This window comes from Monodon monoceros, unplaced genomic scaffold (genome assembly GCF_005190385.1).
Source record: "Monodon monoceros isolate NGI ecotype Baffin Bay Population unplaced genomic scaffold, NGI_Narwhal_1 Super_Scaffold_3, whole genome shotgun sequence".
Classification (NCBI taxonomy): Eukaryota; Metazoa; Chordata; class Mammalia; order Artiodactyla; family Monodontidae; genus Monodon; species Monodon monoceros.
Window position 1 is genome coordinate 81436399 of NW_021703780.1, and position 59529 is coordinate 81495927.

Consider the following 59529-nt stretch of genomic DNA (forward strand, 5'->3'; position numbering starts at 1 on the left):
TTACTATTTTAAAATCTTTATTCAAATCAGATCCATGCTTATTATTTACATTATCTTTCATTTAGGATTAAAATATTATATCCATCTGTAGTTTAAATCATACCTTTAGCCCTTTACAAAATATGAAGTTAAAGTTGTAATAGTTTAAAACTGAATAGAACTGGGGACATTAGATTTTTAAATGAAAATGAAAAATTATGATATATTAGAACATACATGTATACATACTAGACAAAGAGTGGTAGAACAAGATAAGATATTTATAGTAATTTTCTATTTTTTCTTGTGGCTATTTTCTATATATTATAAATCACATCCTTTAATAAGCATTTAAATAAAACTTTCAATTAATAAATCAAATGCCAAATGAAGGATTACAAGAAAAAAATTTTCCTGAACTTTTCTTTTCACTTACTTAAAACCACATGTTTTCCTAGGTTAGAAATTATCCATATTTAGAATATCTTAAATCAAAGTATAGATACATTTGATACATTCCCATATGTTAAACACTGTACAAGTGGAAGTTCTCAAAAAAGAGGTAAAGAAAAAGAAAGAAATGGTACTCTCAATTCAGCTTCCCAAGAGTTAGAAGGATGCCCACAGTCTGTGCTTAGTTGTCTATATATGAAACAACAATGTTCACACCCCTCTATTCTTTGTTTATATTCTTGACATTGTTATCATTTATATTACCTATTTTCTTTCAAGAATGGAAACATCTGACTGCGATCTATTTTCTTTATTAAAATATAAATATTTTCTAGAATATGGACAGATAAGTTTTAATGACAAACAGCAAAATACAGCAACCAATATTCAATAGGTATTCTGCCACTTAGTGGAGTTTTTCAAGAAAGCAATTCAGTACACCTTCTCAACTTACAAATGTATTGAGAAATCTAAGTGTATAATAAAATAAGGTCTGTATGAACATCAGCTATTAATTTGTGGATAAAGAACAATATACGGTAATATACAGCCGAAGACTTAAATATTAAATAGCTGTTTATCTTAAATAAACTGAGAACACTTTAAAATTTTAAGTTGATTTTATTAATGTTAATATGGATTAAGAAAAGAGAATGTATAATATTATGAAATTGAAAGGTAAAGGAATTTTATTTCAATCTTTTCTCCACAACTGAAGGGTTTTTGGGGTTTTTTCCTCACTAATGGATATATTAAAAGAACAATTTCATAATTCCTAAACTTCTAGTTTCAAACACTTGACAGAATTTGCAACTTAAGTTTCCTATATTTTCTAATTCTGTACATTTATTTTATTTATTTATTTATTTTTTGCGGTACCCGGGCCTCTCAGTGCTGTGGCCTCTCCCGCTGCGGAGCACAGGCTCCGGACGCGCAGGCTCAGCGGCCATGGCTCACGGGCGCAGCCGCTCCGCGGCATGTGGGATCTTCCCGGACCGGGGCACGAACCCGCGTCCCCTGCATCGGCAGGCGGACTCTCAACTCCTGTGCCACCAGGGAAGCCCTCTGTACATTTCTTATTGCTATCAGTCTTGTCATTTTCTGTCAGCCCCTGGAGAAAAAAAAAAAAAAGCTGACAGAAAGCTACTATACTGCTTTTTACCACTAAAATATAGAAAATTAATTTTATGAATTTGGCTCACATGGAAAGAATATTTATTAATGCTACAAATCAGAGATTCACTGACAGAAATACTGTCTTGAATGCAAAAAGAACAAAAATGAGGTCACTTGAATTGCCCTGAAAGGCATTCCAAAAGCTTCAACATGGCTTACCTGTAGCTAAAGTTCTAGTGTTTAAAATGTAACTAGAAGTTAAGTGAGTGTTCCTACTTTCAAGTAAAGGCAGCTAAATGACTTTCAGTAATAAAATGTATCAAAATATTTCACAAGTCTAAAACACAGCTGAGAGGAAGGCATAGTTATTTTTTCAGCTATTTCACACTATTTTTCAGTTTAAAGGTTCAAGAAAAAAATTAAATGATAAACCACAGGAAATTGCAAAATGCCAAATTTAACTCCTATAATTTCTCTATTTTGTTATGAATATCAAACATATACTTTTAATGTGCCAAAAATATGGCTTTACAAAATGTGAACAATTAATTTTTAAAATGAAAATTATATTAGTAATTTAATTACTTTTGATTCATTTTATAGGGTATTAAACAATACGTCTTCAAAACTACTAAAATGTTAATGATACCATCACAAAATGACTGTAAGTAGATTCTTCCACTATTCAATTATGCCTAGATAACTTTGAATAGCTATAGCTTTCTCCAAATGGGTACCAAAATTTGTACAGACTTAATCGTGAAATCTGAGTGAAATAAAATTTGAGACCACAAAACTTTTAAAGTTTAAATTATTTACCCTTTAAACTTCAGAAGGTGTTTTTTTTCCAAAAGAAAAATATTAGTTCAAGATTTAATAACTGCAGGTTTAATAATTTTTTTACTTGAACACAATGTCCATTTTCATAAATAGTAATTAGACATACTGAAGATTTAAGTGTGAAAGATTTCAAAGTGTCAATATGTCACTATCACTCTTTAAATGTTCTCAATATATACAAAAACATATAAATTATAGATACAATTAGTTATATATCTACAATATATAACACCATTCTCCTTCCCTAACCATAATGACATGAGGATAAAGTAATAAATCTCTGTGCTATTCAAGGCAAAAAAAAAAAAAAAGACTGTAAAAAATAAATCTTTAAAGAATAGTTTTAAAAATAAAGTTCAAATACTGCACAAAATAATTTAACTGGAAATATTACTATATACTATAAAACAATTTTTTTCAATTTTTGAATGCTACAGTAAATTCCACTTTCTAATTCTATAAAAGAATTTATTGGATATCTGTACTTAGATATTAAATGTTTACATTCAGTTCGATGGGAATGTAATTTTCAGAAGTTAACTGAGCCTTTGTCTTAAAAGCTCATCTATTTGAGTCTTATACATATTTTTTACATCTTCAAGATCTAATCGAAGTTCTTCTGCCTCTTCTGCTTTTTCTCCATACATCTGCAGAATAGTGTTGTATCTCTGATCCAAATCCTATAAAATATATTTGTTTACAATTTTTAAATAACTACAGAAAATCTTTAATATATTTATATTATCATAAATGAGCCACCAGTAAAGACATTACAATCTAAATAAAAGTATATAGTCATCTCTCATAAAAATTAAACTCATACCTCGGTCTGTTGGAATAAAAGAATAAAAAAAACAAAATAAGCCAGATGGCTATTAATCTTAACATATCTTTTCACTAAATCTACAATTCTTCCCATATATAGCTTAATCTGTCTTTTCTCCCAGTAATTTCAGCACGTTTGATGAAATTTCAGTCTCTATGGTTCACTGTGGTTTAAGTATTACCTGGCATTTTACCCCACAAGAAAAGTCAAAAGAAAATCTATTCTCATATATGGCTTAAGAGCAACTTCCAATACCAAATATGCTAATTGTGAGGATACATATAACATCATTCAATAAAATACTACTCAGATCATGCAAAAGTTCAGGATTATTAATGAGCCTTGGCCAAATGAAATCTAGTTACTTTCCTGTGCTGAGACTCAACATGATTGTGAACATTACTCTGAATGTGTGATGTGACAAGCAAGATAAGATTCATTTTTAAAGTTCTTCACTCAAATATTAATACTCTTCAATTATCAAAGAAAACACTAACATATACATATGCATTTTATGTAAACTAAAAATAAGAGTGAAGAATACTTACTCTTAGCTGAGTTCGAAGTTTGGGTATCTCCTTCACTTTCTCTTCAAGTTCATCATTTTGATTTGTTAATTTAACTAGCTCTTCAGCCATTATGGAGCGTGTTTTTTCTAGATTGCCAATTTCTAGCTGAGAAACATTACCAGGAAGTGATTTAAATCAAAATATATCTTGTTTAATAATTCCATTAATATAAACATTTAATGTGCTACTTTTTAAGAAATAGATATGTGAACATATAACCAGAAGCTAGCTCCTGGTAAAAGGAAATAGAGGCACAAAAACGGTTTCAACTTTCCTCAAAGGTATACCATTTATAGGGTTTACTATGAGAGATAAAGAACTGAAGAAAATTTAATCATCTGTTTGAAACATGCAACTCTACATTTTTCTCTAAGGAAACAGCATATATTTCAGTTATGCTAAATTACTACAAAAACCCAGAGAAATAAAAACAAACCGCCAACCATGCAGGTCACATTGGTAGAATCTATCATCAACTACCAAAGAAGTTCATTTGTGCCCTTAAGCATAACAGTGGGCTACACAAACATAACAGGTAATAAGATTATTCTGATCTATTTTCTTCCAATTCAAGGGCATCTTCTTTAATACAGTAATATTTTCAACTAAAATCATATAATAAAAATAGAAGAGGAAAGTTCCACTTTCGAGTGTATCAAGTTTAACAATGAAAACAGGTAAAACGTTTTAACATTTGTCACAGCATTAAGTTTCTGAAAAGCAAGATAAGATGGGAGGATGCTCCACTCACCATGTTTCCTTTCATGTCTAGGATGTTATAGTTCTAATCTCTCTCATCACCTTTACTCTTTCCTCATAGGGGGAGCTGGAGCAACTTACCTAAGCAGAAAATCTGGGAAGAATAAAATGGCTATGCTCAGCTCAGCAACTTCCCTTTTTTCGTGTTTGGAAAAAGCTGCCTGCAAGGAGCTCTCTGCTCCTAGATGCCTCTCTGTCTTATCATGGCAGGCTGTCACACATGGGGTGGCCTACTCCAGCCAAGCATTTCCTGTGACAGTCTCCCAAATTCTGGCACTCAGAAGGCCCACTGAACTTTCATCCTTGGCTAATTTCTCCAACCAGCCTTTATCGTTAATACATATGATTTACTTGGGGCTTCACGTGTCACTATTTCATTTTATTTCTCAATTTGTTCAGAATGCAGGTGGAAATGAAGGGTGCTACTCATTGGGCCTCAAAATTTCATTTACTTCTACAGCACATTTAATTTTTCTAATACCTGTAAATGAGTAATTTCTCCTTCCCTTAGCTTTAGCTGAGACTGTAGATTTTCAATAATGCTTGATCCTGCTCCCATCCTTACAGCATCATAAAGATTGCTTCCATTTGCTGACACAGACATTGGTCCAAATGAGTGATCATGAAGCTCATCCTGTGTTAATTAAAGAAAGCATATATAGTTATTCAGTTACTACAGACTGTGCATAGGTGTCAAACAAAATGGTTTGGTCAATTCTTACTTTAAAATGTCTACAACTTTTTCAAAGGCAGAAAACCATCTCTATTTCCTCAGTGCGATTAGCACTCCCTTATAAATATGCAGATAAATTGCCTATAGAATAGCAAGATCACGGTGAGAGTCGAACTGCTATCTGCACATTCTCTTTATCATTATTCAGTCTAAGAACTAAACACGTGTAAGAAATAAAACATCACCTGAGACATAAAAGATGTTTGTAGTCCTGCCATATCAACTCCACTTATCGAACTTGAGCGTGACATTGTGGGAGTGCTAGAAACAGAAAATGACTTCCGTTCCTTAAGGTGTAAAGAAAAAAAAATTCAGTTCAGATTAAAGAGTAAAATGATAAATAAAAAAGCAAGAAAGTTTTCTAGGATCAATGACAACAAAGATTCATTCTAATTTCCTCATAAAATGTTACAGATATCTTAAGTCTTATCAAAGGCACAATATTTAGTAATTTAAAGCGTAGACAAACTTGGTTAAATCATCTCATTTATAACAACATAATTTGTTTTATTTTTAATGGAATGAGAATGTTTTTATTGGAACAATTATATGAACTAACTGCTTCATATTATATAACATACCACCAATTAAACCTATTCTTTAGAATAAGATTACTAATGAGATTTACAAACCATAAAGTTTCTGGCTTATCCACTTTATTTTTACTGTATTTTTTTAAACCAAATAATTTCAAAAGGTAATTTCAATCAATGCACATATAGGTAGTTTTAATGTATTACGCTTACTACCGAGTATACTCCAATCCTTTAAATACAGGAAACTCACTTTAGAAAAATTACCTTCATTAACCAGAAAGAAAGTGAACAAACCAGTTTCACTCCCAAGGTGCCTATGGGCCAAATGAGGGGCATCAGAGTCAGTGAGAGACCACAAAAATTCATTTTAAAAGGGGCAAGAGGTTCTGTCATTCAAATCCTAGAAATCAGATATCTTTGCCTAAACTCAAATTACTCTGGACCCACTCTGAGCAGAACACTGATTATACTACTAGAATTTATCACTCTATTGATTTTAGACATAAGAAATGGTATTTATAAAGTGTAGCTAAAATTACAAAACAAATAATGATTAATCACAACAGCTACTAACTGGTTACATCAAAAAGAAAACAAAATTTAATACCTTTTCTTTTATTGCTTCTTGAGTGAAAATTGCTTTCTTCCTTTCCTGTTCAACTTTCATTTTCTCCATTTCTAACTGACTATTCAACAGTGTCTAATGGAGAGAGAGATACAGTTAGATAATTTCTGTGATACTAAGTCATCATCATAAGTCAATCTCAAAGTTTAGGAACGTAAGGTATACACTCCTATTGGTTTTACTACTACAGATCAAGTTCCAAAAGCAGAAACATCACCCATTTTATCTTGTCATCTCATTAGTTCGCTACCATCCCCAACCATTCTCTAATGGAAGCCCTAAGAGGTGAGCGAACACTAATCGAAATACCTTTTCTTTCCTTGTCTCTTCAAGTGTTCTTACATATTCACCTTTTAGGTTTTCTAATTCAACCTGGTACCTATTAAGCCAAAGGGAATTAAAACAAAAAAGATGATAGTACAGACTATTAAAAACTCACTAATTTATTAACTCCAGTTATATACTTAGTAGTCATTTTTATTATCAGCTTTATTTTCCAACTGTATTTTCCAGATGACTTGGGTTTTATTCAAAAAGTGAACTACTACTTCATGTTATTTATTGGTTCTCTGGATTAAGATTTCATTTAAAAAGAGACTTTTTTTCTAAAGAGAATTTTGAATACCACCATTCTACAATTTGTTCAGATTCTACAAAGGCTTATTAGGGAGGTCTATGAAAATGTCTGCAAAAGTTCATATATTTTACTTCATGAATCATTTTTACTTGACCACTTTTTTTTAAAGTAAAATTCCAAGGAAGAACTCAGGATAAAACCCCTAATCACAGCCTTAATATAACTTCACATAGATGGATTTTATAGCTTATGGTTTCCAAAGAGCCCAGACATTTATTTAGAAAGATAGGAACAATGCTTAAACCCCTGTAATATAAAAACAACTCCAGTGAGTGGTCTTCAAACTATTTTGTGGTAACAGACTCCTTTAAAAAATCTAATTAAAGCAATGAATCTTTTCTCTGGAAAATGCAAATATATTCAGAACATGCCACCCAATTTCGAAAGCCTATGCAAGGTTCAATGAATCCCGGTCCTATCTTGGTATAATATCCTATTACTAATGACTCTGACTTTAAACACTAAAAATATGTATTTTCAGTTCTCAGTGCAATGAAGCTAAAAACCAACACCACATTTTTTTAAAGTGCTTTAAAATGTCATGAAACTACCAAGAATAACACTCAAGAAACATGCTCACCTATTATTTTCATCCTCTAGTTTTCTTCGCCTATTTTTCTCTGATTCTAGCTGGGCCTGAAATCTACTATTTTCTTGTCTTAAGAGAGAATTCTGCGACTCCATGGAAGACATTTGAATTTTGTTGGCAAGAAGTTCTTCTATGGCCGCACGTTCTCTCTCAACTGCTGCTGCCAACAAGGTCTGGGATTCACCTGATTGTAGGGTAAAAAAGAAAAATCACATATACATACATTCAAGAGGCCAAGATAACAAGTAGATTCTGACTTAAAACTTTTAATGATGCAAATAGCCACACTTAAAACTGTAAGTACTCATTGACTAAGGCAGGCCTGCCTACAGAGACAAAAAAAACTTAATTTATATGTGTTTTATCACTTTTTTCACCAAAATATTTTAATTTGAAAGTGGAGTCATGTATCAACAGAGTAGTGAATCAACAAACAGTGCTGGGTCAATTGGATAGTCAAAGGAAAAAAAAAAAAAGAAGAACCTCAAACTAACCTTCACACAGCATATGAAAATTAACTCAAATGGATCATACACTTAATTATAAAACAAAATATAATGAGGGGAGGGGTAAAACGGGTGAAGGGGATTAACAGGTACAAACTACCAGGTATAAAATAGAAAAGTTACAAGGATGTAATGTACAGCACAGGGAATATAGTCAATATTTTATCATAACTATATATGAAGTATAATCTATAAAAATGTCAACTTACTGTTGTACAGCTGGAAACTAATGTAATATTTTAAGTCAACTATACTTCAACTGAAAAAAAAAAAACAAACTATAAAACTTTTCGAAAAAAACAGAAGAAATCTTCAGGATCTAGGGATAGGCAAAGAGTACTTAGGTTTGACACAAAGAGCATGAGCCATAACGAGAAAAACTGATAAGCCGGACTTCTTCAAAATTTTAAACTTTTGTTCTATGTGAAAAAGATGAAAATACAAGCTACAGACTTGGAGGAAATAAATGCAAACCATGTTATCTAAGACTAGCATCTAGAATACATAAAGAAGTCTCAAAACTCACCAGTGAAAATACAGACATTCCAATTAGAAAATGGGCAAAAGACAAAAACATTTCACCGAAGAGGACGTACAAATGGAAAATAAGCATATAAACTGACATTCACCATCCTCCGTGAGGAAAATGCGAATTAAAATCATAATAAGGCATCACTACACACCTGTCTGAATGACTAAAAGAAAAAATAGGGACAACACTGAAAGAAAATGCTGGCAAGGATGTAGAGAAACTGGATTATTCTCATAGATACGGCCACTTTGGAAAACAATTTGGCATTTTCTTAAAAAACTAAACATGCAACTACCCATACAACCTGGCAAATGCACACTTGGGCATTTATCCAGAGAAATGAAAACTTAAGTTCACACTAAAACCTGTATATGAATGTTCACAGCAGCTTTATCCATACAAAGTCTAGATCCAGCCCAGACATCCTTCGTCAGGTACATGTTTAAACAAGATGTGCTACATACATGGAAAAATACTCAGCAGGGACTTCTCTGGTAGTCCAGTGGGTAAGACTCCATGCTCCCAATGCAGGGGGCACAGATTCGATTCCTAGTCGGGGAACTAGATCCCACATGCATGCCGCAACTAAGCGTCTGCATGCCACAACTAAGTCCACATGCTGCAACTAAGAAGCCCTCATGCCGCGACTAAGACCCGGTGCAGCCAAAGTAAATAAATAAGTATTTTTTTAAAAAAAGAAAAACACTCAGCAATAAAGACTAAATCATTGATACACATTAGAACTTGTATGAATCTCCAAGAAATTACACTGAGCAAAAAAAGCCAATCCCCAAAATGTCACATGTTATACAATTCTATTTACATAAATTTTTTTTTTTTTTTTTGGCAGTGCCATGCGGCATGTGGGATCTTAGTTCCCCAACCAGGGATCGAACCCATGCCCCCTGCAATGGAAACACGGAGTCTTAACCACTGGACTGCAAGGGAAGTTCCACATTTACATAACATTTTGAAATTCCAAAATTTTAGAAGTGGAGGATTAGTGGCTGCCAGGGATTGGAGACAGGGAGGGAGGGCCATGAGGGTGCTAAGTATGATTTTAAAGGGCAAAATGAGGGATCTTTGTGGTGTTAGAACTATTCAATATCTTAACTGTAGTGATGGATACATGAACCTACACAAGTGGTAAACTTGTATAAAACTTAATACACACATAGACACATATACATACATATACACAAATAAGTACCAGTAAAACTGGGGAAATCAGAATGAAATCAGAAGGTTGTTTCAAAGTTAATACCTTGATTGTGATATTCTACTATAATTTTGCGAAGTGTTAACATATGGATATTGGGGAAAGCATGCAAGGGACCATTCTATATCATTTCTTATAACTGCATATGAATCTACAGTTAGCTCAATTGACAATTACAATTTAAAAAAAAGGACTAGTGGATAAAATTCTGAGATTTAACAAAGGCAAGAATTTTCATATTTTTTCCCCACCAAAGTAGACCTAATAATATCTCTATTTTACATTATAAATTCTGTTCTATACTGTATCTATGCTCTTATTTATAGCATTATACGGTACATTTGTCCTGTGGCTTTGCCTACATTCCAGCACAATACCACATATCCCTGAGGCTGTGTAGGCTCCAGTTTAAAAGCCACAAAAATAATGGCTTCTTGCTTTCATTTTATTGCTAAATAAATATTTGTTTCAGAAGGTGTCATTTTCAGATGTCATATTTCATAACAAATGGGTCTCAAAAAGTGGTCCAAGATAAATAATAGACCTAAAATTAATACCTAGAAATTAAACAATATATGAAGGTTCATCTGTTCAGTGATTTTTCTTTTTGAGCAGATAAATCTATTTCCAGACAAAATCTTACATGGAGCTACAAGGGCCAAAAAAAAAGATAAAGGAGGCACTACTTTCATTAAAGCAGCCTGGAGGGAGCCCGGCAGCTTACTTATCAAGCTTCCCCCTCACCATGACAGCCAGCCCTAAGACATACAAGGGATCTACTGAATAATGTTTGAAAGCGACTAATCTAGTTCACCCCTCATGATTTTCAGGGTGTAGTCCAGAGAAGGTAAGTGTCTTGCTCCAGACTGTCTGACTGGGTGATTCAAAACAAAACATAAAAACCCTGAGTCCAAGTCTCCTGACACTCATTCACGTCTGCTTTTATCACTACACCATGATGTCTCTCAAGTTACAGTTAATTTTAGGTGTAGAATGGACACAGGAATTTTTCACCATTTGCTAGCTTCTGGGATATCTAATATGTACATATTCTGTGCTTGAATAAGTATCTTAGAAGAATAATTTTCTTTTTATTAACAGCACAGAAGGGCAACCTAGAGCATTTCTGTAAAGAAGCAAAATATGGAACCCTAAGACTCCACAGCATCTGTCTACTAGAATTTGACCTTAATCTAACTTAGACCTATCTCTGCTCTTGGAATTCTACCACTGACTAGAATCATATCTGATCTCTACTTCCTACACTACTGCAGACAAGCTAGAATGAGGTCAGACTTAGCAATGGACAAGAAAACAGTTGAGCACAACAGTTTGTAAAAATGAATGTAAGAATGACATGGAAGTATTTTAGACAGTACCAGACACGTCGTGTAAGGAATGTTTTGAAAGAGTCAATTAAGGTATTAGAAAATAAATGTAAAAGAGGAGAAGAGGTAAAAATCTACAAGTTAGACACAAAATGAAACCATGAGATCAAGTGAATTTCAATTTCATACCATTACCCTAATTCTAAAACAAGATGGAAGGGCTTCTACATTGAGCTTAAGAACTAAAGCAGTTACCAAGTCTATCAGAAAGATTCTTCTCTAACTTCTCCCATGATGACGTCTGGGACCCTAGAGTTGCTTGCAAATTTTCTATCTGTCGAAGCAACGGTCTTGTTGTTGATGAAACACTTTGACTCAGTTCTTGGTTTCGATTCTCTGCTTCCTGGAGTCTCTGAATCATGACATTCTTAAGTCATTACTACTGACAGCAATAAAAACACTAAAAATGCTAGCAAAGAAACTTTATGAGAGATTTCTGGGAAAAACTACTTCTCCAAGATAAAATGATTTTTTATTAAATTATTTTCTAACTATTCAATCCTTAAGTTACAGTTAAGTTGCGCAACAGAGTAACTAAATAAGTGCTTCTTTACAGAGCATTTCTAAGATAAAGACAGCCTTTGAATACCTTAAGATAATAAAGAGTATCATCCAAACCTCCCAGTAGTTGCCTCCTCATCCAAATATTTCTAAGTATTTATAAAAACAGAAAGATCAATCTGAGGGGCATTTTCTCCCCTTTTCCTGTACATGTTCATTGACTGAAATTAACAGAGCAGTAGCATAAAAACTAGGCATTGCTCATCTGCCCCACAGTAATCAGAGACTGATAATAATTAATAAATCGGCCATTACAAATGAAAAAACAACACCGAATATACTACATATCTATCATGATAAAATTATTTTCTAGAAAACAAAATTAGGGCTTTTCTTATACATTTTTAAGGTGCCCACTCTGGTTTTATTCACATAAGCCACAAAAATACAGCAAATGATAAGTATGGGAGAAATCTTCTCAACTCTAAGAACATTACCCCACTGAGTCATTTTGTATTTCTTGAAAAACGCATCTCAGATTTGTGTTTAGGGAAACTCTGACAGTACCTGCTGGAGTTCGCTGATCTCATGACGTAAATAATCCTCTTTTCTGGCAGCTGCTTGTTCTGCACGTTGCAGTGCCAGCCTAAGGTCCCCCACCTGTATTAGGAGAACCAACAACACTATCACAACCAATATCACAATATTATCTACAACTTCCTGCTAACTACATATTTTGTATTGTGTTGACTTACTGTTCGTGTATAATACTCTTCACTATCCAATGAGCTTTTACGTATGATTACCACATCCCATTCTTCAGGCAATCCCCGAGCCATATGTATTCAATATGTACTTAGGAAAGCTCGATAAGGCGCACACACACACACACACACACACACACACAAAGCATGTAAGTATGTACAAGGCCCAGCCACTGCCATACAATATAGGAGGAAAGACAATGCATCCATAAACGTTCACAGTGTAATGCAGAATGTGATAGGAGCTATATGAGCTATAAAAACTAGCTGCTATATTCATACACAGCTGCACAGGTTGTAAACTGCTACAGCCTTTTTGGAAAGCGTTATGGCAACATAATCATCAAACTTCTTACATTCTTTCATCTGATCGTCCTAGTCCTGAGAATTTATTCTATGGAAGCAGATCTGTAAACATACAAAGATGTTCTCTACACTGTGAGCTAGACTAACAAAAACAAACGAAACAAGAAATATTGTTAATATCTATTAGCAGTCATTTATTTTTGTAAATGTGGATACATTAATATACCCAATAAAAATTAAAATGAACATAAAAAAACATGTAGAAATGTACAACTTAATCTTAAATGAAAAAACTATAAAATTATATATATATATCAATTATAAAAAATATGTACATGAAGATAAGGACAAGAAGTTAATACACAAAACTGGCAGGATCTTGTAAAAGGTGATGATTTTTTGAATGGTAACCCCATATACTCTCTATCTCCCATTCCCCCAATTTTTTGTTATTACATTCGAGTACTTTTAATTTAAAATATTAATATTTTTATCTATCCCAGTGAGGGAGTGGCAGAAGCACAAGGACCATGGTGTAATTTACAACAGCAAAACATCGGAAACAACCCAAACATCCATTAATAGGAACTGACTGAATGGTATATTCACACAATGATATACTATGGAACTATAAAAAGGAATTTTTTAAAAAGCTCTATGCTCTACCATGGAATGATCACCAGGATGTTTTATTAGGTAAGTAAAGCAAGCTGTAAAACAGTATCAATAGTAAACTATATTTTATGTAGGAAGGATGAGAGAGATACAAACAAATGTGTGTATACGTGTAGGTGTGCATATATATGTGGGGGGTATATAAGTAAATGTAAGTATGTATGTTTTCTTGCATTTACAAATAGAAACACTAATAAAATGGTTATTTACAGTCAAAGAAAGGGAATAGGGAGGGGCTAAGTTGGAAGTAAATGTTATCTTAATATATTTTGTTATACAGCTTTCACACTTTGGAATCATGTAAATGTTTTACATATCCCTGTGAAATTAAATCAAAAGTGCATTGAGGTCAATGAGGGAAGAACAGTCTTTTCAACAAGTAGTGCTGGAACAATTTGATATTCACATGTAAAAGATCTAAATGTGAGAACTAAGACTATGAAAACTGTAGAAAGAAACACGTGAAAACCTGCATGATGTTGAATTAGGCAACAGTTTCTTAAATGTGATGCCCAAAGCACAAGCAACAAAAGAAAAAATAGGTAAGCTGAACTTCATCAAAATTTATTGAACTTTTGTGTATCAAAGGACACTATGAAGAAAGTGAAAGACAACCTACAGAATGGGAGAAAATATTTGCAAATCCTACATTTGATAAGGGTCTAATATGCAGAATATATAAAGAACTCTTACAAATGAACAATAAAAAGGTAATATAAAAAATGGGCAAAGGATTTAAACATTTAAATAAATATCTCCAAAGGAGATACATAAATAGTCAATAAGCACATAAAAAGGTGCTCAACATCATTAATCATTAAGGGAATGTAAATCAATACCACACTCAGATACCATTTTACACCCCTAAAAGGGCTATAATGGAAAAAAAAAAAAAAGACAATGACAAATACTGGCAAGAATGTAGAGAAAGTGAAACCCTCATACATGGTTGGTGGGAACATAAAATGGTTCAGCAGCTGTGGAAAAGTTTGATAGTTCCCGAAAAAGTTAAACAAAGGATTACCATACGACCCAAGGGTATATATCTAAGAGAATTTAAAACATGTGTTCACACAAAAATTTGTAAATTAATGTTTACAGCAGCATTATCCATAATAACCAAAAAGTGTAAAGACTTCTAGGTATATATCCAAAGGAAATGAAAACACTAATTTGAAAAGATACAGGCACCCCAATGTGCATAGCAGCATTATTTACAATAGCCAAGATATGGAAGCAACCTAAGTGTCCATCAACAGGTGAATGGAGATATATACATACATGGTGTGCGTGTGTATACATACATAGTATGTGGTATATATATAGTGGAATATTACTCAGCCATAAAAAAGACTCAAATTTTGCCATGTGCAACCACATGGATGATTAGTAACATAAGTCAGAGAACAACAAATACTGTATAATATCATTTACATGTGGAATCTAAAAAATAAAACAAACTAGTAAATATAACAAAAAAGAAACAGACTCAGATTTAAAGAACTAGTGGTTATCAGAGGGAAGAGAGAAGTGGGGAGGAGAAAATTAGAAATAGGGGACTAAGAGGTACAAACTACTATGTATAAAATAAATAAGCTACAAGGATATAATGTACAACACAGGGAATATAGCCAATATTTGATAATAACTAAAAATGGAGTATAACCTTTAAAAATTGTGAATTACTATGTTGTACACCTGAAATTTACATAATATTGTACATCAATCAACTACACCTCAATAAAAATAAATAAGTAAAATTTAAAAGTGTAAATAACCCAAATATCTATGAAATGATGATTTTATAAGACAAAGCCTGACAAATGTTGGTTTTCTTCCTTCATTTGAGGTCCATGGACTCCCACAGATGCTATGAATGAGCTCAGGAGTTAAACAGATTACCCTGAAATTATATGCAATGTTTAGTATTTATCTGCATTCGTGCATTTCCCTGGTAAGAACATCCCTAGATTTCATAATGTTCTCAAATAAGTCTGAAATTCCCCCCAAAACGTAAGCAATACTGGTATAATGTAGGCATCACTTTAACAACAGTTTAAAAAAACACACAATTGATTAAGCTTGGCACAATCCAGTACTCTTAGAAAATGAGCCCAACAGGATTTATAAGCCCAACAGGATTATAAAGAAAATGTAACACATGTGCCACTACATAAGGTTTGATTCAAATTAACAGATTCTTTATTTTGCAGAAGCACAAACAAAGATTTTAAAGACTAATTTTTCATCTAATGCTTACTTGAATCACTAATGTTTCTTGCTGCTGACGGGCTTCTTCTTGGGCCTTCTCCAGTGCTGCAGAAAGTTCTTCTTTAGCTCTCATTTCACGACTTAGAGCAGCTTCCTGGGCCTCACTATCCTTTGCAGCATTGGCTTTGTGGAGATCAGTAAGTTCTCTTAAAAAATTAAACAGATGATTTTTAAGTTAAAATAATATAGTTAATTACATGGCCATATTAATGAAGTTTCCAGGTAGATTTCCATGAGATCTACAAAATGAGGAAGAGTTCACCACACAATAAGCAGTGACTACAGGGAGGACTCTCTGTCGAATTTGCTTTAACCAGTCACAAGTTCATATATAGGTAAGTTTATAAACGTTACTAGTGATCAGATAATGGAAAAAGTGTTTCTTCAACATCCTGCTTTGATAACTGATTTTAAACGAGTTGCACATTTGTTCATTTTCTTACTTGTATGCACTATCAAGAGCAGCTTGAATACTTCGGTTCTTTTCTTCAAGTTCATTCATGTCTACTTGAAGTCGGCCAAGATCCTTCTCTTGGCGTTCTACCACAGAATTTAGTTTCTTAATATTTTCTCTATGTTGTTTCTCAACCTCTTCTTTGCCATCAAGGACCTATATTATAAAAACAAAGGTATTTTTCAATAAAAAACACCACAGGAAATAACTGTATTCCACGAATCTCAAGTATTATAATAACGAAGAAGAATCTTAACATTCACTTCTTTTTTTTTTTGGCCACAGGGCAGGGTATGTGATATCTTAGTTCCCTGATCGCGGACCAAACCGGCGCCCCCTGCAGTGGAAGCGTGGCAGCTTAACCACTGGATTGCCAGGGAAGTCCCAACATTCACTATTAAATTGCTTGGAAAATTCTTCCCAAACGATATACCTCAATAAATCATCCCAAATGTTTTATAAACCCTGGCCATATGTTCATATTGGAAGTAATAACAATATATATATGCAGAGAATGGTTAATATTCACCTGTTTTAAATGTTGTAACTCTTCTTCTAGGTCTTTAACTTTTTTGTTCAGCTTTGCAATAATATTTTCATTTTCTCTGTCTTTAGCTCTTAATTTCTTAATGATGTTAGAATTATGCAGCTGCTGTTTTGAAAGTTTTTCTCCTGGCAATGGCAAAAAAGTATAAATTCAAATAATGATGATTCTCTAAGAATATGAATAGAATGTTTTAACTAACCAGTGACATAAAATGACAGAATATTTGAAACATCACAATGCTGTAACAGTCAATGTTAAACTGATTTGGACAGCATAAGCCATGAATGCTAAAATTACTAGGTAGAAGGATGGTGTGGGAACAGGATATTTACAGTCTTAAAGAATCACTCCCACATATTATAAATTACAAAGGGAAAAAAATGTGCTCTTACAATAGAGAAACCTGGTCACCATCTTAGCCAAACATTCAGTTTTGATATCACTAATTGTGCTACAGCCTGACATTATGAGTCCACTGATGTGATGGAGTGGTAGGTGCACAATATCACCTATTATATTTCTTACTAGAAATCTGATCTGAATCTAATCATGAAGAAAGTGACAAATTCCTGAACATGGGGCATTCAATGGGACAACTGGACTCTACAAAATCTTTGATATCATGAAAAAGATATCCTAGATTGCTGGAAGACTAAAAGAACATAATGGCCAAATGCAATGAACAAACTTTGATTGGATTTTGGGGCAGAACAAATAACCAGGTATGAGAGTTATTTTTAGAGACAATTGAGGTAAATGATGCAATACATGCTGGAATACACTTCTGAATTAATGCTGATTTTCTTAGGTGTGATTATGATGTTGTGCTCGTCAAGAAAAAAGTGTACTTGTCCTTGAGAGATGCAGACTGAAGAATTGAGGAGTAGACTACAGATTCAATGCAATTCCTATCAAAATTCCAACAGCATTTTTCACAAAAATAGAAACAACAACCCTAAAAGTCAAATGGAACTGCAAAAGACCTCAAATAGCTGAAGTAAACCTGAGCAAGAACAAAGCTGGAGGTATCACATTTCCTTATTTCAAAACATATCACTAAGCTATAGTAATCAACAGTATGGTACTGGCATAAAAACAAACATATAGGCCAATGGAACAAAATGGAGAGCCCAGAAATAATCCACGTATTTACAGACAAGTGATCTTCAACAAGGATGCCAAGAACACACAATGAGGAAAGGACAGTCTCATCAATAAACGGTACTGGGATATGCATATTCAGAAAAATGAAATGGTACCCCATCACACATCATATACAAAAATCAACTCAAAATAGATTAAAGACTTAAATATAAGATCTGAAACGGTAAAACTATTAGAAGAAAACATAAGGGAAAAGCTTTCTGACATAAGGCTTGGGAATTATTTTTTGGATATGATTCCAAAAGCATAGGCTACAAAAGCAAAAACAGACATATGAGATTGCATCAAACTAAAAAACTACTGCACAGCAAAGGAAACAACAAAGTGAAGAGACAGTATGAAGAATGGAAGAAAATATGTGCAAACTACACACTAATAAGGGATTCATAACCAAAATATGTAAGAAATCACAGAACTTGATAGCAAAAAAACAATTAAGCCAATTTTGAAAATGGGCTAAAGACATGAATAGGCATTTCTCAAAAAAGGCATACAAATGGGCAACAGGTATACAAAAAGGTGCTCAACACCACTAACCATCAGGGAAATGCAAATCAACACTAAAATGAGATGTCACCTCACACCTGTTGGGACAGCCATTATCAAAAAGACAAAAGATAAATACTGGAGAGGATGTGAAGAGAACCCTTGTGTACTAGTGGTGGCAATGTAAATTGGTACAGCCACTATGGATAACAGTATGAAGACGCCTCAAAAAATTAAAAATAGAACTATCATATGATCCACTGATCCCACTTACGAATATATATATCCAAAAGTAATGAAATCAGTATCTCAAAGAGATATCTGCACCCCTGTTCACTGCAGCCTTATTTACAATAGCCCAGGTATGGAAACAATCTAAGTTTCCGTCGATGGATAAATGGATAAAGAAAATGCGATACAGATAGATAGATCTATATAGATAGATAGATAGATAGACAGGTAAGATATAAATATATAGATATAAATAAAATATTATTTAGCTTAAAAAAAAATCTTGCCATTTGTGAAAACATGGATGAACCTAGAGGATGAAATAAACCAGACACAAACATGGCCTGATCTCATTTATATGTGGAATATAAAAAAGTTGAATTTGTAGAAGCAGAGAACAGAATGGTGGTTACCAAGGGCTAGTGGGTGGCGGAAATGGGGAGATGTTGGTCAAGGAGTACAAAGTTTCAATTATGTAAGATGAATATGTTCTACAGATCTAATTTACAGCATAATGGCTAAAGTTAATAACACTGTATGGTACACCTATAACTTGCTAAGAAGAGTAGATCTTAAAAGTGTTCTCATCACAGACACAAAGTGTGTGAAGTGACTGATACATTAATTAGCTTGACTGTGGTAATCATTTCATAATATATACATATATAAAAAATCACATTGTACTCCTTAAATACATACAACTTTTATTTCTCAATTATACCTCAATAAAGCTGGATAAAAAAAGAATTTAGGAGTGGAATGATATCTGTCACCTACTTTCAAGTGGTTTGGCAAAAGGGTAGTATATGCGTTGCAGAGAGATACGGAGGAGGTGTGGCTAGATGTTAACAGTTGATGACTCTAGGTAATGAAGTAATCAGTTACTCACTGTAACGCACTCTCAGCTTTGAGACTTTCAGCTCTGAGTTAAAAAATACTTTTAGGGTATACAGAAGCACTATGTGAATATACCCATAGATGAAATTATTCTATTTTCTCTATAAAGAAGTTCATTAAGCAAAAGAAAACATCAGCTCACTCCCTGATTAAATTAGTAAATTCCAACGAAGTGAAATTTGATATTAATATTCTTAATAATTTTTTTTAAATTATGAAACCATGTACTTAGCTGTCCCCTCAGTCTCTAATGTTGTAACACAAGACAGTATCTGACTGCAAGATGTCTTGAGATACAATTATGTGTTTCATGTATTTTAGTGCTAAGATTGCTTTATAATTATCTGTGTACCTATATTTCCCTCTCATTAAACTATAAGTTCCTAAAGGACAGGGAATGTGTCATATTTATTACTATATCAAACACAATATCTGACATATTAACTGTTAAATATTAGCTGAATAAATGAAAAAGAAAAATTGGGTAAAACTAACTTTTTCAAATGAAGTGATTATTTCCAATTGTCCTCAAACACTTACTCTGGAAATTCACTTAAGTGCAGTGATTTAAGTACAGAAATGTTCATCCCACTACTATTTGTAATATTAACATTTTAGAAATAAATGTATAACCTTAGGAAGAGTAAAACAAATTATAGTATATCCATATAATGGACTTTAACACAGCCATTAATAATGGTATCAAAACATTTAACAGCATAGGGAAATGTAAAAGAAAGGACACTGCAAATTAGATGTATGATCTTAATTATGTTTAAAAATGTAATAAAATGCATTAAAAAGGAACTAGAAGAAATTAATATTTCCTTATAAAATTGAATTATGATCTATTTTTTCTCTTTCTTCATGTACTTCCTATAACTTCAAAATTTTCTGCAAGTAGCAAGCATTACTCTTATAACTAAAAAACTTTAAGAAAAAGAAAAATTTATTTAACCATCCTTTCCAAAACTACCTTCTTTCCTATGACATTACAGAAAGAAATTAATTCAATGTCCAACTGTAATGTTTTATCTCATGAAGAATCTTTAATTTTCATAACCCTGTTAATTATGAATCTTTTCATAGAGAAAGTACTTAATAACTAAAAAATTAAAACATGAATGTGAGAAAAAATTCACTATCAAATGCCAGAACAATAAAATGATAGCACATAGTACCCAAGCTAGAGATTCAGATACTATATAAACTCCAGAATTATAACTTTCAAATATCTTGGTTTAAAAGAGGGCTCTAAAACCTGTTAGAAGCTTTCTTAGGGAAGCACAAAATTCTATTTCTCAAGGAGTTACTTTTTTACCTCCCTAGAAACAAAAAGCTACATACATTATACCTCTACCTCTCTACATCTTGCTCCCCATTCTTCCATGAATTGTTGCCTACCATTTCTGAGGTTTAAGTCCAAACCGTTCTTGATTCCAATATTTTTTCATTAGGAAGCAGCAGCTAGTCACGTGGTATCTTCCTGTTCTCACAATATTTTTCATAACCAACTAAATATCTTACGTACCTTCTTCCATTAACCCTCGGATCTGCTCATCTTTCTCTTTCAAAAGGTCTGCCGTTTCACTACTATTTAATCTAGTAGCAAGTTCTTCTTTTATACTTTTGATTTCCTAATTATAAAAGAAGGAATATGAGTAACATAAAGCATTACTCTCATTCTGGGCATATTTTTCAATTTTTTTCCATATCCAAATACTCACATTCTCAATAAGAATCCATAAGTTTTGTACTGTTAACCTGAGTTTATATTACCTTGGTTAATTAAGAGTAAGTGAACAACTTCGAAAATGACATAGACCTGAATTCAGACATAAACAGGTTTTAATATGGAAATGGAAATGAGAAGAAGTTAACTTACAATATACTCTTTTTGAGTATCTCTACACATATTTTCTACAGGTTAAGCATTATTTTTGAAACATTCAATTAGTATATCTCCATTTTTCACTGTATTCCTTTTCCTCATCTGAAACTCACTGCACTTACAAACATGTTGTGAACTGAGAGAAAAAACATAATTTCATAAGGTTCGATCTACTTTAATAAAGCAGAGATTCAGCAGAAACATGTTAAGATATTTTATCTTTTAAAACTACAATGGAGAAGTATGGTGATATGAAAAGTGTCCTATGATTTTAAACTTGGTTTTTATGATGCTCTGAAACTAAAAATAGCTAAAATAAACTAACATTTATTAGATATTTAAACCATGCTTTGTATCCGTTATCATTTAATCCTTACAACAATCCTGGGAGGGAGGCACTTGTACTATTCAACTACACAAATAAGAAAATTAAGACTAAGAAACCTTGAGTAAACTCTGAAGGTCAGAGAGCTATAAAGTCGTAGAGTTATAACTTAAACCCAGGCCTGTGAATCTTTAAAGCCCATGCTCTGAACTATCCACAACATTGATGTCCATTTCCAACTGTCAAAATTTCATCCATCAAGGTCCAGTTAAGAATGTCATGTCTTCCATGAAACCTTCCTCAGTTCCTCTGATCAGAATTCATCCTCCATGATACCATTTCAAAGTGCTTATTCAACTGCCTACTACTATACATTTGTTGACATTATTTGTCTCCCAACAGTAGAAAAGCAAACTCTTCACTTAAGGTAATTAATTAAATTTACCTTTGAATTTCCTATGGATCCTAAGCAGGGGGTTCATACATGGCAGTACACATAAAATGTGTTAAAACGTAGGACCCAAGTTTTTTCCAGCTATAATTAATGGTTTAGATCTATTTTAGATCTATAATTCAAAGTGTACTACAGAAGACAAACATTACTTAAAATCTACTTTTTGTACTGTATTCAGATGGAATAGAGCAAGAACACGAAGAGTTAAGTTGGTTAGATAGTCTCAGGTTATTATTAGTGTCTAAAATGATACTAATTAAAGTTGCTAATTAAAGCAACCAAGCAGATAGAAGTATATCATATTTCTTTTCCGTAAGAATATATAGAGAAAAATTATAAATATTAACATTGACATTCATCAAGAAGGGAGAAAACAACCTCAGAAGGGCAAATACTGAGAAATGCTATAATACGTGGGATACAAGCAATAATTACTAACCTTAATTGGTTACCAATATCTGAAACAGCCAACTGTTCCAAATTATAAGAATTAGAACAAATAGTTCCCAATCAGGAGCAATTTTGCCCCCAAGGGGACATTTGGCAATGTGTGGCAACATTTTCAATTATCACAACTGAGGGGGGATTAGGTTGGGGTTGAGGAGGGAAGGGTGATACTGGCATCTTGTAGGTAGGGGCCTGGGATGCTGGTAAATACCCTACAATGCACAGGACAGTCCCATACAATATAAAATTATCCAGCCCAAAATGTCAGTAGTGCTGAGGTTGAGAAATCCTACATTAGAATAAATCAACATTTTATGCTAATATTCAATGTCACTAATCATTAGGAATTTTTATTTTAAAATTACTTTGACTTGAAGGAGTATATGTGTGTGTGTGTGTGTGTGTGTGTGTGTGTGTGTGTGTGTGTATATATTTGAAGCAGAAGGGAAAAATAACAAATGAGAGTAATGGTAATTTTTAAAATTTATAGAGTGCCATTTAGATTTAAGTGTTATTTATTTTTATTTTGATGGACTTATCATTTATAAAAATTCTCAAGATCCTTGCTATATATCTTGCAAGGACTTACACATAAATTATACAAATACTGGCTTAGATTTTTTTCAAAGTATCAAAAGTCTGTAATCCTAGAGGTGCGAATAATCTAAAATTTAAGTGTTAATATACTACATGGTATCCTTTTTAATCTTACTTCTTTTTTCCCATACCAAAATAATAATGCATTCCTCAAAAAAATATGTCTCTGTAGAGTTTATTTAATATTATTTTAAACGTCCATTACCTTTTTAGCAGCATCTCTCTCTTTGCAGGCTAGCTGAACTTTCTTTTCTGCTTCTGCAATTCTTTGAGTAAACTCATCTTTCAAGGAAGAAATGCTGCTGCTCTCTTCTTTCACTCTGATCATTTCACTAAATTTAAAATAATACTGAGACTGAAAATACTTGTTTATATATTCTAAAGTTAACAGATGAGTTCAGTTTGCAAAAAAAAAAAAAACTAACATTCTCTTCAACATACACTTTACTAAAATAGATTAATTTTAGGCCTGTTAACTTTTAAGAGAAAAATTACCTGCTTAATTTATTTTAAAACACTTCAAAGAAAACCCATTAGAAATTGAAAATGTCACCAATACATGATGTGTAAAAATTACAAAAAGGTAACTAAAACTTTTCACTGTTAAATGTTAATTGTGTCACATTTTACTAATCAGCTCCTTAAAGCAAACTAGTACTCAGTATTTTTTTAAACTATAATCTCAGTTTTCTCTAAATATACCTTTTAAATCTCTAGTACTAATAGATTATTAATAACAAAAGGGAAGAGGTTTTTTTTGTTTTTGTTTTGCAAAGCACCTCTCTTCAGTGCCAGTGGTAAAAGAGTAAGATAATTTGAGCAGAAAAGTAATCTCTAAGGGTGGAATGGAAATACCATTCAATTCTCAATAATTATAAACAAGTTAAAATATAAAACATTTTAACTTAAAAAACATCCTTAAGTAATAACCAAGTGTATGGACCACTACAAAATGTGTAAAATTACTCACATTTGTAAAGTACTTACTCTTTCAGATTATCATAAGCTTCTTCTAGAAGTGCTTTTTCTTTACTAAGAGATAATAACTGAGTTTCCCTTTTATCCAGTTTCTCATTCAGAAATTCAACTGTCTGGATAAGAAGAATACACAAAAGTCCAACATTCAACTTTAAAAGACCATTTTTACATGCAGGTGAAAAAGTAAAGGCCGCCAAATCACTGCAATTAATAAAACAGCATTATCTCATAAAAAGAATTAAAAACAAAACTGGGAACACAGCAGACATAGAACAGCAAGAACTCACACAGAGTGGGTAGGAGGGTATAAATTAGTACTACAACCACCTAGTTGGTAGTTTGGTAAAACGCTTTGGAAAACAGTTAAGCAATATCTAGTTAAAGATCTACATACCCCTTCATGTAGAAAATTCTACTTTTAGGTGTACCTCAGAGGAGAAAACATTTACAGCAATTCGTTTGCAATAGCAAAAATGTGGGAAGAGTGTACATGACCACTAAAAAAGGAAGGGAGATGAGATGCAATCAAAAAGATCAAAGAGGGGCTTCAAAGCTTCTACTAATGTTCTCTATCTTATCTGGGTACTGGATATACAAGTGTTTGTTTCTCCATATTATTCTTCAACCTAAACATGTTGTAACATGCAACATTTTTAGCATGATACATTGCATTTAAAAAATGAAATTAACTTTAGAAAATCGATAGGCATATAATTTTTAAATCTCCAGAATATATTAGTATAAAGCTAAGCAAAAAGGAATGGTTAGACTATCTTATTCCTTAGGTCCTGCTGAAGCAGTGATACACTTGTGCATGAGGGGAAGAATGGTGCCTTTTGTACTAAAAAATAAATAAATTAAGTCTTACCTGATTTAGCTCTAGATTAACTTAGAAATCACTTACCTTCTAACAATGGCTCAAAAATATATTATTAATAATAAATAGTGTTGGTTTCTAGGAATTCAAACTGCTATTATAGCTAGAGCATGGCATTTTGTTTGTGAATAATATTAAACCTAGATAACAGAATCTGGCACTTTTTTTACTTTAAATAATTCAATACATGACACTTAGAGGACATTTCTTCAAGATATCCTGTATCTCAGAAAAGTCTATTAAAGATGCCAGATCCAACTCAATTTCTACACCTAAAATTCATAGGAAAAACAAAAACTGTGACTTAAAGAATTTACACCACTTTCCCTTTTTACATATTAGGTGAAAGCAATTTGTCATTCCTAAACAACACTTTTGATCCTTGGACATTTCCCTTTCTTATTCATTTAAGATAGCTATCAGTAGGAAATATCAAAAACAACATAAAAAACGAACAAGCAATTAATAACAACAGAAAAACATCAATGATCTGAGACCAAATTTTTCATTCAAGATTTGCTACAAATAATGTGAACATGCAAAATATTTTCGATATAAGAAAAATCATATAATATTTAGATTTGTTTGAGCACCTTATCTGCAAAGGAGGTGAAGGTATCTGTTTACATAAGAAGACAGTCCATTGCAAACTAATAAATTAATGAGTCCAGCAAAAGAGAATATTAAGGTGATAAGGACTCAACAGTAAAGGCCTAAGATGGAAACTTTTTTATGCTTAGTTATACTGAACTATCAACTTATGCTACCATACTTGTCTTTGAGAAATTTCAAATAATTTAGCATCAATAATTCTTCAAGCTTAAGATCCTTAACACCACACTTAAATGCAAAATGCCTGTCTTTTTTAATCAGTACAAACCATTAGGCATCACGGAATATTAAAAATAAACCAATGATTTAATCTCTGAAAAGCATATCAAAAAATCCCCTTCCACTTCCTATAGTTACCTTGAATACATCTTCCTTCTCAGAAAGTGCTTCTGGCTCACGTTCAGGAACTTCGGGCTGCTCAGCCACCTTGTCTAGGACAGTATGCCCTTCATTTACTGGTGTAGAAGAAACCAAGATATCAGGCTGTTCACAGTTAACAGGAGTTGCACTTCGTCCACTTTCTTCCATTTCTGTTTCTTCAGTGCGCATAATTAATGTTTCATTTGCTTCTTCAGGTTTTCCTTCAACAGATTCAACTGTTTTAGCCTTTGGAGTTGAAGAATTAACTATAATAGGTACTAAAGCATACCCCTTGCCTGACAATTCATCATCTGAATTGATTTCGCTTACACTACGGCTATCTAATGACTGTACACTAAACGAGTCTATTCTTTCAAAAGCATCAGATGAGCAGCAACTCTCAGTGAGTTTTTGGAAATCATCTAGACGATTATATTCAGGACAAGCAGATGCTGAGAGAAGCTGAAAGGATGTCTGCATCAAGTGCAGACTTGATTTTGAATCTGTAGTCTCTTGTCTCGAGCTTGCTGAGCTCTCACTTATTACACTTTCATGATCTAAAACTTCAATATCACTAGTGGTAGAAGTACCTGATGAGAAGGTACTAACGGGAGGAGAAGGTGTATTGCTCTGTCTGTCTTCATGCTTTTGCTCCTTAGGTTCCAAAGCCATGTCCTTTGTTTCCGCTGTGAGAGGCTGTGTAGGCATATTAGATACATTTTCCCTAGTTGTTTTCACATGAATTATACTTTCAGATACTTTCAAATGTACTGCTGACACCTTTGTATCAGATTCTTTATTAAGAGTTTCTTCATGCTTGCCCTCAGTTTTAGGAGACAGAGTACTGGCTGCCAGTGTTTCCCCCGATACAAATGGAGGAGAGTCTTCTACTTTCAACTCAGCGGCTTCAGTTGTTCTTGACTGTCCAGCGTGCAAGGACTCCTGTAAGGTGCTTTTCACTTCTTCTTCTGGTCGCTGTGATTTAGCTGGTGGTTTTGATACCACTGGACTCTTCTGAATGGTCTGGACATCGGTGGGAGACAGAAAGGCACTGAAGAAATTTTCAGATTCATCTACCACAGTTCTCCGAACTGGCTTTGTAATTGCTTTAGGAGAGGCTACCGGTTGATTCTGAGGTTCAGTGTTGGATTTTAACCCCCAGGTTGAAGTATCCCATCCTCCACTGACAGGGGGACTTATTCCTTTGACAAAAAATATATATATATTAAAAAAGAAAAAAATATACCTATATATAAAGCATTTAAATTACAATCATTACTATAAGTCAATATAAACATGTTTTTTTAAAACCCTACAGAATACAACCCATAATTTGGACATGTTGAAGTCCTTGCTTACTACGTAATTAATTAGTTCATCGTTTAACTTTGGGCCTTAAAAAGGAAAACTGGTGTGCATCTGCCAAGAGGACCTAGGAGCAAAGCTGAAAGACTAGATTGAAGCTGGCCTACCAGAAGCAAGTATGTTATTCCCTCCTACAACAAATTAATGAAGTAAATGGTATGTGTTAATAACCAATGCTAAGTCCAAGATACATATGATGCATCTCATAATAACGGGCAGTATCTTCACTTACAGTTCATGTGTAGTCATGGCAAATAGAATCTACCTTCTATACAATTAGTTCCATATTAATTTTATTCTTGTAATATCAATGATAAAACATAGTTATCAGCTAGACAGATGGCAACACTCAAAAACTGAACCCAAAATACTGGTGACAAATGTCCTTTTTCAAAGATCAAAGTAAACTGATGGGAACAGTAACTTCTAAAGGGCAAATTCATTTTCATCCACTTAATGACAAGCCCATTCTCCAAGTCCCACTCTCCAAACCTACTCTGAGAAAGTTTTGTTCTCTCGCTAAATTCCAAATTATGTTAGCAATTATAGAAGGTCATATGAATTTCAAAAATGCACATTTTTAAAAAATTATTGCTTTTTGACAAAGATAGCAGTTTACACTAGGATTTTTTTTTTAAAACACTAGGGAGAAAATAACCATCTTCTGAGCAAAAAAGGTAATTCTATCAGTCATACAAATAATATGTTACTGAAAAACCCGATGATAAACAAAAAATGGCATATTTGCTAAAATACTTAAAGCATTTCTTTAAAAAAATTTCTTCCATTTCTAAATTCAAAAGTGGCTGAGCAGAATCATCACAAACCCCAAACACTTAAAAGCTGGTGGGCAGAGCACAAGTACCTAAAAGCTCCTAAAAGCTAACATGCCCAACACTAAATTCTATCCTTTAATATGACTTCGGAGATAACTAGGCAATTTTAGCTTGGGGATACAGTTTTACATCCATTTGTTCAGTATATCAGAACGGTGGAAAAAAACAAAATAAGACACAAAGGAACAAGCAAAATAAAATCTGCTGATTAATTATTGTCATGGCAACGAATGACAGAAGTCAAATTTGCCTGTTGGAGAAAGTTTTATATAAATCGCAGGGTTATGTGATATCCACTCAAATCACTCCATTATGAAGACTGGTCATCTCTGAGTGACGGCGACGTAAAACATAGGTGATCAGTCAACATTTATGGCATTTCACTAAAACCTAAGTCTATTCTGGATAACTTATTTTAAAAAAAAAAGAATTATAGAGCAGGATTCGAGCCCCAGATTTCATAAAAGGAGTATCCTTACATTTACAACTTATATTCTGTCTCTTTTACAGTTAAGACATTCAAAACGTGGGGTAGCCTGAAAAAAGGAAGTGGAGCTCCTTCCACCAAGATCCTATAACATCTTGGAAAAAGTTAACAGGATGGTGACATAAACACATGAGCCAAAATATCTTGAAACGATGCACCTCAAATTTAGGTCCTGACTTCTCAAAGACGTAAAATGAGGAAAAGAAACCAGAAAGGAGTAGTCAGGAATAACTTATTCTTTCTCCGGGAGGTTCACAACCCCAAAGTCGGGCCAATCTGCACCCCACACACCAAAAAGGAGAAACTGTTGCTTAGACTTAGAGCTAAAAGCAGCTGAAGATCCCTGAAAAGTGAAGCCCAGGGACTCTTGAGAAAGAGAGACGAGACTATTGGAGGCTAGACCGCGACGCGACCCGAAGTCGCGGGCCGCGCCCCCCCAGACCCTCCCGCGGGCGGAGTGGCCCAGAGGAACGGGCCGCGCCGTCTCTGCACCACGGAGGGCAGCGCCAGAACTCGAGGAGCTGTTTCAGGAGAGACGGCCATACAGAGCCCAGGAGACGCGCAGCACCCGCTAAGTGTTCGCGACTGTTCTTCCCGTCCCCGCGGACTGATTCCGATACTGGGCTCGGACAGCGTCCCGAGCGCGCAGCTGGCCCGGGTTCGAGGGCCTGTGATGCGGTCGACGTGGAGGGAGGGCGCGGGGCCACGACCACCGAATCAGGTCCCCGTCAGTCCCCACCCAGGGCCACGGGCAAGGAAGGACCCAGGGCTGGGTTCTCCCTCGGGACTAGAGCAAAGACCAACTGAGAGGCCAGAGCAGGGTTTGCGGCCGGGCTGGGGACCAGGACTTGATCATTAAGTCCGTCGCTCAGCGAGGCGGGAGCCCCCACTCCCCCACCCCCGCCGCTTCACCTGTCGGTCTCGGAAAAGAAGCCCGCGGGAGCGCAGTGACGCCGCCGCTCGCGCCCTTACCCGGCTCTCCGTACGGAATGGTCTCGGCCCAGGCGCTCGGCTCCTCTTCCTGGATGTCCAGGACCCTGTCGATGGACTTCTGGGCCTGAGACAGGGCCTGCTTGGCGAAGCTGGAGAGCTGGGAGGCGTTGAACCAGCTCATATCCCCTCCTCAGCCGCCGCCAGCGGCGGCGGCGGCGGCGGCGGCAGCAGCACCGACCTGTAAGGCCGAGGGACAAGTCGACTGCCGCAGACCCGGCGGAGGGTCCACGGAGAGCCTCGCCCCCTTCTCCACTCGGCGGGCCCTGTCAGCGGGGAGCCATGACCCCGCAGGTCTTCCCCGAGCCGGAGACGTTACCCTCAGCGCTTTCCTCACAGATGAGACGAACGGCTCAGACTGCGCAGGCGCTGGCTGCTTCCACGTACACAACCGGCAAGTCCCGGAGCCCAAAGTTCCGCCGGTAGACGGAAGAACCGAAGAACGTTGACGTCACTTCCTGGGGTCCAGGATTGCCCGTAGTTATGGAGGAACGCGGAACGGTTCCTATCGAAACTGATTCCAGACCTAGTGCGGCGATTGTCAGCCCTGGGCGGAATTCTGTGGCTATATCAGCAGGGGCTGATTCCTCCGGGAGGAATATGCGAGTTCTGAAATGAGTTCCTTCCTGGAAAATAGCTCTTGTATTAAGAGCTAGAGCCTTGCCAGCAATAATTGAACAGGGAAGTTTGGGTCTTGCGTTTCTCTTACTTAGCGTCTCCTCTGTTAATCAGTTATGTGTCAAAATGGCCTTAGGAAGGAACTCTGGGTTTGGGTCTAAAACTACCGGGCATCGTATGAAAGGACCTGATCCAGCCCATCTGATGCAAGCAAGTAAAAAGCCGTCTTCCACAATAAGTAACGAGAAATCAGGACAAGGGCACAATCTCCCCTTTAAGATACAGGTCCACTGTCGGCCTCAGTCAAAACAAACCTGGGAAGCATTAAAACTATTACTCTTAATATGTACTGTGCATATTATTTAAAATACAACTTTTTTGCATGTGCTCTTCAAACAAATCAAATTGGTGGCCTTCCTAATCTAGTCAGCAGCTGTTTGGTTTGGCCCCCATAATATTAAAATTCTACCAACATTTAAAAGCCAGATTTCACAGAAAAATCCAGACATCCAGCTGATTTTGAAAAATATGTACACCAACATGCAACAGTCAGCTGCAGCAGTTGCCACTTTTGACTAATAATTTTCACTTCAATATGTCACAGACCCCACTATTCTAAATACACTCTTCCTAATGTGGTTATTTACCTCACCTGTTTCCCCTACACTTAAGTATTTTACCACACTGCAAGGAACCATGCCATAAAGGAATTATTTTTAGCCAGATTTAAACTCTGCCCTTGAGAAGTTATGATCTTCTGATGATTTTATCTAACTTCTGCAAAAATTTGCATATTGAAACTTTTACAATTTAGTAATGTACACAATAGTACTAAGTAACTCAGGTAATTTCAAACAGCTTAGCTAAGTAGCCTGAAGAGGAGGTCAGGTTAGGCTTGGAATCCCTCCCTGTTCCAAGACTTCTAATTGGACAGCTTGAGGTAAATGACCTAAACTTTCTAAAACTATTCAGCTCTCAGATGAAGATATTATCACCTTCTCACAAGGCTACTTTGAGAATTATTGTAGCACCTGTATATAGCACCTGTAAACTGAACCTGTAACTTTTAAGGAAAGCATATACATTTATGCCATATGATTTTATAACGAAACAAATTATTTGTCAATATAGAGCTAGAAATAAAAATAAATGAAAATTTAACCCACTGACATGTAATCATAAAGCTTTTAAATAGAAAACTGCCATCCAAGTCAAAAACAGAGAACATGTACGACATGTTCCCACACTAAGATACTAAAACTCATTTTCAGTATTTATGCTTAATTTTGTTTTAAGCCTTAGTCCTTTAGGAGGGGGAAAAAAGCATTTTAAGAGGCGTTAATATAAAAATAGAGTCATTCCATTTCATTACCTTATTATGTTAGAGAAAATTAAATCAGTAGACACTTATTGTGGCTAAAATATTAATTCAAGTACCATAAAATTTTCCTATTAGTAAATCTGCTACATATTTAAAAATTATTTCTACCTTACTACAGAACTACTTACTATCCTTAATATACTTTTAAAAATTTCAGTGAGAAAAATAGACAATATATGATTTTATTAATAAATAGTGTGAAAGCATCAGTGATAACTGTTTAAACATTAAACTCTTTTAACATCCATGTCTTGGCTTTAATGTTGGGCATACTGGCCTCTATGGCACTGCAAGTAAACACACGAAAATACTTCCCATTTCCATGCACAGGTATTCAGCTATAACACCATTTACAAATTATTACGGACAAGATAACTTTTGCAATAGTATTCATTTGGACAGCCACAATTAAGTGAATATTAGATCAAGCAAGAAGTAGGCTATGTTCAATATGCTCTAGACGTCAGGCTGTAGTATTTAATGTTATTTAAAACTTAATTTTCTTATTTTTTAAAAGGGACATATTTTGTATATGTGGGTGCTCAAATGAAAACTGAAGAATGCATTCTTTGACCATAACAAAATTCATATACAAGAGGGCGTTTGCCTCCTCCTCTAAAAGAAGCAATACATTTGCTCATAATCTCTCTCTCCAGGCACCATTTTCCATATTACTAAGGAAAATGCTGACAAGCACCAACCCCGAAATTCTGTCTTCAAGGGAAAGTTACAAAGTTAAAAAACAGTGGCTCATTATAAAAAAAAAATCAAATTCCAGCAACACTAATGCTAAAAATGACATCTATTAAATTTCTTAGCATCCAAGAAGTATAATATTTTCATGAGTTTTCTATTATGTGCAGATTTCCTTTCCTTAAGAAGTAAAATGAAGTTTGAACAGTACAGTCTGTGGTGTAGTGACATCAGCAACTGCCAGTTCTTGCCCATCAACGAGTCCCAATTCTAAAAGAAAAAATATACAATTAACCGAAGCAAAAAAACTCAACAAAACAGATAATACACACATATACAAACTATAAAGAATCCTGGGCTAGATAAAGATCAAAATCCAGTTCTCTTTATTTAATCAAGGTAGTATTATATTTGATTTCCTAGAGATTTTTTAATATTCTACTAAAAGAGCAATAAACTCTATTAATGTTGCTAAAGATATAAGTAGGATGGTAGCACCATTTAAAAGCATTAAAAGCAAATCTAGAAGAGGCATTTATTACTTTTACTGGAAAAAAAAAAGAAGAAATTGATTAGTATTAGTAAATATACTCATTTAAAATACCTTTCAATGTCTTGGTGAGATTTGGCCTTGTTCGTTCTTCAATAGAGGTTACTGACTAGAAAACAATAATGTAAAGCACATTAAGTGAAATTAAACTTTTAATATAATTTTGTGGAAAAAAATAAAAACTGAACACTGATCACCTGTAAGTAAAGTGTTCTATTTTTTCCCTCTAATGTGGCTGTGATAGCTGGAGATTTCATCTGCCTAAATTATAAGAAAAACAAAGTCAAAGATCACTTTTTAAAGTTTTAAAGTCACAAAAATTCTTCTACAACATAACAAAAGTCTTGAACACTTACAGAGAAGCACTATTGGTTAGATAATCCAAAACCTCCTGCAGTTTAGCTGATGGAGAAAACTGAATGTTTTGAGGAAGCTGGCTACAAGCTGGGCAGTTTTCCTAGATATAAAATACAACACAAATCACAGTGGCACATGTACCAATAACAGTCTCTTTATAATGAGGAAATGAAAATCAAGTTGTTTTAATAATCATGCATATTCCCTATGAACAATTTTTTATGTTTTAAAACCTGCTTTTCCTAAAGGGCCATTTTTCCTAAATTATTTTGCTATACAGTATTTATTTCAGGATACAGTATTACAAAAGATATATCAGTAAGTAGGGTTCTGGAAGTTAGAAAATACTTAGAAAGGCTGTGGGCAATTTCATTCACATTTCCAGCCAGTAATTAATATTTAAAAATCAGGGACTTCCCTGGTGGCACAGTGGTTAAGAACCCGCCTGCCAATGCAGGGGACATGGTTTTGAGCCCTCGTCCAGGAAGTCTCACATGCCGTGGAGCGGAGCAACTAAGCCCGTGCGCCACAACTACTGAGTGTGCGCTCTAGAGCCCGTGAGCCACAACTACTGAGCCCACGTGCCACAACTACTGAAGCCCACGTGCCTAGAACCTGTGCTCTGCAACAAGAGAAGCCAGCGCAATGAGAGGCCCACACACCGCAACGAAGAGTACCCCCTGCTTGTGGCAACTAGAGAAGGCCCGCACACAGCAGTGAAGACCCAACACAGCCAAAGATAATTTTTTTTAAATAATAAATAAATAAATAAAAACAAAAATATGCATGATCAAAAAAGTTTTCACGGGCTTCCCTGGTGGCGCAGTGGTTGGGAGTCTGCCTGCCGATGCAGGGGACACAGGTTTGTGCCCCGGTCCGGGAAGATCCCACAGGCCGCGGAGCGGCTATGCCCGTGAGCCATGGCCACTGAGCCTGCACGTCTGGAGCCTGTGCTCCGCAACAGGAGAGGCCACAACAGTGAGAGGCCCGTGTACCGCAAAAAAAAAAAAAAAAAGTTTTCATTAGTATACTATTACTAACCTTTCTCTCTGCTTCAAATGTGTACGTGTACAGTCCATCTACATCATTGAATACCAAGTAATTATTAAGGGGAATATATGCACTGTAATGAAAAAATGTTCATTCTTATGTAATTGAGCCAGATCAAAACACAGATTTACAAATATATTAAAAATGAAACCCATTACCTTGTGGCTATTTTAAAAACCTCAGTGGCACACACAGCTAAAGCGGAGAGAAAATAAAGGTGCTTTAACTCAATGAAAATTAGACATTTAAAATTAGAAGTTTTTAAAAAGTCAGTTATAAATCAGTACAGATAAATTTATAAGGTTATTGATTATAAAATAAGTAGATAGAAAAATACATAAACACTCTTATTTGTAAAAACTGAGAAAGTAACATTTTATATTTGTTTTGTATACTCCAAATGATAGAGTACCACCTCATGTTTTTCTCCCTCTTCTTCAGATAACCGTGCAGCCTGTTACACTGATTACAAAGAAATGGCACTAAAATGTCCCCTTATTACAGAGCACTTTATCTATGATATAATGTAAGAAAAAATATATAAAAGGTCCAATAGCTTGTTTTGTGGTTTTGGGGGCAGCTTGATTATACCACCATCCACCCAAGAAGATAATCAAATTCCCAGAACACCAGTTTTCTGAGATCAAGTAGCTGCAGAAATATCAATTTAGGTATTGAATCAAAACCTGAAGGAAAGAAAACAAAATTAAGTAGTGGCCATTTTTCCTCACCTGCAATGACTGCATTTGTGGAAGCTACTGCAGGAATGATTCGTTTTACTACCCCTGAAAAAATATACTGATTAAAATGTGGTCATTTCTTTTAAAAAGTAGGTATCTTAAATTAGACAATATGATGATTTAATATCATTTTCCATAACTTGATTTTGCGGGCTTTCAAGTCAGAAAATAGACTTAAGCTTAACAATGAAACAACCTTCTTTCACATTCACATTATTTTCTGTCATGTTCAGAATCTTAAGCAAGTTACAGTAGGAAAGAATAGTAAATTCTTCACACTGTTTCATATAAAGATGAGACAATAATATATTAATAACTGCTAAAAATTAGAGTGTTTATTTTGTTCCAGGAACAGTATGAAGATTAAATAAAATATTACGGAATTTTCATAACATCATGTTAGTCTTATCACTCTGATTTTAAAGATAAGGAAAATGAGGTTGAGAGAAATTAACAACATCCACAGCTATACACCTCACAAGTGATGGGGGGGGTATATGAACCCAGCTCTGCCCTCAAGTGCATAACTTTAGCCGATACAGTATACTATACTTTTATAAGTAAGCTTTGAGTAAAATAAAGTAGGAGAATAACAGTTACCTAATTTTTCCTCATCTAATAGTTTTAGCTGTTCTATTCACAAAAATTTAAAACAAATAAAAACTGTGCCTAATCATTTTGTTTCACTCTACAATATGGACTACACAAAATATTAAACGCAGTTCTCTATTTCTACCCCACTTTTTTCATATCAGTATCCACAAATTAGGAATGAACAAAGCCCCACCTTAAACCATTTTAAGTACAAAATAAACATTCTGTAACTATATTTGTACTGTTCATTTTAGAAAAGCAAAAATTCAGAGAAAAGTAGCCATATTGTCTTAGAGTGTGAGACAGCCCTGAAAGATGTGTTCCCAAGACTTCAGGTGTAGGCAGGTTTTAAAAACTTCAAAAAAAGGGAAATATCTAAGAAGGCGCGAAAGGAAGGCAGTTAAGTTTGGAAAGCTGTTTTAAAAAGTTAATTCTGAAAGAAGAAATAGGGAGGAGCTAACCTCATGATTACTGGAAGCTCTCCAGTGAACCACATAGAGCAGGACGTACTGGAAGAAGGAACAGGTAGTCACAAACAGGGAGGAGTTGAAGAGATGCTGTCCAATAAAAGCAATGTGAAAATGATAAAGATACGCCCCTGTCCCCCACCCCTTTTCAAAAAATCTGGACTTCACTTCCAATTTGGCTTCTGTACTCCTTGTCAAGGCCCTCCATCCTCAGGCTGAGAAGTACACACCAAGCCTTGCTAAAAGGTATGGAAGGATAATTGAGACTACATATTGAAATGAGTTTATATAGTTCCTGATCAGGACAAAGAGAATTCATTTTTTAATTCAAACAATTAGCAAATAAATGTGCACTATATGCCAGACACTGTTCTAGGTGTTGAACAGAGGAGCAGTAAAAAAAAAATTATCTGCTCTTACAGTGATGGGGGAGTCCATTAGACTGGATGGTCAGGGAAGACCTCCTTGGGGAGGTGATAATGTGAGCTGAAATCTAAACCATGAGAAAGACCCAGCCATGCAATGACCTGGGGAAAGAGCAATTCTGTAGAGTAAACACCAAGGGCAAAGGTCCCCAGAACAGGGATGAATTAGACTGTAAGTATGAAACATTCTTCGCATAGAAAAACAAGGCTACCATTAGTTCTGAGCAATTATGAAAGGTAAAATAGTGAATGGCTTAGAAGTCATTTTCAGTTGAATGATCAGGAAATGGTGCAGTTCATACCTGAGGGATAAGCAGCCAACCCTGAGGGGAATCCAAGGAAGAGCATTCCAGGTGTTAGGATCAGGAGTATTAAAGCTCTAAGGTGGGATCAGGCTTAGGATCAAAGCAGGTCAGAAGAGGGGAACAAGGAGTGTATAAGAGCAACAAGGAGTGTATAAGAATGGAATTTTCAAATGACAAACCAGAACATTAGTAAACATAAGGAAATAATCACAGGAGAGAAATGGCAGATTTTCACAAAGACAAAGCTCTTTCTGGTGAACTTGATGATCTTGGACAAAATTCTAGGAAGGGTGAACTGAGAGTATCTACATTAGGAAACAGTGATCACTAAAACTGAGCATTATAACTGTTCACTGAGACAAGTCACAAGACTTAGTTACTGTGACTAGCTTTGCAACCCAAGGAAATGTGGAGGATAGGCTTCTGGAGAGCATCTGGAAAGGCCTTTCATGACATCCTTGTGAACAAGACAAAGAAACATGAGGTACTCAAGAAGCTATGATCAACAGAAGGAGATAAATCTAAAAGGGCCTGACCAGAAGTATGATTCAGATGTCTGTTCTCAGCTAGTTTAGTCTTGTTAAAATTTTTAATTAATTATTTGGAAAAGAGATAAAGGATATGATTATCAAAACAACGAGTGATATGAAGCTAAAAATACACAAGTTGGCAGGCATAAAAGAATATACATATATAAAGAGAGAAAAGCCAGTTGAATTTAAGAATAAACTTATAAGGACCTATACTTGAGTATAAAAGAAAAAACTACCACCCCCCATAACTGCCAAATCTGTAACAGGGAGATGTGGCTTAGCAATTGTATATGTGGAGAAAACTTCCAGCTTTTAGCAGGCAGTATCCTGAAGAATCAAAAGTAGAGCATCAATGTAAACAACAACAAAAACTAAAAAAGTCTGCTCTCCTCTAAGACTGCATCAATGATCAGAAGTTTATCATACGACCCATCCTAGAGCACTGCATTCTCACCTGGATAGTTAAGAGAAGTATGGATAACTAAAATATGGTTAGAAAAAAACATGATGGGAACTTGAGTCATGAAACTTGTCAAAGGGTTAAAGGAACTAGGAAGGTTGATGGGAGTGATAATGATTTGGAGGGTTCAAGACGTTAAGGGCTATTACTTAAAAGAGAATTAAATGTATATGTGGCATACTCTGGGACAATACTCAGACCACACTAAAGATGGAGATTTCTGCTCAATGTACAGAAGAATTGTCTTAACAATACTTTCCAAATGTGAAATAGACTGCCCCAGGAAGGGATAAATTGCTCTTCAGCAAAAGATGAAGTGAATAAATGGCTCGACCTGGATGATTTAGGGCCTCTTCCAACCCTAAGTAAATAAGATTCAATGATTTTATTAAATTCCTTCTAGTTAAGAAGTAGTATGGATTCTAGTAAACTCAGTTCCCTCCTACCAAATTTGGGGCACCTTTACTGAATCCCAAATGGATAGTACTATCTGAAATCACATCAATTATTTCCCCCAAGGCATCCCACCTCCTGAAAAAGGGATCATCCTAAGATCATAATTTACGACAATTCACTAACTTACCTTGAGTGAGCCTATATGTAATACCCCTAATGTTATATTGTGATGCTCTCTCCAGGGATTTTTGGAAAATCCACTGAATGTGATCAGGATCATCGCCGTCTAATGGAACCCCTTCTGTCAGAGGAGAAAAAAAGGAAGGGAAGACAGAAACATGTAAACATAAATCAACTTATTTTTAATGTAATTATCCAAATAAATAATATAGACAAACATTTTATGTAATTATGGATTATGAAATTAGGTTTATTACCTCCAAAAGGCTGTTCCTTAGGCCACTGCAATATCCTTACATATTCAATACAGTGTTCTGGTAGCCTGGGCATCGATGCAATGGTGCACATAGGAAAATTAACCTAAAACCACAGTTTGCCTTTTTTAGTGGATTTTAAACAAGAAATTACTTTAAAATGTAACTTCTAGTTATGATCTAGTTTGTAACACTTTCTTATAATTCATCCTAGCCTTCTACTTACAGAAAGAAAACATTTTATATCATTAAGAATGCTTCTGAAACTAACACAGAGGATCTGAGTCACTTCACTTAAGTTGATCTGCCTAAAAAAATAGGTTTGCCCTATATTTACGAAGTATATAAATTTAAGCTTTGTTAGAACATGGGAAGGAAGGGCTGAATAAATTCTCAAATATGAGTACTCTATTATGTTTACCTAATATTCATATCTGAAGATATAAAATTAGCCAAAATAAAAATAAATTCACAGTTAAATCAATTCCAAGTAGATACTAATAAAGTTATTTATATTTATAAATCAAAATTCTAAATGTCCTTTAAAGTGGGTATGTAATTTAAAGAGCCCCATTTTTAGAAATATCATTCTTATCCCTGGTATCTTTATCTCCCTGAAATAATACAGGCAAAGACCAAAGAAAATAGATTACAGCTCTATCCCAACATATAACTTTGTAATTGATCTCTTGATCTCTACTCTCCAAATAAAAAATAATACAAATTAATTATGAGAACAGTATCAAAATGATGATATTCAGTCTATATTATATCTTTCCTCAAACACAGCAAAATTTCATATTTTATCATCTTTCTTCTTAGCATGATTTCTAAAATATGGTTACCCCTAATTAAAAATCCTAGGGCTTCCCTGGTGGCACCGTGGACCCCTAATTAAAAATCTTAGGGCTTCCCTGGTGGCACAGTGGTTAAGAATCCACCTTCCAATGCAGAGGACACGGGTTCGAGCCCTGGTCCGGGAAGATTCCACGTGCCGCAGAGCAACTAAGCCCGTGCGCCACAACTACTGAGCCTGCGCTCTAGAGCCCACGAGCCACAATTACTGAGCCCACGTGCCACAACTACTGAAGCCTGCGCACCTAGAGCCCGTGCTCCTCAACAAGAGAAGCCACCACACTGAGGAGCCCACGCACCACAACAAAGAGTAGCCCCCACTCAGAACTAGAGAAAGCCCACACGCAGCAACAAAGACCCAATGCAGCTAAAAATAAATAAATTTTTTAAAAAATCCTAAATATTGACTAGTCTTAATAATTCAATCCTTATTCTACCCCAAGATACTATAAAACAGATGTGGGTGCTTTTGTGATTACCTGTGGTGGGTACAGTTCCAGTGTGCATTCAACACAAGCAGTCATTCCAGGCAGAATCACCCGGGCATTTCCTTTAAAACCTTCTGTCCCCCCATCTATCAAAGGGACAATGGAGCTTGGATCTAATACACCATCTTCATAATTTAGAAGAGATATCTAGGAAAATTATTTGAAGGGCTTATAAGGAGAGGGGGATAAGAATTCAAAAAAAGGGAAATGCTATCTAGTAATTCTGTAAATCAACCACATTATTGAGTAATAATATAACAAACCAAGGGATTACATTAGTAGCAATTTACATCCTCACCTGAAAATTAATGACTGGCAATAAACAGTGAACTACACCTATTACTGAAAATTGAATAAACTCTGATTTTTCAAAAATATGACACAAAAGTCTCGTTTTTAGTACGTTAAGAGCAGCAGGAAGAACTTCAGAGAACTGTAAAAACACTAAGTCTTTACCAGCATGCCATTTATCCATCTTCTGGCTATGACAGAATCCAGTCCACATACAATTATATGAAATTCTACAAGAAAAAAAATGCAAGTTAAGTTTTTTAAAATGCTGCTGCACGAAATAAGTCACAATTTCTAAGAAACAAACAAAAAACCATTTTTCATTATAAAACAAACAACACACAGCTTCTACTCCTTGAGTAATCCTTACTCAAGAGAGCATATAAAAATGCACCTAATGGTGCCAACTAAGAATTAAAACGGTGCCATTCTCTTTTCAGTCAACAACATTCCTGAAAAGCCAACACCAAGAAATGAAAGCAAATAAAGAAACAGCCTTCAAATAGCTAGCAATCTTCAAACAGACAGCAACTAAAAAATAGTAAGAATTTAGTGAGAATTTAATTTCAAGTGGAAAACTTACGTCGATAGAAAGTGTCGTTAAAATCCTGAATCTTGTTGAAATGTCTGAACGTAAGTAAAGGAACTTAAGCTGCTAAATTTTTAACTTGCAAAATGAATTCAACAATTCCATAAGGATCAAATTATAAATGTATATTTAAAACAAGACATAAGTCATCAATGTTCAAAGCAGGGGAATTCAAGGAATCTGACAAAATGAACACAATCCCACCCCATGAAAAACCTTTTTTCTAAACACTACTCTCCCGTAACCACATAGAGTAGTTTCTCTCATCTCCAAACCTCCATATCATTATAACTGTGTCTCTGTTATACTTTCTACTCTGCTTCAGTTCTTATATAAAACCATAAGCCCTGGGAAAACAGAATGTGTACCTTCAACCACCAGCACCAAGCAGAGAGGCAATAAACATTTGTTTAGTGAAGGGAACAGGCACATTATAGTTCCCGTTTAGAAAGGGGATTTTAGAAGTTAATTTACTGCACAAATTAACACATTGTACACCTTAAGTTTATACACTGTTGTATGTCAGATATAGTCAATTAAAAAAAAAGTTACTGCAAAGCTAATTTTTAGAAAACATGTTTCCAATAGCTTTTTCAGGTGCTAATGATTTGTTATTGGTTTTTTTCCCTTGGAGAGGGGGAGAGATGAATTTTCTTCCTCATTTAACTCAGTTTTCCAAGACTCTCTTTTTACCCAACCCACACCATATCTGCAGGCTTCCCCAGCCTGGAGGGTGCCAAGGGAACCCCATTCAAAATTGGCTGTGGGTGTGAATCACAGTAGTTAACATTTGAACAGCATATATATGCTAAAAAAATTTTTTTTAATTTTTCAAATGAAGCAAATTTGTTTAGTAACATATAAATTACACTCCCCTAAAACAAATCATGCATTACATATTTTAGAAAGCAAAATGGAGAAAAGAGGGACAATACATATGTTTGCCCTAGATTTTTTTATTCTGGCCTACAAATAAAGTTATAAAAAATACATTCAATTCTAGCCCTCACCCACTCAGACCTCTGTTCCTTTTGAATGCCAGGCAAACAAGAGGCATAAGCTGCAGCTAGAACAGCTAGAAAAGGTCAAAAGAGAACCAGAGCAAACACTGGAAGAACAAAAATTGGAGACGCAGGAGCCAGACCAAGAAATCCCACCTCCTGGATTTCTACAAAATACCCAAAGTTTCCCAGATCTTAATAATGGGGGTAGACAAAGAGTGTGCACACTTTTTTCCCCCCTTTCTCCCTATATGGACCTGAATTTGCAGTTTTAAACTTTTTATTTTTGCAAAGATAGTACACAGGTGTCCCATATTTCTTTCACCTGGTTTCCCCCAACAGTTACATCGTATATAACTATAGTACAATATCAAAACCACAAACGTAACACAGGTACAACGTGTGTGTAAAGTTCTGTCATTTAAACACATGTAGATATGTGTAGCCACCACAATTAAGATAAACAACTATACCATCACCAAAAATATCTCCCTCCTGCTACCCCTTTATAGTCACACCTATCCCTTCCACCACGCCTAATCCCTGGCAATCACTAATTTGTTCTCCATCTCCATAATTTTGTCATTTGAAGGCTATAAAAATGCAAACATACAATATATGACGTTTTAAGACTGACATTTTTCATTCAGCATAATGCTCTTGATATCCAACCAAGTTGTATTTCATTAGTTAGTTCTTTTTTTACTGCTATTATTGTACTGAGTACAATAGTTGTGTATTGTATATACGGTATTAACTGTACCACAGTTTAACAATTCACCTACTGACAGATGTTTGGGTTGTTACCAGTTTTTGGCTACTGCAAATATAGCTGCTATGAACATCTGAGAACAAGTTTTTATGTAGACATAGTACTCATTTCTCTAGGGTAAATGCCCAGGAATGAAAGTGTTGAGTCGTATGTAAAGTACATATTCAAATTTTTAAGAAATAGCCAAACTATTTTCCAGACGGCTATACCATTTTATATTTCCCACCAGCAATGTACAAGTAATCCAGTTTTTCTGTATCTTTGCCAGAATTTATTATTATTTTTCATTTCAGCTACCCTAATAGGTGTGTAGTAATCTCATTGTGATAATTTGGATTTCTTACAGCTAGTGATACTGAACATCTTTCATGTGCCTTTTGTTATCTTTTTTAGCAAAATATCTCTTCATATTTTTTGTCCATTTTCTATTTGCACTGTTTATTTTTTACTTTTGAGTTATGAAAGTTCTTTACATATTCTTGATGAGTCCTTTGTCAGATAACTACTTCCTAAGTATTTCCCAGTGTGTAGCTTATCTGTTCATCCTCTTAACAAGATCCTTCACAGAGTAAAAGTTCTTAATTTTGATGACGTTCAATTTACCACTTTTTTTCTCTTATGGATCATGTTTTAATGTGGTCTAAGGACTCTTCATCAAGCCCTACGTCCCAAAGATTTTTCTCCTACATTATCTTCCAAAGTTCTGCAGTTTTACATTTTATACTTAAACCTATGATCCATTTTGAGTTTATTTTTGTAATTTTGATGTTTGAGATTCATTTTTTTGCCAACAGAATTTAGCGAAGAGATTATCCTTCCTCCAGTGAATTGTTTTTGCACCTTTGTCGAGTATAAATCGGCCATATTAGCACATGGCTATTTCTGGTTTCTCTATTCTGTTCCGCTGATCTGTGCCAATCTCTCTGGCAATACTACACACTCTTGATTATTGTAGCTATATAATAACTCTTGAAATTGGCTAGTGATTCCTCCGACTTTCTTCTTTCTCAGTATTATCTTAGGTGTTCCTTAGCCCTTCTCTATGAATTTTAGAATAATCCCATCTGGAGAAACAAAAAAAATTGCAGGAATTTTGATAGAAATTATGTTAAACTTGCATACAAATTTGGGGAGAAGTGACATCTTTAGTATGCTGAAGCATCCAATTCCTGAACACAGAGTATCTTTCCATTATTTAGATCTCCTTTGATTTCTTTCATTAGCATTTTGCAATATTCAGCATACAAGACCCATACTTATTTTGTTAAGTTTACACCTAAGTATTTCTCCTTTTTTTGGGTGGCTGTAGATGGCACTGTATTTTAAATTTCACTTTCCATGTGTTCACTGCTAGTACAGAGAAATACAATTGATTTTTGTATGTGATTTTTGTACCTGTGGTATTTCCAACATAACAAATCCCATTTCCTAAATTTCTATAAAATACTAAAAGTTCCGGGCTTCCCTGGTGGCGCAGTGGTTGAGAGTCCGCAGGCCGATGCAGGGGACACGGGTTCATGCCCCGGTCTGGGAAGATCCCACATGCCGCGGAGCGGCTAGGCCCGTGAGACATGGCTGCTGAGCCTGCATGTCCGGAGCCTGTGTTCTGCAACGGGGGAGGCCACAACTGTGAGAGGCCCGCGTACCGCAAAAAAAAAAAATAATTAAAATAATAATTAAAAAAGTACTAAAAGTTCCCTGGATCTAAAGGTATGGAAATCAACAAAGTGTGAACAGTCCTTTTTTAAAACATATTTCTTATAAAAATATATTTACTCTGACACACCTTCCATTTAACTAATAATATACTGACTCTTTACTTTGCCTGCTATGGTAAGGCGACACGAAGATTAATGGGGGGCTTCCCTGGTGGTGCAGTGGTTAAGAATCCGCCTGCCGATGCAGGGGACACAGGTTCGAGCCCTGGTCCGGGAAGATCCCACGTGCTGCAGAGCAGCTGGGCCCATGTGCCACAAATGCCGAGCCTGTGCTCTAGAGCGCGTGAGCCACAACTACTGAAGCCCACGAGCCTAGAGCCCGTGCTCTGCAATGGGAGAGGCCACCGCAATGAGAAGCCAGTGCACCACGGCGAGGAGTGGCCCCCGCTCACAACTAGAGAAAGCCCGCGTGCAGCAATGAAGACCCAATGTGGCCAAAAATAAATAATAAAATCAAATAAATAAAGTTATTTAAAAAAAAGATTAATGGGATCCAACCTACGAACTCAGAGTCTAGTAGAGGAGATATGCAACTGAAACTGAAATTAAGGGCAATAAGGCAAAATAAATGATGGCACTGGCTACATTTATAAAATTTATATAACCTTAAAAAGAAAAGATTGGTAGGACATTAAACTGTTACCAGCAGGTATCACAGTAATAAGCTCACTGCTGCTGCTTATTTTCCTTTTGCTTATCTGTATTCTCTATGTTAAACATCTCCTGTATAATGATAATAATAATAATAAAAAGCTTCAAAAAGTTACGTATTAAGTAATTTATTTGTCAAAAGGATACGGAACTACATTGCAATTAGGAACTCTGTCATTTAGAAATTCTGCAGCAACTTCAGCCTTAGGTCTTCCAACATCTTTAGGCCTACAGGAAAAATTATATTTAAATTATCATTCACAATATAAATCTAGATTATCTATATAATCTACTTTCACACATAAAAATATCCACGGTGAGTTTATTTGGAGGCTATTTAGAGGAATATTTTTACCTATGTATTTCTGATGAAAAATTAGTCATTCAACACTAAATGTCAACCTTTGTTGATATTCCAAATTAAGTATTTACAAGTATTGACAAGTCTAATTAAGTATTTAAGTAAAAATATAAACAGTGCTTTTTTTTTAAGGTAAAGCATAATAACAGCATGTTTCCTAGCCACTTCTCACTGCTGTGTTTCCCAATGCAAAAAATTATCCCAGATCCAGAGATTTCCAAGTATTTGCCCTAAACCCCAGAACTTCAAGGTGTTACTATGCAGGTCTTGGCTGAAATAAATTCGAGAGGTCCTAGGGATGCAAGAACGTTCACTTATCCCCTTCTTCCCATGTGTGCTGATTAAGTAGTAACTTTTGTGCCCCATAAGAAGCCATAACCATGTTTTTGAAGGAATAATTCCAAAGGCATTATCTAAAATTGCAAATGTTACCAATATTTTCAAGAAGGTAAAACTTAAAAGACCTCAAAAGGTCACTCCTAGATAATAACCATAGCTACAGACAGGAAAGGACAGGAATTCTCTCTTCTAACCTCAGTACAAATGGTATTTTCTTTCCTAATATTTCCTCATTCTCCTCACAGAAACAAATCACTCCCTCATGTATACATAACAAGTTCTTCATTACTACTTTTTCACAACATATTTTTGGTTATATACATAGGTCTATCATACTAGACTATGAACAACTGGAAGAAAGTTACCATATTCTTACCTCTTTGTACTCCTTCCTACTAAGCACAGAATAAACACTTTAAAAATAAACGAATATTAAAAAATCAATGTGCCTAATAGAAATCATATTTTATTTAAAATTGGAATTAAAAAAAAATGCTTTACCAGGTCAATTTTCTCCTAATACAGCAGTATGCTTTTTTGACTCAAAACTTCTGATAAGAGGTTTTTGTTTTTTTTTTTCTGATGAGAGTTTTATTCTGACTTTGTCCTAACTTGCAATAAGAAGAGGCTGTAGCATAAGTCAAGCAACTTGATTTCAGTACTGCATTCAACTACTCTGGACAGAGCTGTTTAGGTATGTAAAGATGATAAAATAGAGTTTCAAGAATCTTTTAGGTTGTGCGTTGTATGTGCTTTCATAATAGATCCCAAATAAAAGAACTCCTAGATGGTTTCCGTGGGAGCTGCAACTTTATCATTCCAGAATTAGGGGATTAGATTGCTCCACCTAAAAACTGCACTTTGAGCAAAATGGCCTTTTATATACATCATCCTTGCAGGACACTGTGGCCTAATTACCTAACCTGGAAAACAAGTACCTACCCTGGGGTTTGCTCTGAGATTAAAAGAGGTACTATAGATAAAGAGCTTAGAAAGTACTTAATATATCCTAAGCACTCCACAAATGTTAACTGTCATTATGATCTTCAATCATTATTTCAGCCCAAAATTAAAGGGCATGGCCTATTATCAATAACCAATTTGGTGGTGTCTTTTTTTTTTCCTTTTTCTTTTGAATTTTATTTTATTTATTTTTTTATACAGCAGGTTCTTATTAGGTATCCATTTCATACATATTAGTGTATATATGTCAATCCCAATCTCCCAATGAGTGGTGTCTTTTTTAGAGCAGTCATACACTAAAAATTTGTCAGACTGGAAAGGGCCCACAAACTTTTTCTATCAAGAAAAGAGAAATTTCGAGGTTTAAAAAAATAAACAAACGAAAACCTTAAAAGTTAAATGTAGGGTTCACACAATTACAATACTTTATTAACTTGACTTAGTTTAACCCATCCTTCAATCTCTTTAAGATTTTCCACAAACTTAATTTTATCTTTTCTGCTAACCTAACCTCATCCTGCATACCTAGAACTATTTGAGTGCTTTCTGTCTGTACTCTATAAGCATCAGAGAGAGAGGAAAAAAGTCCTTATCTCTCTGTATCTATAGTTCTTTGATTAACAAATAGATACATTTATCTAAGCCATTCAAGCCCCTAAATGCTACATACTAAAATTTATTAATGAACTTTTCCTCATATCTGCATATAAGGCCTACTTCCAGTTTTTAAAGTCACTTCAAACAAGCTGCTCTTAGATTACCTTCTCTATGTCATGTATGCCTAAGGTAATTATCCCTCTTTGTTCCATTTCACTTGCTCCTGGGTTTCCTCTCCTTAACTCACCATTTTCTTTCACCTTCTATAAAAAGTTCAAACTCTGTCACAACTTCATTGCCCCACAGTCACCACTCAAATCTTGGCTCGTAAGTCCCCACCACTATATCTCACGAGGGCCTAATACATAGTTATGGTTCTCTTATGAAATCAACAGAAAGAAAAGAGCTGCACTCATTGTCTTCAGGGCACAATCACCCCAAAATCACATACACCTTTTGTGGATTTCCTTAAAAACAACAAAAACATATATTTGCTTACAAAACTTCTTTCACCAGAATGCCCAAAATTTTGCTGCAAAATTTTACCTAAGATGGGAGAGTAATTATTTTCTTAATAAAATTAGTGCTATCCTCTCAGTGGTTTTTAAAAGTATTAAACTGCAGTGTACTCAAGTTCAAATGATTATCACAAATTTAAAATAAGATATTAAAACTTACCTAAATAAAAATTGCCTATTTAGATTGGAAACATCTATAGTGTCCATGTCTATAACATGAATCTGTCTAAAACCAGACAAGGCCTGTAGGAATAAAAAAAATCCAATTAAGCAGAAGTTTCCTCACATCTGAAATTTTAAAATTTCTTTTCAATGGTCTTAAATCTACAAATTCTCAATAATAAATTCTGCACAATCGTTTTTAATGGTTAAAGAGTCTTACAAGATATATAAAATTCAGGGTTCTTGTAAAAGGTCAAAAAAGTGTAACTACTCAGTTTTAAACAGTCCATATCCAAAAGAGAATAACTCAAAATTTCTATAGTTGTTTCATAATCCCATAAACACGTCTGTAAAGTTTGTTGCTTTCCTGCTGCTGCTGCTGCTAGATATTTTAATTTTACTAGTCTTACTACTTAACTGTATTTGCTATTCTTTTTCAGAATATTGTTAAAAGTAATTCCTACAAGCTTTATCTTAGTTTACATAAGCATGCCGCCATTCAGGAATAACTATAAGATTATATTATAAACACACACACATATGTATATACACTGCACATGTAAAAGAAATATCTTAAAAGTAGAGTCAAGAGCAAGCAATCAAACAGCTAGAGAAAAGCAACGAACTCTTGTGTTTCAGTGATAATGCCACATATTTTAACAGTACAACCACTGTTCAAATTTACCAGCAGAAGCAAAAGATTAAAAAAAAATAGATCTCAATAAGCAATTATGCTTTTCTGGTCTTGGTCAGTTTACTTATGTAATCAAATTGAATCACTTGGCAATAATTTCCCCATTTTTCTGCCCCTCTTTATAGCAAGAAACTCTCAAAAGAGTTGTCCATACTTTCTTTCTCAAAGTCCACTCTTGCACTTGCTGTAAACAAGCTTTCACTCCCATCACTCCACCGAAAACCACACTTGTCAGGTCATCAGTGACCTCCACGTTGCCACCTCCAAAGACCAGCTCTCAGTCTCTCTGACATGACCCATCTCAAGTGTTTGCCAGGGTGTGGATCAATTCCCCTCCTGAAAACACATTCTTCACCTGGTCACCCCACTCATGAGAATATGAACACTTTTTAAAAATTGGTTTCCCATTCACCACACTCATGAATTTTACTCCTAATTTACTGGCCAGAATTTGGAGTGCCCTTGCGCTTATTAGCTCTGGTGATTTCAGACAATCTCATAACATAAAGCATCATCTAACAGGTATCTCAAACTGTACAGTTTCCAGAACCAAAGCCAATCATTCTTGCTCACCAAAACCAGCAAATCTGTTTTTTGCCCAGCCCCCCTCACTTCAGTGAATGCCAACTCCATCTTTCCAGTTGCTCAGGGCAAAAACCTTATCATGTCATCCTTGACTGCTCTCCTTCTCTTATGTCCCACACCAATCCATCAGCAAATCCTGCTGACTCCATCTTCAAAACATATCCATAACCCGACCACCTCTCACCACCTGCAGTACTACCATCCTGTTCCAAGTCACTCTCACCTCTTGCCTAGATGACTGCACCTTCTAACCAGCCTCTCAGCTTCCTTCTCTGTTCTCAACACATCAGCCACAGTGATCCAAGTTAAAGCCAGACCGAGTCAACTCATCTGCTTAAATCTCTCCAATGACTTCCTGACTCAGAGTAAAAGGCAAACTTCTTACAGTAGCACCTCAAGCCTTTTGGGATACTCCAAGCCCCTCCCATTATCTCTGATATCCTCCTAGAAAATGCCCCTCCTTCCTCACTTCTGCTTTAGCTATAATGACCTCCTTGCCCTCCTGGAACATAAACAGTTATGCTCCCACTTCACAGCTTTTGCACCTGATATTCCCTCTGCCTAGAATGTTCTTGCTCACCTTTTTGCTCAAGTAGCACCTTTTTGTGAACCCCTTCCCTTCCCGCCAGGCTATATATTGATATCTTCCATCCTTCCTTTCTCCATAGCATTTATTACCATCCGACATACTACATAGTTTACTTGTCTTTTCCCTTCCATTAAAACATAAGCCCCACAAATACAAACACCTGTCTTGTTCGATGCTGTAACTTTAGCATCTAAAACAGTATACAGAGAAAGAGGCATCTAAAACTGGTATACAGAGAAAGAAGCTGAATAAATATTTGCTCAATCAATAATATTAATGTCATACCCTATTTTTTAGAATGAGCCTTTGGGGGCTTACAATCAATTGAAAAAACATGTATGTATATCTCTTTTGTACTTATGTGTGAAACAAGCAAAGTAACAAGTGGTAAAACCGAAAACACTTAGTTTTCTTCTTTTTTTGAGTAAGAGGTTATTACAATGCAATAAATAACAAGGCCACTCCTAAAGTTGCTGGATGACTACTCCTCAGATCTAATCTCCAATTACTTTACATTTAAAATTGGTATCTATCACATTTGCAAATAACAGCTTTGGAAAAAGTTAACTATTTAGGGGATTTGTGCATACAAATTTGTGCATACAAAACCACTGCCCATCCTCCATAAATCCTTTGGTTCTCATGCTGCAAGGGTATTTATGTCTGATAAGGTACTGTCATTTTGGCACCCTATCACAGAGTATATCATACATGCTGCTGTTTATTTTGTGAGAGACTTGTCTTCCCAATGATATTTCAAATTAAGGACACAGATCATGATGGCTTACAATGCCCACAGAACCCAGCATAGCCGACTACCATGAAGCGTATTAAGTTTTTGCAGTCTCACTAGGAGCGATGTTAGTGTTTCCTAGCAAAATTAATGTGGCTGTTTATATTTAAACTTTGCTCCCAAGGCTGACTTTTTAGGTCCTTCATCTGCCTGTTATCTGCTTCATTTTCCAAGAAGCCTACTCTAGCATTTCCACTTTCCCACGTACTAATCATAAGGCTGGCATACAACAGCTGCACATCAATTCTTCCCTTATCCATTTTTGCTAAATAAACTGATAAAGTCTTATAAAGAGCTACTACTGTAGTTATCAGAAGTCAATGAAATGGAAATTCCCTGGTGACGCAGGGAATTCCCTGGTTAAGAATCCGCCTGCCAACGCAGGGGACAGGGGTTTAAGCTCTGGTCCAGGAAGATCCCACATGCCGCAGAGCAACTAAGCCGGTGTGCCACAACTACTGAGACTGCATTCTAGAGCACGCAAGCCACAACTACTGAGCCCACGCACCAAAACTACTGAATCCCGCATGCCTAGAGCCTGTGCTCTGCAACAAGAGAAGCCACTGCTATGAGAAGCCCGCACACTGCAACGAAGAGTAGCCCCCGCTCGCCACAACTAGAGAAAGCCCGCGCACAGTAACGGAGACCCAATGCTGCCAAAAATAAAGAATAAATTAATAAATTTTTAAAAGTCAGTGAAACTAATTAAGTCACAAAGTATGTATTTCCTACCAGTATACAGAAACAGCTTCACTAAATAGTACCCTCTCTTAAGACAATAGTCATTTAAAACAGACTGACCAAAAAAAAGGCTTAGCTCCCCCAAATTTTATGGGTATACTACCATATGGTCTTAAAAAAGTTACTATATGATTAGATCATGTAATGACCTAATGGTTCAGTGAAACACCTAAGAACTGATGGCCTGGATTGGATTCCAGGTACATCACCATAATCCAGAAAAAACTTGTCATTTAACATCCCTGAACCTGTGTCTCCCCTCTATATAAAATGAGACAGTGTCCTATCTACCTAAGTGGGTTATTTTGAGGGACAAAAGAAATAATAAATTCTTTGAAATTACATGTTAAATATGAGTTACCAGTTTTGTTATTTACTTCACTGAATTAATGAGCTCTCTGCAAGAGGAAGCACAAAGATTTGTTGGATAAAAAGCAGAGAAGAAAAGAGAAGTAAGAATTTCTATTAACAACTTTATAGCCGAGGACTTCAGGGCTTAAAAAGTTAAGTTACATCATCGTTTTAATTACTATCTGGAATTTGACCTGCTAAACTTATCTAACAAAGGCTCAGGAGAAACGGTTAACAATCATAACAAAGAAATGACAGAAAAGGAAAAAGGTTTAATTATCAGAAAGAAAAAACTTCATATTACATAGTTATATTACCAGATTTTTCAGGAGCTCACATCCTAAGCCGCCAGCTCCAATGACTAGAACTTTACACGTATCTAACAAAAACTGGAGAGACTGTAAAGAACGAAAAGGCATATTAAAATCTAGTTGATAAAAACCTTAAGTAGCATCAATAAAGCAACAAACCATAAAATAGCTTCTGAGGTTTCCATGAAAAATGCAACTGACGATAAAGAACAGCCTCTGTAGTTGGTAAGTTATATTAAATTTATGAACAAGGTAGAACCAGAAATTCTATAACCCTAACGATTTCAGAGTTCCAACTTCAATGTTTTTAAACTGACTTTTATTGTATGAAATTAAAACGGTATTTCTAACAAGAAAAACTATGCCTAGTTAAGAGTAGTCTTTTTTTTTTTTAACTTTGAAAGGGATGGAAAGCATCAAACTCATTTAACTGACTTCTTACAAATAGAAAAGTGTAAAAATTTTAAGAACTGAAGATCAAGCACTGCATAAGGTGTTTAGAGGTCTTTAAAAGAAAAAAGGCAAGGGCTTCCCTGGTGGCGCAGTGGTTGAGAGTCTGCCTGCCGATGCAGGGGACACGGACCGGGAAGATCCCACATGCCGCAGAGCGGCTGGGCCCGTGAGCCATGGCCGCTGAGCCTGCGCATCCGGAGCCTGTGCTCCGCAACGGGAGAGGCCACAACAGTGAGAGGGCCGCGTACCGCAAAAAAAAAAAAAAAAAAAAAAAAAAAAGTCAAGAACAATAATAGCTGCTTTTGAATACAGTGGGTTAAACTTACAAAACATGAGATGACAGGAAGAAAAAACAGACAAAGCTCTTAGAATATTGCCTATCAGCAGAAACAACCACTTAACAGAAGTATCTTAAATTATTAGGCTAAATAAAAATTTTCAGAAGCACAAGAAAATATGTTGGATTATCCAAAGAAATGGAAAATACTGTCAATTCTGTCCAAGATTCAAGGAAAGAAGAGTTATTCAGATAAGACACCGAGTCAAACCCAAGAGTCTGAACCTTAATTTTAGGTGCAGCACAATACTTCTATTTCAAAACATCTCTTCATCAATACAAAAGGACATAAAGTTTTACTGTAAAATTTACTGTAAAGGAATATTTCCTACCTTGTAATAAAAAACAAGTTGTTTCTAACTAACATTTGCTTTAGGTCAGACACTACCAGTTCCAAATTCTATTCCTCTATTATACAGAAGTCACATATTTTTTTTACTTTTTAACATGCAATTAATTATATTCAATTCTAAGCAAAGATGCTCATTTCAAATAAACTTCAAAATTTAAACAAGCACATCTATATTCCTGTGAAAATTAAATTTCTCATAGCAGGGCTAAAAAGGTGTGTCTCAAAATTAATTTTAAACCGGAATTTTAAGTGAAATATAACTTAGAATTTTAAATGAGGTCATAAAGTCATTTTACTCTTGAAAATTTTCAACATGTTACATGAGAAATGTGAAAACAACTCAAATATTAGTCATTCAAATAAAATCAGTTGCAAATATTCCATTTAGTATTTCAAGATAACTTACACAATTTTATTAGTATTTTTATTATAAAAGTGAATTAAAAAGGAAGCACTTTATTGTTTTTGAAACATAAAACTATTAGAGGAGTTATTTAAAAATAAACGTTTCTCACTTCAGTGCTCGGTTCGAAATCAGGGTGTGTGAAGGGTCCAGATCGCTCGAGGAACTTCTTTACATGGTTCCAGCGACCTTCCCAGTCTCCAGTGTCCCCACACCCACCATCAACAGCCATTCTGCACAGAACACAGTAAATTCAGCTGCAAAGATCAGTATGAAAAAGCCACACCTACAACTATTATGGTTTCCCCAAATGAAAAGGTAACGACACCAGACCTGCTCAAATAAAAAGGGTAATATTCCATGTGGTTATGCTTATGCTTTTACTGTCTTTTCTTGCTATTATACAGTCTATTTAAAGGTAAGAACTGCACATGTTTGAGGAAATAAGTCAGTCGACATGTTTCTGGGTTCCTAAAACAACCTAAGATCAAACTTGGGATACTGGTCAATCGGTGAGAAATGGGCTTTCTAAACATTTGGAATTTACTAAAGATCACTGCAAACTGCCCAATCTGTTCTATGAACACACTTGGAACAGGAAATATAACCTACAAGGAAAAACAAAATCCATAAAAGCCCTCCACTTCCAGAATCCTAATGCTTGACATCTAACACAATTCATGTGTCCTTTCCAAGTTTGAAAGGTGAGACTTGAAGATTATTTTTCATGAGAGGAACTTTAACACATTTTTCTCTGAGAGGTCCTAATTTTCAAAAAAGAAGCTCTTAGGACTATGAAGTGGTTTCTGTTGCCACTAAACACAAAGAATGTTTTAGGTTATAATTATGCCACAGATCGGCATTACCATCTAGAAATCTTTTAGAACATACAACTGAGTAACGAGGGACTCCTCTAACAAAATACAGGTATTTTCTACTCATTGCAAGATCATGTTTCATTGTGATTATTTTTAATTTTCAAATTTCCTATAATCCCACAATTTCTACCTTCAAACATATTAGTATATCCAATTTTTACAAAAGGGACCAAGTATTGCCTAGCAATAAAGACCATAGGTTTTGATGTCACAGCTGGGTTTGGTTCCACAATTAATAGCATTGTGACCTTGAGCAGATTACTTAACCGTCATAAACCTCATCTGTAGCTTGTTTGTACCTACTTCTTAAGGTCAGAATGAGGATAAAGAGATAATCCACATAGACGCCTTAGTACAATACTTGGTATATAGTAAATATTCAAATTGTGGCTGTCATTTTAAAGTGGAGAGGAAATGAAAGGTGGAAAGAAATGTGAAATTAAACTTGTTCCAAGTCCTCTTGCAATTGAAATTCAACTTTCTGAGGAAGATACCTAAAGACTCTAAGGCCCTGCTACTGGGAATTGGCCCAGAAATTAATACTAACTCACCACGCCCACTGCAAGAGTACTTTCTTCCCCTCCCACATAAGGAGGAAGAAAAAATATGTGGTGTTGCCCAGGATGGAAAACACTTCGTTTAAACCTGTGTCACCTGCACAAAACTAAGCATCTGATATGAAATAAGGTGTGTAATTAACGGAGAAAATAAGCTCTTTGGAGTCAACACTCTCCTTTAAGAGCCAATGATTTTGCACAAATGATTGAAGTGCTTAGTACAATACCTGACATAAAGTTCTCATAAAAAGTTTGCAATTAATACTGTTGTCTCAGTGTTTACGAAAGGCCCAAAACGGCCTAGTGTCCATTTCATGTGTTTTAGTAAGACTCCCTTCTCACAAGGTCACGGCTCTGACAATTTGGTTTGGAGGAAGAGCGGGCCGCAAGGGTCCTTCCGCAAGACCTTTAAGTCAAGCACCCCGGCGGGCCGGCGCGGGATCTGTGCGCGCTACTCGGGCCCGGCGCCCGCCCGAGACAGAGACCAGGAGGGCCCGCCGGGCCCCTGGGGCTGCGGGCGGGGCTCGGGGGATGAGGCGGCGCAGCCTGCGCTCCGGGTGCCCCCCTCCCAGCCCCCCGGGCCCGCTGCGGCTGGTCCCCTAGGCCTGGGGTGGGGGGAGGCGGGGGTCCCCGGAGAGGGCCCCGGCCTCCCGGCAGCACTAACTTCTCAGCCAGCAGCTCCTCTATTCTCCTTCTTTTCTTCTCCCTAAAAGAAAGAGAGAATAAAAGAAGGGTCAGCATCACGCTACACACTGGGCGCCGCGAGGGGATGAGGGGCGAGGGGACGGGGCGGAGGGTGGCGGGGACCCCGGGTGGAGGCGACGACCGCCCACCGCCGCGCTCTCTCACAACCCAGCCCGGCCCGGGGCGCCTGCAGAGCCCGGGTACTTACGGCTCCTCGCCATCCGCCATATTGTTCTCCGCCTCCTCCCAGGAACCCCCACGGCGGGAGGAGCGAAGGGGCGGGGCGAGGCCAGGAGGGAGAAGGCGGGGCCGGCAAAGGAGGCGGGGGCCGGGAAGGGGGCGGGGGCCGGGAAGGGGGCGGGGGCCGGGAAGGGGGCGGGGCCGGAGAAGGGGCGGGGACGACAAAGAGGGACGGGGAAGGAGGGGAGGAGGCGGGGCTAATGGGGCTGCCTGTGCCAGGCTCCCGTGGCTTCAAAGATTTCTTTGTAATTAAAATCTGGATTAAATACACTTAATTGGAGAAAACTAGTGTATAATGTTTTGCTGTGTGAGAATACAGACGTAATACATTATTTGTTTATACAATTTATGTATATGCAAAGCAACTCATCACCTAAAGATAAATGGTGATAGAATTTTGGAATACTTTCTTCCAGAGTCAGAGATAGATAGGTAGATATGTAGGTAGATAGATAGGTGTGTGTGTGTGTGTGTGTGTGTGTGTGTGTGTGTGTGTGTGTGTCTGTGTGTGTCTGTGTGTGTCTGTGTGTGTCTGTGTGTGTCCCCGTGCGCACATGCATGTGCTTGTTTGGATGGCTGGATACAGAAAAACAACCATGTTCAAAAATATTTGTGTGCATACATATATATGTATATCCTTTCTTGGAGTGTGACAAGAATGAGATTTAGAGTCAGAAGAAACAGTTTAAATCCTTAACTCTCCACTGATTAACTATGAGACCTTGGGCACTTCTGTCTTCATTTGTAAACTGGGGATGATAATGTTTACCTTGTAAGACTGGAATTAAATGAAATCCATAGTGTTTTCAAAATATAAACCCTGATCAGTCACATCAGCATCATTAGAGAACTTGTTACAAATGCAAATTTTCAGGCTCCACCCTCAACCTTCTACTAAGCTTTGGATGGTTCTGTGCAAAATAAAGCTTCAGAACCACTGAAGTGGAATGAATGCATAAAGCCTGATAGGCACTCAGTAAATGTAGCTGCTATTAATAAATTATGATATTTAATCTCCTCTTTGTCCTTTATTATCCCTCAATCAGGTTTAAGTCAATAGCGTTCATTGAGCTGAAAGTCAGTGCCAGGCAGTAAACGGAGGGATAGAGTTCACAGTCCACAGTACCTAACAGGAAACACCAGCCTCTCTCCAGGTCACATGTCTCAACATCAACTAAGAAACCTCTTTTTTTGCCTAGACTCCTCCGCAGATGGAAACTACTAAGGTTCTTTTTCAAAACAGGTTCATGTGTGCTGGGTCCCCAGCAATGCTACTTTTAGGAGACCTTTCCATTAGTGGCAGTGAGCATCACAACCCCCTCAAATGGTGAAAACCAAAGGGTGCCTTGAAGATCACGTAGTCCAAACCCACATACTTCATGAGGAGGAAGCTGAGGCCCACCATGAACAGAAAGGGGCTGGCCCAGGAAGAGGTCTGCAAAGGCATCTGACCCTGCTTGTTCCTTGGGACTAATACCCTGACTCACTGTGGTGGCATTTTGATAGATGACACCAGGCACTCCCACTGGCTCAGAGTGACAGATAAGAAATAGCCACCTGTCCTTGCCACTAATGAAAGTAACAGAGACATGCAAGCAAAACCTTGCAACAGACTTCATTTTAAATGGACTATAGCACAAACTGTTAGATTATCCACTATGGTTTATATACAGACAGATAAATATCCTGGGTGGTCATATCTAGAAGCACAGATTTGGACAGAAGAGCCCCAGAAAGGCTTTATGTTGAAGCCAATCCCCCTGAATGAACAATGAACAATGACAAAGAGCTGTGACTAAAAGCATTTCAAACAGAGCCTGAAATAAAGTAAGGATTCCACATGTGTTCATTTTTATTTTAAATAATTTTATGATAAAGATCGAAATGTGTAGTGGAAAAAAAAGTCTCTCATAGTTAAACCAGAGAGAGAAGGATGGTTAATATTTTAGGAGAGAGGAAGAAAGGGATCATGTTATATACAGCTATATCCAGATTTTTTTCATTTCTTTGTTTTTAAACCTCTTTGGAGGTTTAAACAAATAAATTAAAAAACACTGAACAAATGTTTACTGGATATCATTTGCCTATAATCAGTGAGTAATGCTATTATTACTAACACACACTTGACAACTTATGGTCATGTGGTCCTGAGCAATTGGAAGGTAAAAGTTCTTGGTCACAGCTCCTAATGGGGTCCTACTGGGGCTCCCACACTGGTCTGGACCAAGATGGTTTACTCAGCTTGCCCACAGCGCAGCTTCTTGAAATTCTTAAGCCCCAAGGAATTCTTCACCACCCTCTGACTTCCTGTAACTAAGCACCAAGCCCTGGCACACCTCTATTTATTACTCCTCTCACTGTCTTGTATTTAAGTTTAGGTTTCTACTGCATTGCAAGATCCTTGAAGGCACAACAAGACTGCATTCTTTTCACCTTTTTCACCTGGAAAGGACTCAAAATATGTGTTGGCGTCCTAGTGATATTTTTCAACATTTTGTTTTGCTATCAAGTCTATCCGGATACAACCATAGCAATAAAATTGCAACTAGATAGAGAAAGGTCAGTGAATGTTCACTATAGCAGCGTAGAAAACAACTCAGGTTAAAGCAGTGTTAATACCATACAGATGAATCAAGTCCTGTATTATGATTAATAACAGTAACAGTAGTATCTAACAGTGTGCAATTACTATACTCTAAACACTTCCCATCCAGTATTTTATTTATCTTCACCTGTATGGCAGATGTTCCTATTACACCCACTTTACACATGAAGAAACTGAGGCTGGAGGAGATTAAGTAATTTCTCCAAAGTCATTCACCAGCAACGAGGGAGCTAGGACTCTAATTTTGCTGTCTCTGACTTTAAACCTTCCTGTTTTTCCAGAATCAAGAAAATGTGAGAGCTCAGGAACATTTTCACATTTTAAACTTTATTTTAAAAGCGTCATCTAGTGGCCACGGACCACTACAGGGCGTGAGTGGCGGGTGACCTGAGCAGGCAAAGCTTCATCTGTATTTATAGCCGCTCCCCATCGCTCACACTATTGTCTGAGCTCCGCCTCCTGTCAGCATTATGGTGAGCTGTATAATTATTTCATTACATATTACAAGGTAATAATAATAGAAATAAAGTGCAAAATAAATGTAATGCTCTTGAATCATCCCGAAACCATCCCCCCACTCCAGCGTGGAAAAACTGTCTTCCATAAAACCAGTCCTTGGTGCCAAAAGGGTTGGGGACCGCTGATCTAGGCTATATCTTAGCGATTGGATTCAATCGCCAAACTTTCCTAAACACCAGTGGCAGCAGTAATTTCTTAGAGTCATTGAAATTTTCTTAACTGGCTTCTGAATCATCAAGGGAAATCAAATTGTCGTCTAGACTTTGCATTACGTATATTTTATGGCTTTCCAATTTTTTGAAAATTG

The 59529-nt window shown here is 35.9% G+C and overlaps 2 protein-coding genes across 3 annotated transcripts; both read right to left on the reverse strand.

Annotated features, from left to right (window-relative positions):
* Nucleotides 1-310: 310 nt before the first annotated feature.
* TMF1 (TATA element modulatory factor 1) lies at nt 311-30182 on the reverse strand. Of its 2 annotated transcripts, none has more exons than XM_029243783.1 (17): nt 29805-30182; nt 26142-27346; nt 24305-24408; nt 23523-23649; nt 21135-21240; nt 16808-16950; nt 16268-16434; nt 15814-15970; nt 12376-12468; nt 11503-11659; nt 7654-7846; nt 6746-6815; nt 6419-6511; nt 5461-5562; nt 5024-5176; nt 3763-3888; nt 311-1543 (listed from the first exon to the last, which is right to left on the reverse strand). In XM_029243783.1, the coding sequence occupies exons 1-17, from the start codon at nt 29944-29946 to the stop codon at nt 1292-1294; spliced, it is 3390 nt and encodes a 1129-aa protein (XP_029099616.1). In that variant the 5' UTR covers nt 29947-30182; the 3' UTR covers nt 311-1291. The 2 variants fall into 2 exon arrangements, with proteins under 2 accessions (XP_029099616.1, XP_029099617.1); XM_029243784.1 differs by having other exon boundaries at nt 1306-3068; nt 29805-30145.
* A 1797-nt stretch (nt 30183-31979) lies between these two features.
* On the reverse strand, nt 31980-56110 carry UBA3 (ubiquitin like modifier activating enzyme 3). Its single transcript, XM_029243378.1, has 18 exons — nt 56067-56110; nt 55839-55880; nt 53852-53972; nt 52201-52281; nt 48129-48211; nt 45338-45418; nt 41043-41086; nt 40625-40689; nt 40160-40315; nt 38829-38931; nt 38579-38692; nt 35203-35256; nt 34630-34666; nt 34463-34544; nt 33421-33521; nt 33262-33325; nt 33119-33173; nt 31980-32784 (listed from the first exon to the last, which is right to left on the reverse strand). Exons 1-18 carry the CDS (start codon nt 56084-56086, stop codon nt 32696-32698), a joined length of 1392 nt encoding a protein of 463 aa, XP_029099211.1. The 5' UTR covers nt 56087-56110; the 3' UTR covers nt 31980-32695.
* Nucleotides 56111-59529: the final 3419 nt, after the last annotated feature.

Bases quoted from the DNA above. Each gene is read 5' to 3' on its own strand.
- TMF1 (XM_029243783.1), bottom strand. From the start codon at position 29,946: ATGAGCTGGTTCAACGCCTCCCAGCTCTCCAGCTTCGCCAAGCAGGCC. The intron at 15,971-16,267 runs GTAAGAAAATGA...TAATTTTTTAAG, and splicing joins GCTCTTGATAGTGCATACAA to AGAACTTACTGATCTCCACA. The intron at 11,660-12,375 runs GTACTGTCAGAG...GTCATGATTCAG, and splicing joins AGATCAGCGAACTCCAGCAG to AGACTCCAGGAAGCAGAGAA.
- UBA3 (XM_029243378.1), bottom strand. From the start codon at position 56,086: ATGGCGGATGGCGAGGAGCC. The intron at 55,881-56,066 runs GTAAGTACCCGG...TCTTTCTTTTAG, and splicing joins ATGGCGGATGGCGAGGAGCC to GGAGAAGAAAAGAAGGAGAA. The intron at 40,316-40,624 runs GTAAAGACTTAG...TAATTTTCCTAG, and splicing joins GATGGATAAATGGCATGCTG to ATATCTCTTCTAAATTATGA.